This window comes from Durio zibethinus, chromosome 12 (assembly GCF_047325235.1).
Source record: "Durio zibethinus cultivar Kanyao isolate XHJ-2024 chromosome 12, ASM4732523v1, whole genome shotgun sequence".
Lineage (NCBI taxonomy): Eukaryota > Viridiplantae > Streptophyta > Magnoliopsida > Malvales > Malvaceae > Durio > Durio zibethinus.
Window position 1 is genome coordinate 11562245 of NC_143173.1, and position 51735 is coordinate 11613979.

Consider the following 51735-nt stretch of genomic DNA (forward strand, 5'->3'; position numbering starts at 1 on the left):
GTAGAGAGAAAAAATCATGGATCATCGAAAAAATTTTCACTATCAAATAATGAATATAGAAAGTTTTTCTCTAGCTAAAACTAGAGCTAATCAACAATTAAAGAGATAATTGAAGAAATTTCTCTAAATGGATGATTCAACAAATACACCTTGAATTTATTTCTAGAGAGCTTCAAACTCGATCTTCACTGTTTAAAGTGTAGAACTTTGAATTATAAACCTGCTAATAAAATTTTAATTCAATCGGATCACAGATCGACTTTCGTTGAACCAACTCTCTCTTTTTCTTTTTTCTCTATTTTTCTAGCTTTTTTTTTCCTTATCTATTCTTGGTTTGCGTGCTACCTTATTTTTTTTTTTTATCATATAACAACTTTACTTTAGATTTTATGTAAAAAAAAATCAAAGACTATGATCTTTAATTGATACAAAACTAATTATATGAGATTAGCAATTTTATCTTTCTTGCAGTAAGATCTTTATTCATTCATTTAAACATAGACTATATGGCGTATTATCGTTGCACATGACCTATATGATGATTATATTAACAACCGGGACCGACAAAAGTCAAAGGAGATACAAACTCAATAAATATCTGCTGTTAGCTTGGGCAGGGCATTGCTACGACTTCCTTGGTCTTAACTCTTAATTGGCGCTTTTTGCTTGTCCAATCAAAACATGTTAAGCTGCCAAGTCCTGTTGCTTATCTTGGCTTGCCTTGGGATATCTGACGCTGCAACAGACACGCTCAACCAAGGTGATAAACTCAATTCATCTGATAATCTTGTATCCCAAAATGGAGCTGTCACCTTAGGTTTCTACAAACAAGAGAATGGCGAGACTTGGGATGGCAAAGACGCCGGATATTATTTGGCTATGTGGTACACTGAGGAGACGTTAAACATTCCATCTGATTGGCAAACCGCGACAATCCCATCGCAAACGACTCAGGGGTTCTCATCATAGACAACACTGGATTGAAAATTACGCACTCTGGTGGGAATCCTATCCAACTTTTCTCACTTCAGTCTACCTCTACCACCACCACCAACAGTTCCAACATGAAGCTCGTCTTACAAGATTCCGGAAATCTTGTTTTCCAAGATGCGAACTCTAATGGGGAAGTCATAGTATTGTGGCAAAGCTTTGATTATCCAACTGACACTTTTCTGCCTGGGATGATATTAGGGGTCGGCCGTGGAAGAAAGTGGTCACTTACATCTTGGTTGACAACATCAATCCCAGTGCCTGGGGCTTTTACTCTGGAGTGGGATCCTGAACGAGAGCGATTAATTGTTCGGCTCAGAGAGAGGGTTTTGTGGACTACTGGTGAAAATTTTGAAAATATTCTCTCCTTGGGTCCAGGGATCATGAACTATAATTTCACTCATTTTTCTAATGTAGATGAGCAATATCTTTATTTTACACCCCTAATTAATGAATATACTCCTGAAGAGCTGAGGAAAAACGCAAGGTTGGTGTTGCTTGACGATGGGAGTTTGGAAATTGGAAGCAGGCTTGTCTTATTTGGTTCAAAAACCTGTGCAGGTGATAGTATAGAGAAAGGTTGCGAGAGATGGGAAGGACCAAAGTGCAGAAGCAATGGTGATAAGTACGAAATAAGATCCATAATACCTACAGATCTAAATAATACACTAGCGGAGAATAACACTCTTTCCATTAACGATTATAAGGACATATGTTGGAACGATTGTCAATGTTTGGCAGTCAACGCAGCGTTTGTCCTTGGCTGCCAGTTTCTTTCGGGACCTTATGTTGAAGGTGCGTTGCAGGGATCTAACTATCAAGTCATAATTGGCAGACACTCAAGTAACTTTAATCTTTGTCTATCCTTTATATTGCTCTTGTTGCACTCAAGTTCTTCATTCTTGGTTCCAATCTGTATTATCTTTTGATTTTGTTAAATGGTACGGACTATAAAATGCAATATTGCTCTTGTATTTGGATAAATAGTAAAAGAAAGAAAGGGAAATTAAGTAAAAGAGAAGGTTATTTAAAAGAAAAGAAATGATATATGTATTTTTTATTTAGATAGATAAAATTAATAAAGAAAAAAAAGTAAATGAATCTTAATAACTATTATTTGATTAAATAATAGAAAAGGAAGGAAATGATTTATTATATTATTTTTTTATTATAATTTATGATAATATTTGTTTTTACTATAATATTTACATGTTTGTGTTAATGTATTTCATGTATTTAATTTTTTTAATTTTTTTATAAAAATAATTATTAATGAAATTTATGAAATTCATAAAAAAAAGAGAAAAAAATTTGAAACAATAAATTTATTGATAAATAATATTTTATATTCTCAATCTAATTTTAAAGTTTAAAATTATATACTATTAATTTTAAAAAATTAATAAAAATATAATAATCATTTTATATTTTAAAAATTTTATTCTTTTTCTTTCCCTTCCTTTTCTCCCAATTTGGTAATTAAAAATTGAAGAAAGTTGAGAGAAACAAGGAAAGCTAAGCATATCTTTCTTTCCTTTATTTTTATTTATATCATATACAAACAAGGAAAAGGATTCCCCATTTCCTTTGTTTCCTTTCCATTCCTTTCCTTTCTCTCCCTTTACCTCAATCCAAACATGCTGTTGTTTTACATTGATGCAGGGTCAAAAAACTGGATATGGATTTTAATCTCTCTAGCAATGGCTCTAATGATCACAATACTGCTTAGCATCCTGTTTTATTTGAGAAGACGACGACGAATTAGAATGGAAGGTAAACTCCCACAAATTAAAAATTGACTGAAGTTGAGGGGAGTAAAATGATGTTTTACTATTTTCTTTTATGTAAACTTCAACTTGCTTTCAACAGAGAAGTTTATGCTTGAGCTAATGGCTATTATGTAAATTTCAACTTGCTTTGAACAGAGAAGTTTCTAGTTGAGCTAATGACATCAGATAAAACAAATGAGATAAGCGAGCTTCAAACTGGAAATAATGGTCACAATCTAAACATATATAGTGCAGCATCGATCATGTCTGCTACAAATTGCTTCTCACCAGAAAATTTGCTTGGAAAAGGTGGTTTTGGACCCGTTTTCAAGGTGCCTGCCATAAGTAAATTAGTGAGAATGATTTCATCACTCTGTTTCTAACATTCTATCTTAGCTGATAACTCGTTAAACATTATGCCTGGGGACATTGCCTGATGGCCAAGAAGTAGCAATAAAGAGATTATCAAGAGGATCAGAACAAGGGCTAGTGGAGTTCAAAAATGAACTTATACTTATTGCTAAATTGCAACACACAAACCTTGTGCGGCTCTTAGGCTTTTGCATCCAAGGGGAAGAGAAAATGCTGGTCTATGAGTACATGGCTAATAAAAGCTTCGACTCTTTTATCTTTGGTTAGCAACAGTTGCACTCTTATTTCTTCTGACTGCCAATTTTTATGTTTATGCCTTTAATGCCTTTTATCTAACAGATGAATCAAAAAGGAAGCTATTAGATTGGGATAAGCGGTTTAGCATTATCGAAGGGATAGCTCAAGGATTACTTTATCTTCATAAATACTCTAGACTCAAAATAATTCGTAGAGATTTGAAGGCAAGTAACATATTGCTTGACAAGAACATGAATCCGAAGATATCAGATTTTGGGATGGCAAGGATTTACAAAACAAATGAAGCTGAATCAAATACTAATAGGATTGTCGGCACATAGTAAGTAAGCAATTATTATTGTCATTACTTACCAAAATGAATATGTTTGTTAAGTGTATTGTGACTGAATGCAGTGGTTACATGTCTCCGGAATATGCAATGGCTGGTATATTCTCTGTAAAATCAGATGTTTACAGTTTTGGTGTTAAGGTGTTGGAAGTTGTCGGTGGCCGAAAGAACACCAGCAATTTTTATTTTGACGGTCCACTTAACCTTGTTGGATATGTAAGTTGATATTATATTCTTACAGTAGTTAGCTTTACCTTTGGAACAAACATGTTATTCTGACATTTTGTAAATGATTGTTGCAGGCATGGGAATTATGGAAACACGGTGCAGCATTGGAATTGGTAGATCCAACTTTAAGTGATTCGTGTCGTAAACACCAGGTTTTAAGATGCATTACTTTGGGTTTGTTATGCGTGGAAGAAAGTCCAGTAGATAGGCCGAGCATGTCAGATGTTATCTCTATGCTAACTGGAGAAATGCAACTACCGCTGCCAAAACGCCCTGCATTTTCGACAGGAAGAAGTATGACAGGGGCAAATGTGGGGGAGAAAGAGATGGAAAATTACTCAGTGAATGGCCTATCCATGTCTGTGATGGATGCAAGATGAAGCCAACAAGATTTTCTTCAAGTTTATGTTTGACAAGTTTGTTAAGAATACTAGAGTCATAAATAAGTAAACACAGAGAATACATGTGTTGGGGACTAGACAACAGTAAATATTTAATCATATGGTGCCTTGTAGGTGATTTTCTGATTATGTATTTTATTTTATATTACTTTTTTGTACATGTGAAAAATTGTAGTAATAGATTTGGGTTTTTTTTTTTTTTTTTTAATCTCAAGTCAATAGGAGATATCGATAGCAAAATTAAGTGTAAGTTGATATTTTTGTACATAATTTTTACATCAAATGTGAGCATAAGAAAATAAAGTTCAACCTAAGCTTGAAATGAAGTTTTAACGTTTGAATTTGGTGTCAAGTTTTATTATTGCTAGACTAAGCCCGCTAACATTAGCAAAATAGAATGTTAGCATCCGGAAATATAATACTTTTTATATCATAAATGTTTGATTTAGAAAATAGTTTAATAACAAAAGAAAATATGTTTTGGAGCTCTGAAAACTATTTCCATGATAAACAAAAGGGGATTAGTAGTGGCTAAATATGAAATGCAAACTCAAAATCAAAGAAATTCAAATTAGAAAAAGAAGAGTTGAAGACCGTAATAGGTGATGGAGAGGATCGATAAGAATGTTTTAATTATATTATATAAAAGCAAAGAAAAGTTATAATAGGCCACATCACAATTACAAAATTTTGATTTTAATAATTCAATGATAATTATATGATCCTTCGTTATTTAAATACAAAAAATTTAAAAAATATAATAAATTAGGAGCTTGTATAATAATAAACTAAAAATATATGATTAGAACAAAAGAAAGTCTTATAATTCAATTATGCTAACGAAAAAAAAAAAAGATGCATTAGCAGCACTGATCATTGATTTTTTAACCTTTAGTTTATATTCAAATAAGAGGAAAAAGAATTTTTTAGGGGAAGTTTATAATTTTTTTTATATGATTAAATAAAATCAAAAATTAAAAATTAAAAATTAAAAATTAAAATTGATAAATTAAAATGTATTATTAAATATAAAGGATGTAAAATTTAAAAAAATTAATATATTTTGATAATTTTTTAAATAAATATTTTTAATAAAAGTTTAACACAATTTATACGATTAAAAGATACCGATAAATTTAAATTATAAATAGAATGTATCTTTTATAATGTATCTTTTTTAAAAATAATTAAATCAAAATTAAAATCAAAAATTAAAAATTGAAATTGATATATCAAAATGTATTGTTACATAAATTAAGAATGTAAAATTTTAAAAATTTAATTTTTTTTAAATAAATATTTTTAATAAAAATTTTGACATAATTTATATGATAAAAAAATATCGATTTATTGAATTATAAATAGAATGTGTCTTTTATATATTATTCATCTTTACTTTAAATCCCATCACTTTATCAATTTAAAATTCTTTATTAAAAATTTTATTAGATTATTTTTAAAAAAATTACAATTTCGCTTACAAAATTTTTAAAAAACTTTTTAAAAGTATTAGATTATTAACAAGTGATTAATTAAATCGATTAAAATTTTTTTTTTCGGATAAAAAAATCTTAAATTTAAATGTTATCGTAATTACTTATTGGAATCATCTCAAATTCATAACTTATAATTATTTATTTTAAATTATAGATATTTTATTTTGATTTGAAAAATTTCATAATTTATTTAAAAAATTTTTTTTTTTTTACAAAAAAAATAGAGAGTACCGGAATAAATCAAAGACCATTTCCCAATTCCTCTTTTAATAACCGAAAAGGACATAAAAGATAACCAGCAAGAATCCTCTCAACTCTCCGTCGGCCCGATCTCCACCCCCCACCCTCCTTGCCTCCTAAACAAGGGAAGGCTGCCCCAAGCTGTTTGACCCGGTTTGACTCTCTCATTTTGTATCTCTACATTTCTTGCAATTTAAAAATTACTTTCAATTTTCTAAGCTATTTTCATTGCTGTTTTGATTTTATCACGTGATAAAATCCATTCTTTTTTATTTATAACTCTAAGCTATTTTTGTAAATGGTTGGATTTCATAAGATAATGACCTTCTTTTCGCAACAATTTTTTTTTTTTGTTTTAATAAATTAGTCTCATTTTTTGTGAGCTGTATTGATGAATATTTGGGATGTGAAGAATAGGAGTTAATTAGGTTAGCAATTTAGTGTTTTTGATGCAATAAGCAATCTTGTCATTGGTGTGTACGGTAATCTATCAGTGCAGTGCTGTTGCCGCTTGTCTCTGCATCTTAAGTAATAAAGCTACTCGTTTGGATGGTTTTTCACATTGGAAGCTTAAACTTACCTGGGGTATAAATAATTAATTAATGTTCGTAATTTATTTGGGTTTGGCTGAAATAAAATTTGAATTCAGTTTGATCATTATTTAGATTAGTCTAAGTTTGAGCTTAAGTAATTCGATTTATTAAACGAGTCAAGTTCAAACATTTTAATGTTCGGCTTGAATAGCTTGTGAACTTATTATTTTAATTAAAAAATTGTTATTTTACTCATATATATCAATTTAAATCTGGGTTTGATTTTGAACATATAATCAAACTTGAAATCGAGCACGAAAATCAAGCTCATTTTTTATTAAACGAGCCTAATCGAATGAGTTTGAGTAGTTTAATTTTTTTCTTGAGTCGAGCTCAAGCTTAAAAATTAAAGCTCAAGTGAGCTTAAGTTGAATTTTGAATAACAAATTTCAAGTTGAGCTTGAGCTTTTCACTATATCAATTCGACTTAACTCGAATACATCTATAAGCTTACCACTTGAATTTTTTTTTTTTTTGTAATGATTAAAAAGTATCCGACATAAAAAAAGAAAAAAAAAACTTTAATACCCAACACTGCCATTTTCTTTGTTTTCCTTTAATCAAAATCAGCCCAAACTAATTAAGCTCCATCAATTTTCCTCTTTATTTCGGTGGCAGTTTTACAAAAGGAGATCACGGAGGATAAGCTTACGAACTCTGTACATTCCACAGTTTTCAAAGAATCGGATTCCCTTGAAGGGAAGTGTGCAAAAATTGAGGGTTATGACTTCAATCAGGGCATAAACTACTCCAAGCTTCTCAAATCCATGTTTTCCACTGGATTTCAGGCTTCCAATCTTGGAGAAGCTATGGAAATTGCCAACGAGATGGTTGGTTTCATTTATTTAGATTTCTTTTTTGTCCTAGTGTTTTGGATGCTATGTCTATTTTTCTTTTTCTGCTATCCAATTTTGCTAACTTAATTCGTAAAAGTATATTCTCGATCAAATTGAAGTTAGACTGGAGGCTTTCTAATGAGACTATAACTAAGGACTGCAGTGAGGAGGAGAAGGATCCTGCCTACAGAGAATCTGTCAGATGCAAGGTCTTTTTGGGTTTTACATCAAATCTTATTTCATCTGGTGTTCGAGATACTGTTTGTTATCTTACTGAGCATCACATGCTAAGTTACAAGTCAGACCTGAAAATCAGACCTTTTGTGTAGAATTGGGATGAAATACAAAATGTAATGAGAAAAAATGCAGCAGACTGCTTATAATCTGCTGAATTTTGCCCGCACATGAAATCTACGAAGGAGAAAAAGAAGAAAAATCGGAAACGGATTCTGAAAAAAATTAAAAGGCTGGAAATTATTATTCATTGGTTTCAAATTTTTTTTTTAATATTTTGGAAGGATTTCAAAATCTGTCATCGGGTTCTTGATTTAGCCTTACTCTCCATCTAAGAAGTGTTATTTTTAAAATGACTTTAGGTTGATGTTATAGTTACTACAACTGGTGGCATAGAAGAAGATCTTATAAAGTGCCTTGCGCCAACATATAAAGGTGATTTTTCACTACCTGGTGCTCAGTTACGATCAAGAGGATTGAATTGCATTGGTAACTTGCTGGTTCCTAATGATAACTACTGCAAATTTGAGGATTGGATCATTCCAATTTTTGATAAAATGTTGAGGGAGCAAATTGAAGAGGTACTTCCATACGCACGCATGCAGAGTATTTCATACACTTGTGTTAGTAGGACAAATTTGACCTCCAAATTGTCTCATTGGATTTAGGACCTTTTAGTTTTCTGTAAATATTGAAAAGATTATTAATCTCTTGAGTCTAAGTTATTGTGAATGATAGAATAATTCAGCTTGTATTTATACTCCATTCCATTGATTTCAATTACCATAGTAGATGTATCTCTTGTGTTTAATGGTGTCTGCCATTCTGTTAATTTCATCGTACCTCTTGTTTTTGGTTTTCACAGAATTTGTTGTGGACTCCATCAAAGTTAATTGCACGCTTGGGTAAAGAAATAAATAGTGAAAGTTCATACCTCTACTAGGCATACAAGGCAAGTGTCCTACCAATTTAGCTTAATGGTACGAGAATATAACTACCTTTTGGCATTCTCTTTTGCTAGTTGATCAAAATGGTCAGATCTACACTTGACTTTTGTGTTGTTATCAATGACCATCTGTAATAAATGTCATTCATTTACTATGCTTCATTGAGGATGTATATGATACAAATAAAGTTGTAGTTGTTTAATCTATTATGAAATATTGCATTATAGCTGTGAAGATATTCCGTTACTGCTTGACTACCTTACTTTATCCTTTATACCACAATGCTGTAAGATATGAGTCTTGCCAACTAATATCATGAGATTATCTTGAACAAGTGATTGGATATATTTGTTACTGAAGAAGGCTTCGTTAATGAATACTCAGTAATGAATTCTCAAGAAACTTTGGCCAAAGAGATAAAAAAAAAAAAAGAATTCTCAAGCAACTGGAACATTATAGAACATGCATTTCATATCATTTTTATTAAGTTTCAGCCTCTGGGTTTTGTAATTTTGCTTTATGCAATGGTAGTCTATAAGGACTTGTCAGCATAATGTTATTAACATTCATCTTTTCCCCTTTTGACAGCATAGCTCACTTTTATCATTTATTTGTATTTTCCAGAACAAGATTCCTGTCTTCTGTCCAGGCTTAACAGATGGCTCTTTGGGGGATATGTTGTATTTTCATTCCTTTCGCAGTCCAGGTCTGATAATTGATGCAGTGCAAGGTCGATTTTCTAGTTTCATCTTCGTTGCTTGCTGATTACTGACTGCTTGCGGATTGTGATAGAAATTTCTAACTAGGTTACCCTTTGACAGATATTAGGGCCATGAATAGTGAAGCTGTCCATGCAAGTCCCAGGACAACAGGAATGATAATTCTAGTAGGTGGACTGCCAAAGCATCATATATGCAATGCTAATATGATGCAAAATGGTGCTGATTATGCTATTTACATAAATACTGCACAAGAGTTTGATGGAAGCGATTCTGGAGCCCGTCCTGATGAGGCTGTTTCATGGGGGAAAAATACGAGGTTCTGCTAAAACAGTTAAGGTATGCCTTTGTGTATCCTGTTGCCTTTCAGCTTCTGTTATCAGACACTCATTATAAATCTCTTTTCGACTTGTACAAATTGGGTTTTTCCTCTGTATCCTTTTTTGGCTTCCACTTTCATTTTCCTTAGAAGTGAACAAATTTATTATTCTGATTCCTGTCTTGTCTCTTGATTGTATTGAATCAGGTACATTGTGATGCAACCATTGCTTTCCCTCTGCTGGTAGCTGAAACATTTGCTTCAAGGTGGAAAAAACTGTTAATATCGAGGCCTAGTACAATTCTTAGGCGGAGTGCGGATTCATGTAATATTACTGTTAGAAATGTTCCTTCGTATCATTGTGGTGGCATCCCAAGGAAGACGATACTATATAAAAGAAGGTCAATGCACATTGCTCTGCCATGGTAACCATGCAGAGAATTGGATAATTGGGTTTTCTAAAGAGAATTGGAAAATTGGGTTTTCTAAAGTGAGTTTATTATTGAAGAGATGGAGAATTGTGAGGGAATTGTGGATGAAACTATGTTATTACAGATTTTGCTTGTAGCTGAACTTATGAACTTGCTGAGGCTTCTTTATCCATTGTCTTTGGCTGATCTTTTGCCAGAAACAACTAATAAATCATTCTAATTTCTAATTGCTTTTAGTTTCGCATCAAATGAATAACGGTGGTTTTTTTGGCTATTTAACTCTGGAAGGCGAAGCTCCTCTGCTAGACAAGACAGACTCAAAAGGAAAAGAGCTTTACAACGTAAACAAGACAACTTTGTATTTTTCCACTCAAAGTCAGCATGGGGTCTCTGAAAACTCTATGTAAGTAGACATGTCGGTTGGCTGACGTTGTTACGAAAAGGCCCCTACTTTCCATTCCAATACGAATATCTGAGGCAACTGTTGTCGGTCGGGAACTGCAGAAAAGCAAAAAACCACATGAAACCTTAAAACGCAGGGACATCAAAACCACCACTTACTATCAAAAATGCCACCCAAGTCCTTCCCTGTCCCCGTTAAACCCCCAAAACCCTACTTCTTTTACGGCCACCGGAAGCCCTCTCAAAACCGCCCCGTCGTCTACGGTGGCCTATTTTCCAATCGACAAATCCTTAAAACTCCCCAAAACCCTCCACCGCATGCACCACCCTTCGATCTCCGCAAATGGGACCCGCATCACCTCTTGCAGAACCCATCACCAGCGTCCATTCCCAATCCCCTCCGAAACCCAAAACTCTCCCCCATCGCCCGCTTCATCCTCGATGCCTTCCGAAAGAACCAGTACACATGGGGACCACCCGTCGTCTTTGAACTCAACAAGCTCCGCCGCGTCACCGCCTCGCTCGTGGCGGAAGTGCTCAAAGTCCAAAATGACCCTGTTCTGGCTTCCAAGTTCTTCCGTTGGGCTGGTAAGCAGAAAGGATTTAAACACAATTTCGCTTCTTATAATGCTTTAGCTTATTGCCTCAATAGAAATGGTCGTTTTCGAGCTGCTGATCAGTTACCTGAACTAATGGATTCCCAAGGGAAGCCACCAACTGAAAAACAGTTTGAAATTTTAATACGAATGCATGCTGATAACAATAGAGGACAAAGGGTTTATTATGTATATCAGAAAATGAAGACTTTTGGAATAAAGCCGCGTGTTTTTTTGTATAATCGGATAATGGATGCATTGGTCAAAACTGGTTATTTAGATTTAGCATCGTCAGTGTATGAGGATTTTAGGGGGGATGGTTTGGTGGAGGAGAGTATCACATTCATGATTTTGATCAAGGGCTTATGTAAGGTGGGGCGGATTGGCGAAATGCTGGAGGTTTTGGGGAGGATGAGGGAGAAGTTATGTAAGCCGGATGTTTTTGCCTATACAGCTATGGTTAGGATTTTGGTTTCAGAAGGAAATTTAGATGGGGGTTTGCGTGTTTGGAAGGAGATGGAGAGAGATGGGGTGAAGCCAGATGTGATGGCATATGTGACGATAGTTGCAGGGTTATGTAAGGGAGGGAGGGTGCAGGAAGGGTATGAGTTGTTTAGGGAGATGAAAAAGAAAGGGATTTTGATTGAGAGGGAGACTTACGGTGGCTTAATTGAAGGATTTGTGAAGGATGGGAAGCTTGGGTCTGCTTGTGATTTGTTGAAGGATTTGATAGATTCAGGGTACAGGGCTGATTTGGGGATTTACAATTCACTTATTGAGGGCTTATGTGATGCGAGGCAGGTTGATAGAGCTTATAAGCTTTTACAAATTACAATACAAGAGGGTTTAGAGCCAGAATTTGCGACCGTGAATCCCATGTTGGTGGCGTTTGCTGAGATGAGACGAATGGATGACTTTTGCAGGTTGCTAGAGAAGATGCAAAAGTTAGGATTTTCTGTTATTGATGATCTTTCGAAGTTCTTCTCGTTTATGGTTGGGAAGGGGGAAAGAACAGTAATGGCTGTACAAGTGCTCGATGAGTTAAAGGTGAAAGGTTACAGTAGTGTTCCGATTTACAATATTCTAATGGAGGCTCTGCATAAGACTGGGAAGGTGAAACAAGCGTTATCACTCTTTCAAGAAATGAAGGATTTGAACTTTAAGCCTGACTCTTCAACATATAGTATTGCAATAATATGTTATGTTGAAGATGAGGATATTAAAGAGGCTTGTGTCTGCCATAACAAAATTATAGAGATGTCATGTGTTCCTTCTATTGATGCTTACTATTCTCTTGCTAAAGGTCTCTGCAAAATTGGGGAGATTGATGCGGCTATGATGCTTGTTCGTGATTGCTTAGGTAATGTTACAAGTGGGCCAATGGCATTTAAGTACACTCTTACTATTCTTCATGCCTGTAAATCAGGTGCTGAGAAAGTGATGGAAGTGTTAAACGAAATGATGCAAGAAGGTTTGCCTCCAGATAACATTATATGCTCTGCAATTATATCTGGCATGTGCAAGTACGAGACCGTAGAAGAGGCAAGGAAGGTTTTTGCTAATTTGAGAACACGCAAACTTCTGACTGAAGCTAATACAATTGTGTATGATGAATTATTAATTGAACATATGGAGAAGAAAGCAGCAGACCTTGTGCTCTCAGGGTTAAAGTTCTTTGGTCTGGAATCCAAATTAAAAGCAAAGGGTTCCACCCTGCTATCTAGATGAAGAATTGAAGGCCAATACTCAATACATATTTTCAATGTCTCATTTGCCCTATGTGCTACTAATCTTAGTTATCTAAACACCACAGCCTGCATGAGAGGATCCCATTCGCTCTGTTGATTTAATTTGTTTGTACGAGTCACTGAATGGAGCAATGGGTTACCATCTTTGGAGTTGTCTTAGAGGACTATATAAGAGGCATCAGGATTAGTCGGGCTTGGTTGACAGGTGGATGCAGACTAATGATTTAATGTCTATCAGCATGTGTCAGGTTGCATCTATCAGCTCAGCTTGTTTTGCTTCTCTAGATGGTTGTGGTTCTGCTGCTGGGTCCAAATATGCACAGGGCAGTCTCTGTATGCTCTTCCATTTTGTAAGGTTATTCCATGAGATATAACCACACTCACACACAAGGGTTGTTCCATGACTAAGTCATCTTATTAACCTTCATTGTGGTTTAGATCCAATATGACGTTGCAGTTTAATTAAATCTACTGTTCTGATCTCAACTCATCAACTTCAATTCTCTTGATCATTAACAGTATCTTAGCCTGTTTCTAAGCCTATCTCCAAGCCTATCTCCTTCAATGTTGGCAACCATCAGGTTTGATCCTTGATATCTCGAGTTTAAACTTAATGTTCGTTCCTTAAACTTTAAATAACTTTCACTGCAGAAATACAACCACTTTATTAAATCTCAATGCCTTTTGGGAATTTGTTTGTTCCGGAAACAGAGCTAGAAAAAAATAAACTAGCCTAAGTTGTAACTTTTAGGCTTTAACATTGACGGCAGATACAAGTTGTACTCATAAAGCAAACCCCATAAACTGGAGTTCCGAATTTCCCAGCTTTCCCAAAATGCTCAATGCAAAGATTATTACATTCATCTTGTGTGCAGCCAGGGTTAGGAAATGATTGCTCACAATCTGAGCTCTCTCCCATTATCAGCCGATTGCCTGTACTCATAAAACACACGTGTGATTAATGATTAATCTGCATGCAATACAAAGTTTCATTAAATAATGCTAAAGCATAAAGGGCTTCATTGATTTATTAGTGAATGATAGAACCTTACCAAAAGAGAGAAACAGAAACAGTAGAAGAACAGCTGAGAAGGAGATGCTCTTCATGGCTTTGATTTGTGTTGTTTGGGGTTCAAGACTGCAGAGACCATATGGTACTTAGAAGAATTTGTGTGGGAAAGATCCATTTCCTGGAATTCTTATTCTTATTATTAGTTTTGACATAAAAGGTAAGATATCCATGCATGCATAGTTGTAAAATTTAGCATATATATGGAAATTGAATAATTGTAGCACTCGTACCTGGTCAGACACCAGAATTTCCAATTAGAAAATTGCATAGTTTTCTTTTTATTTCTTTTCTTTAATTTATTCCCTTCAAAATCTGTTTTGAATAGCCACTTGTAACAAATTGCTTTATATAAAAAACAATTGGATCTCTACTTTTTCTATACTTTTTAATCTCCAATAAACAAGACAGAATGATATTAATTACTGCCAAACCTCACCTAAACCTAGATGATGGATAAAGAATAGCACTTTTAGATATCTATAATAAGAAAAAAAGGGTTTTTTTTTTTTTTTAAAGATAAGATAGATATATATTAAAGGTTTCTTCATGTTGCAAACATTACGCTGCTTATGATGTCGAGAAATGGCATGGTGTTGATGCAAAGGATAAACGTAACTTCAGTATCATATCCAAATTTTAAATAATGACAATTATTTTTCCTTTGACTTCCATCTGATGGCTAGGAATAATAACAGCCTCAAATGTCAATACTGTGGTATCTACAAATAAGAATTACAATACCAGATTTCTTGCTCCAACATCAAGTTGCAGAGCTGAAATTTAACCATACACCACCACAACAACAACAACAACAACAACAACAACAACAACAAAATTGCTTAAATAGAAGCATTCACACCATCCATTCTATGAGGGGGTCATTGTCCACACTGGGGGCGACAATGGTGGAACAGCTGCTTCATGAGCTGCACTAGCTTCAATTTCCAGCACTTTCCTAGCAGATGTCTGATGCTCTCTGTTCCTACCAATCTTTCTTGAAGCAAAAGACATGGAGGGAACAGCTCTTGAGGAGTTACTACTATCAATGGATGCTAAAAACTTGTCCCTTGAGAGAGTAGTGGGGGCATTTGCAATAACAGAGCTGAATACGCCAGACTCCCTTAAACCTTGTATCATTGCCTGAGTCAATAAGAGAGAACATTAATTGCTAGGAAGAGGAGAAGAGGAAAAGCCAAGGCACAGAAATTTGAACACATTATCAAAGTACAAACGCCACTTGTATGACATATTATTGAACTGTAATGAGAATTTAAGGATAATTTCGATGCATTTCGCAGACAAGTCATCCATTTATTTATTTATTTTTTAAAATTCTGTTCTTTCAATTTCGAACAAGTAACTACACTCAATCAGCTTGACACCCTTCCAACACTGTACCAGAACCTTTATATGCTAGCACATCCATTCAAGATAAGTTTCATAGCAAAAAGGACAAGTCCTTACTCTTACAACCCATAAACATGTTGAAATGAATTTTAAAGGTGAATGCTTATAAAAGCAGTTTTAATTTCCTGTGATTTCTTATGTTCAAAAATGTTAATAACTGTTCTTACCATAGGAGCATCTATGCGAGTTAAAATCCCCTTTCTCAGGAGCTTCAGTCTTAGGTCTTTTTCACCCCATACATGTTCATGATACCTACAAAAACCAGAGGCCAATAGTTCTACATCAGTACATCCACATACTAGTATCAAGCTGAAAGGGACAATGAAGCAGTGCACACCCCCCTCTCCCCCCCCCCCCCCCCCAAAAAAAAAAAAAAAAAAAACACTCTATATTCAAGTGTAAACCAGTTAAGCATCTCTTCCTCCGTTGCAGTTGAAGCAATTATAAATGCCTGCAACAAATAACATTTACATAGACAATGACACAGCAGTGAGAAGGAAATGATATCCAAAACAAGCAATCATATCAAACACAAGTATACATCAGAGAGAAATCCAACCACATAAACCACAAATTAACCCTGCAACATCTGGTCCATATTCTCAGAAAGAGGGAAAAAGAGAAACAGCCGGGCAACACAGGATTAGAATAAATTAAGAACCAAGATAGTGTTTATTCATGTCACATAATACTCACTTGGGTGTCCACTGACTACCTCACAGGAATATTAACCACGAAATACATGCATCATCATATTCCCTTATGAATTGTTTGGGACACTATCATACATCAGTCGAAATATTACTCAAAAAATTTTATCAGTGTCCATGTCCTTAATGGTCTTCCCCTTTAGTTTAGGCTCTCCGAATTTCTCAAAAGAAAAGATAACATGAGACTAAAAGTCTTTATCTCACAGCAGTAAATATCTAGTTCAGATCTCTCAAGGTTTAGTGCCTTGATAGCTTGTTGCATTTTCCATATTGCAATACTTACTACATGAATGGCAGTAGTAAAAGATATCAAGATAAACAAGAATACAAGAATAACAGAAGACACTAAACTTAAAGCTCTATCAAATTCCAACATGAAGCATCTTTTGACATCTTCCTTGGTAGGTTTGCAGCCACAGCGATCACGTCTAGATGTCAGGTCTGAAAATTTCGCATATGTGTAGTGTAGAACAGCAGCCTCCTCCAATTTGATTTCACTTAAAAACAAAAGTTGTACCAAGTATAATTATGTTCAGGATTGCCACTTGTATGCACCATTAGACAGAAGGTGATAATGAATATAAGCAACTACCATTCTCACAAGTCAAGTAGTTTCAATTACCATATGCTTATCAATGATATGAAGCCAAATTAAAACTTACTTTCATTATCAATGACCGAGCAGCAGCCTGTCCCCACCCAGAAGGCCCCAACCACCCCTTATCCTCACCCACCCTTCGCCCCTGATATGCAAGTATATTGAATTACATAAGAATTTATGAGACTTGTACGTGTGATGCTAATATTGCATCAGGTTATCTGATCAGGTTTTCTAGTAGACAGTCACCATACTTTGGAGTTTTCATATAATTGCGCCATCTGTGAGCACCATTCGGACGAAGATGATCCTGAACAAGAGCAGCTGCTTTCCCATTCCCATAAGTCAAGAAGTAGTTTGGATTACCATGAGTTGATTCCTTATACATGCCAAAATATGTGCCCTTTGGAAGATGGTCATAGTTCTTCTTGAACATTGACACCAGTTTGCATGGATAGAAAACTAAGCCATGTACCAAACTCCAAATCCTAACTTCAGTCATCCAATTTACTGAACTAATCAAAAGTGAGGAAAAAGGACAAGTTAAAATTTACCTCACTAAAAGGATCCTTGATATCATCTCGTTCAACACCGCTCTCCTAAATAAAAAGGGACAAAATTTCCGCTATCACATGTCACAGGCTGGATTCCAAAAGAATAACAAGATACACAATTATAACCACCAATTCCAAGTTCCTTTATTGATATATTTATATATTGCCACTCACATAATTTGGAAATATGACCATATCAATGTTGCTAGGCACATCAAGCAGCAACTGCCTCAAAGAATATTCACTTGCACCAACTGGGTGTATTAATTCATCAGTATCAAGATGAAGAATCCAGTCCATTCCAGCATCCTTATATTTCAAAATGCAAATGAATAAACTTATTAAAATAAGGTCAAGGCTACTGTGCTAGTAATTACAAATAACAAAGTATTTCCATGCATGAAAATAGAATCATCCATGCTGCATACCCTTGCCAAGAAAATGGCCATTTCCATGTTGAGAGACTGCTTCACAAATAGTTCATAATTGCAAGGCTTGTAAAAGAAACTTGACAGCCATGTTTCATTCCAGATCTGGCTGATAACCCCAAAAAATGCCAAAAGAATAAAGATTAAGTAAGCAAACTCTAACAGTAAAGTGACAAAACACAAAACCATTTTGACCAAAAATGAATCGGACTTGGCCCTATAGAATCGGAAAAGAAATGGATGATGGGGTGAACATAGAAATATAAAGAAAGAAAGCCTGAAATTAATGCAAAATAAAGACAATTTATCACCAGTGGCCTCCACATTCAGCTAAAGTACTAGTTAAATAAAATACTAGGAAGAAACATAGAGAACAACTATGCTTTTACTTTAGCTTTAGAATCCAAAAGATGTATTTCAATCATCAAAGGGGAAAAGCTACTCGACCTTTTAGCCTGCTGCTCCTCAAGCTCTCTTGTTCTGTATATAACTTTTACTCCCTGAAGAGCAACGACATAAAACTTATGCTTTAAGCAATTTGGACCAACAGCAGCCACGGGAAAATCAAGTGGATCAATTCTACTTAGAAATGAAAAACAGAGAAAAACTAAATCAGATGAAGGAAAGGCTTCTTAAACTCACAGGAATAGATTCCAAAACTTTAGAAACATTAGGAGATGCAGCATGCCCTTCCACAAAGAGGAAAAAAGTTGTGACTCCAATAACCTTATGATAAAACATCCATGGTAAAATTTGATCCAAGCCAGCTGATGTACTTGCTGTAATACAAATCTGTTATATGAGAAGCAAAACAGCTGAAGGTTATGAAAAATCACAACAATTGCTTTTGGAGGAAACTTCAGCTAAATTCTTAATGAATGTATGCGTGCTAACTATAAAATTGATTTAATGAGAAAGAAAATCACTAGAAAAAAGAACAATTTTATAAAGAAAAATACTTTTAAATTCAAACTACAGGTCAATTGGGAGAAAGATAAAAACTTTGAACTCAGATGAATTGAATAATAAAATTTCGACCTATAATCCAAAAAAGCAGATAAGGATCAAAGCCAAAATTGGTGAATTCAACAAGATCCTAAGCTGAAATCACAGTGGTTAAACAATCCACCAAATATCAATTACCAGAAGCAAGATCAATCCTTCAAAAAATAACCCAACAACCAAAAAAAAGCATAACTTAGCAAGCCAAGCAAGAAAAGCTATTTAATTAAAAGCTTATAGCCAGGTTCAGATCATTGCAGAAAAGGAAGAAAAATGGCGTGCCTTTGGCTTCAAATTAGCTTCAAAACCAAATTTCCAATCCCCATAGTAAGGGAAAGAAGGGGAAGAGCGACGACCAAGATTGATGCAATCAGAAGAAGAATGAGATTTGGGGGAGAGAGATGAGAAAGTCTCCATGCCAGCGAAGACCTCGTGGTGGGATCCACGTGGGGCCTATCGGGAAGTGGCGGAGGATGTGGCGATGGTGGGATCGGATACACCCCCTCCGCGCCACTGGAGAACGAAGGCTAAGGCAGCTAAAGAGAGAGGGAGGATTGTTAGGAGGAGAAGGAGCTTGGAAAGAAAGGATTGGGAGCAGGAGGCTGAGGCAGAGGAGGAGAGAAGTGGAGTGCAGCGGTGGTGGTGGCTGGGCATTCTGATGGTGATTGGTGGAGACAGACAAAAGTCAAGAGAGAGATGTACGAAGGGAGTTTCAGAGTATAAACGAAATGGGAGTGAGCCTACGGGTGTGGTCAGAGTATAATCAAATCAATAAAGTGCAAGGTCAACCTCGAGCTTTAACTTAAAATTACTTTATGAAATTTAGACGATGGAATTTTAATTTTTAAGTTTGATCCATTCAAAATATAATTTACAATTCGTTCAATTAAAAAAAAAATTTAATTTTTATATTTGAGTTATATATAAAAATAAAATAATAAATTTTTAATTAAATTATAAAAAATTATAAAAATTTAATTAAATTTATAATTTACTCAAATCAAATATTATAATACTTAAGCTTGATTCTTTTAATAAATTAAATCGTTCGAACTGAAATTTGATTAAACAATAATCTAACGGAATTCAAATTTTATATTTTTAGTAAGCCGTTCGGGCTTTTCTGTAAATGCAAAATTTTCGTTTGGGCCTTTTTTCTATTTGCAAATTTGCATGGATACTTGCGAGATAAGTAGCCGACAAAGTACACCATTATGTGTGGTTATTCATAACACGAGACCTTTCAAAACATCACCGCCGTCCGCAAACACAAGCTGTCCCCCTCAGAAAAACCTAACCCTAAATCCCCAAATAAGTAAAGGATTCAAATTTCGTCTCGTTGGGATTTTGATGCAGTCGATGCCTGGCTTTGGTGAAGTTGAAGAGGATCTAAGAGAGGGTTCCTTCATTAAATGCTCTCTCTTTATCTCCCCTTCAAAGTTCCTTCTTTTTTCATGTCTTCTTCAATTACACCCTCTTTCTTATCTGCTCCTTCAGGGTCCTCTCAAGCCCTAGGCTTTGATCTTCTCTCTATGCCTCTCAAACTTCCCCTTTGTATAAAACATGAGTGATTCTAAGGTTAGTTCCCTTCCCTGCCTCTAATTTATGTTTTACTATTTTTTATATCTGGGGTTTTTGTTAAATGAACACAATATTGCTGTTTCTGAGGTGGGCTTGCTTTTGTTTTCTTGTTAAGCACTTACAGTTTAGGAATTTTTATTTAATTTTAATGGGTTTATGCTTGCTTATGCCCTCTTCTTCTTTTAGCATTACAATCTTTTAGTTTTTGGATCGATTGATTACTGTGGGTTGGGGTCTACATACATAAAATTATCATTTGGTTGAAATTGAATTATTATTAAGACAAGCCTTACTATGTTTTACTTATGCATGAGGTATCAATTGCGTAGCTTCGAATCAGAGCTGTAGCTCTATTGTTTTCTTTGCTTTTAGCAGGTACTCGTTTTTGGGTCATTTACTGAAGATGAAACCAGGTCATTGCTGTTAAAGCGGTCAGCTGGGAATGCTGAAAAGCCTGTGGAAAAGAAAGAATTGCAATTTGGTTCTTTGAATTTTGCAGCTGGAGGATCTTTGGGTAGTGCCAATGGTGATTTGAGCAACAAGCCTAGTTCCACAAACGGGCTAGTTGGATGTCTATCCTCAACATCATCAATTGAGGATGGAAAAAGTAGAAAAACAGCAACAGATCATTCCTCAACTACACTTCAAACACCAAAAGAAAATGGAAATACAAAGAGTTCCACTGATGGTTCTGGCCTCAGTAATGGTGTAAAACAACTGAATGCAAAAAGCATTGATGTAACTTCACTGCTCTTATTGCAAAATGAATACGGTCCCTTGAATTATTTTCAAAGTTTGAAATTGCATGTGCTTGAGAGCGAAAAGGTAGAGGGTAGAGATAAGAACGGGATGATTGATATTTCATTAGTATGCACCGTTCAAGGAGACATTCAGAAGGCAGCCACAATTTTTAAAAACTTATTACCCCGAGGCTTAATCAACTCTGGAAATTTATGCTTTCTTAATGCTACTTTACAGGCTCTTCTATCCTGTTCTCCTTTTGTCCAGCTCTTGCATCAACTTCGACTTTGTATTATACCCAAGGTTTGTTGTTTAATTATGTTGTTTCCTTGAACTATGCACTAATAAATGACCATCTCAAATTGATGATTTGCTATATTTGAAGATGAGTAAATATGAACTTGTTAATAGGTTCAACTAACCTTCATTGTGTTTGGCTTTGATTTGATAGGTTGGCTATCCAACATTAACTGCTTTTGCAGAGTTTGTATCTGACTTTGATGTGCCATCCAGCGATTCTAATGTAACGAAGAAAGATACAACAGTCCTTGAGATTGGTAGGCCTTTCAGCCCTGGCATGTTTGAAGCTATCCTCAAAAGTTTTACTCCAGATGTGCCAAATAGCATATCTGGTCGGCCAAGGTTTGTATACTTTCTATGTCAGTGTTTTGTCAGTATTTGTATATTTTACCAGTCTCAAGCAACATTCTTTGCATAGACCCTTTCTCTTGCAATAAAAAAAACTTGACTATTTGATAACATTGTAGAATTGACATATCATCCTCCATGATCTTGAATTTAAAAATGCTAGTCATGGCTCTCTTGATTTCTTTTAATCCTTTCCAAAATGCTAAAAGTTTTTGAGAGCTTGGTTATCTTACCTATCAATTCCCTCTCTCCTTGCTTTTGGTGTCAATTATATAGTAATTTAGTGCCACCTTGCTATAGCTTCCTCATCAGCACTTTATGACAAGAAATTCTGTGATTTGTTGAAATGTTTGTAAATGCTTGAAAATAGAATGATCAATAGACTTAACTATCTACTATGTTCAATGTCTTGCAACTTAGACAACTCTTTGTCTTCTGTAATAACAATGTGATGATTTTTTATTTATCATCCTTTTCAGGCAGGAAGATGCTCAGGAGTTTTTAAGTTTTATCATGGATCAAATGCACGATGAATTGATTAAGCTTCAAGGGCAGTCCAGTAGCTCTAATGGGGTGAGGTCATCATTAGTTTCTTCTGTAGAAGATGATGAATGGGAGACAGTTGGACCAAAAAACAAATCAGCAGTCACAAGAACTCAAAGCTTCCTTCCTTCAGAGCTAAGTGATATTTTTGGAGGACAGTTGAGAAGCGTGGTGAAGGCAAGAGGTAGGGACATATGCTATGTCTGCAAAGTATATTGGATAATGTGAAAATTGCCAATTTGTGGGGTTATTTTTTTGTTACATGTATTTATGGGATTTGCCAACCTGGGCTTTTTTTTACTTTACGACTGTACCTACCAAAAGATAACTCAGACAAGCCAACACTGACAGACAAATTAACTAGATAATTCCAGCAATTTATGCTTGTAAAATTTTATCTGTAAACAAAGTGGAAATACATATACTTATCCAAACTTGGTTTTGTTCATGTTAGTTTGTGTTCTTGGGTGGATTTTGCACTATGTTATCTGGTTATACTACCATTTATTAACATTTTGATCTTTTATTTTTCTTAATTTGTTTTGTGGGGCAGGAAACAAGGCTTCTGCTACTGTTCAACCATTTCTATTGCTCCACCTTGATATCCACCCTGAAGCTGTTCATACCATCGAGGATGCACTTCATTTGTTTTCTGCACCAGAATATCTTGAAGGTTATCGTGCATCAACAGCTGGGAAGGTATTTATTTTCTTTTACTTGTTTCCAGAATATTCTATTTTTGTATAAATCTTTGAGTGTTTGTTTATGTTATGTCTCATCTTTTCCTGTATGTTTAGATATTATTTGTGATAAATTGGTTATGGTTATGTGTTTATGTCCAGCAGGCTGGTATTGTCACTGCCAGAAAATCTGTCAAGATACAGAAACTTTCAAAGATAATGATTTTGCACCTGATGCGTTTTAGCTATGGAAGCCAGGGGAGTACCAAGTTACTTAAGCCTGTACACTTCCCACTTGAGTTGGTATTGGTTCGGGAGCTACTTGTTTCTCCATCCACTGGGGTAACACTTCTCTTCCTTCACTTGTTTAAATACGGTTGCTTTGCATGATTCTGCATGTTGCAAATTCACGTTGTGAAATAAGAAGCAGCTTTAGTTAAAGCTGAGTAGCTGACTTGCTTTAAGTCTTCTTTTACTATAGTATCTGCTAAAATGATCCTATATTCGGGCTCTTGTTTATTTTTTGCGCCCCCCCCCCCCCCCCCCCCACCCCACCCCCAACTAGTTAACAAGCCAATGCTATATTCAATGTTTATTTTTTGTAATTTATTTATAGGGCCGAAAATATGAACTGGTTGCTACGATAACCCATCATGGAAGTGAGCCTTCTAAGGGGCATTATACAGCTGATGCTCGTTACCCCAATGGTCAATGGCTGCGATTTGATGATGCCTCTGTCACAGCCATTGGGACGAGCAAGGTGTTGCACGATCAAGCATATGTTCTCTTCTACAAACAAACATAGTAGGGTCAACTTATACCTTGTTTGCATTATACTCAACCTCGTACTATAGCTTGTGTGTTTGCCAGGAACATCATTACAGAATTGGCATCGTGATTTTTCCTTTTCTTGCAATAGTTGGTAGCTCCTTAAGCTTTAACTGGAGAATTGAACTGCTACTGATTTATACAAGTCTTCTGTAACTATAATTAAACTGTATGGAAGTTCTTGCTATTTAATGAAATTTTGCTAATGTTGTTAAGTTGCGGCGATTTTGTTTCGTTTGTTTTCTCCTTTTCACATTAGAGAGAGAGAGAGAGAGAGAGAGAGAGTGTGTCAAACTATGGCAAAGAAATTACAAATTAAGAATAAAAAAAATTTTAAAGCTGAGGGTAACGTGCATGAATTTAGCTATTATTGTCAGAGGGAAGGAGAGGGGTCTGTCGTAAAACATATATATGTTGATGTTGGGATGGGAGTCAAAGGACAATATGCCAATTAACGATGCTCAGAAAAATAAACTCCTAAACAACATTTTCTACCTTAAAACTGAGGAGATGTAACTATTTTATCACTAATTTGCCTGCTTCACGGTGGCTGCAGCGCCTAATTAACTCCCAATATAATAAGACAAGAGTTGAAAAACAACAGCTTTCTCGCTGTCACACTTCAGGTAATGCTAAAATTGAGAAAGGAGAGAGGGAAAAAAGGTAAACAATTGATCATAAACCAGGATGAAAAATTAAGGCTAAAATTAATTCATTACACAAAGGCTATGATAAAACTTCTAAGAACTAAATTCATGCATTTAAGGAAATTTATGTCCTATAGAAAATTATCTTCTTCCATGCTTTCTTTTCATATGACATTGAAATTTTCGTTACAATTCTCCAACTTTCTTTAATTTTGCTTTTTGGTGATGCGGAAGCTGTCCATGACCGTCCTTGTTTTCGAATTCACAAACTACAAAAAAGTGAAGAAATTCATATGAATTAGCAAAAAGCTGTCAACTGATCTTTCTATATGTTATAAATTAGAAAAATATTCCGTCACCAACCTCTACCATTAGCTCATCCTTTGTTGCATGGGCTCTAACATAGCCAAATTCACAAATCCTTGACAAACTCCAACTAGCTGCCTGTTCATGAATGATAACCCCATTGACAAACTGTGAATAAAATTCTATTAATTTTTGACACAACATGTCCACTAGACTTACAAGGGGTGAGAATTTGTCAAGACTGAAGCCAGCCATTCCAACAATAGCTTGCACAGGTGCTTTGAAGTTACCATTGTCATATGTGTCTATCCCATTTTCATCTTTCGTTGGCATTGCCAGGCATTGAGAGTTGTAAATGGAACATGTCCTCTCATAATTATGAACATGGCCGAAAAGAACCAGATCGACCTAGCTCATTGTTCCAAACCATCATTTACATCAAAAGATACCAAACAAATAATACTGAAGCAAGAATAGGCTCTTACCTTGTTATCCAGCAGGACTGGTTCTATGACATTACGGAAATTAATATCAGTATTGCCTAGGCCAGGACAACTACTATACATAGGCCTATGCCTGCATTTTGCACATATTGCACTTGACAACAGTCTCAGAAAATCAGGGAATTCTGTGACCATTACATGGACTTGGCAATTTTTTGGAAACATTGAACTTACCCTGTAAAAATTAACCAAGGTGTTTTTGATCGATCGACTGAGGCCATGTCCTTCTTCATCCATTTGTACTTTGAAAATTTTGAAACCATGCCAATTTCATAATCAGTATAATATCAACACTTAATGCAGAGCAAAAGGGTAGGCTAATTTTTACCTGTTCAGAATTTTCTGTCCAGTCGTGTTCTGTTGAAATGACTGTGAAGTGAACACTGCCTAGTTCTATAGAATACCATGGCTTATCCTTTGCTGAGGTCGGCATTGGGAAATAGGTCTCATAAGGAACCCCGCATTCTCCACCAGAGTCAGGGCTTGGGTAACAAGACCCTGAACCTTCATAATCCCTGAAAGGTGCATGGCAGGTAAACTGTACGGATCTTTTGGTGCTGATTTTAATCAATTACTGGATAGCTTGATCGTTTGTGATCAATCATAATTCTAAATATTGATTCTAGTATAGTCATCTGCAATTTTGAGAATACTATATCTTTTATACACTGCTAGCTAGTAGCTAGGAAAGAAATTTACCTTTCATGATTTCCGATTGCCGTCATGTAAGAAACCTTAGAAGCCAAAGGGTTTATAAGGTGAAGGAAGAACTCCCATTCAACTAGGAAGCCAGTTGCATAGCTTATGTCCCCAATGTGAAAAATGGAGTCTATGTTGCCATTTTTCAATTCTTCAACCATTCCCTTTAGCACTGAGAGAGATCCTGGCTACATGTGTCAGTTATATAAGCCTCATTAGTGCATATATGGTGATGGCATGTATCTACCATTCAAATTTATGGGATTGTGCCATTGGATTTTGTTCATATTACAAACTATTGAGATTATATGAATCTGAACTGGAATAAAACAATGATCAAGCAAGCCAGTTTCCAGAAACGTTGGTCAAGTTTAGGAAAATTAAGATACGTCCTATATATCAACGTCAAGTTTTCTGTGACAGTGATCACATTGAATTGTGTCTCTACCTGAATGTAGTGTTCAGCAGAAGCATCAAGAGGAGCCTTTCCCATATCACCGAATACAAGAAATTTAAGTTCATCTGACCCTCCAGCAGGTGGAGCCCGGAAGTCCATTTGATCACTCCATCCAACTGCATCACTGAATCATAGAATACAAGGACATTTTGTTCTCATAGAAAACCCCCCAAATCTCTCTACAAATTAGCAAGGAGATGCATATGTCTTTCATGAATATAGGCGCAAAATTCTAGCCCACGGGACACAACAATTATAAGCTTGTAATATCAAGAACAAAAATTGAGTGGAATTATTCAGTTATCATAAGATGATGTTCCTGCTATACCTTCCATATTTGTAGTAGAAGGTGCTGGAAGGTTGAAGTCCTGTCATCACTGCCGTGTGAATGTAACCAGGGTCATGCCACCCGAAATCCTTGGCAGGACTTGGTATTAAAATAGAACCTATCCATTTTACAATCAACTTATAAATGCAAGTGAAAACTTTTATGAAATTAATCGTTACAGATGGTTTATACTTAAATATTTAAGCCAACATGATATTCTTGAAGAGTACTATAATACGGAACTCACTGCACATATCATCCTGGGAAAAGGTTGTAACTTCTGATGTCTGTGATTTTCCATTCCCATACTTGACTTGTTGAGGTTTCTCATCCCCGCTGATCCATGTTAATCTCATCTGCAGCTCCATTGATAACAAAATTCTCAGACTTAATCGCTGGCTGATTTCTTATCAGCAGAACCATCAACTTCACCCTTAACAAGCTCATGTCTTAAACAAATGTAAAGATAGTTAACTTATATATGTATTAATAATTTTTTTTAGAGAACTAACTCATATGCATGTGGATGCTAATTACCGATGTTCCAGTGGAATCTCTGCTTGAGAGATGTCCATACAATGGCGCATTCGGAGTTGAAAATTTCAAGGGGTTGCTCCTTCTCAAAAGGCAAGGCTTAAGGAAGCCTCCAGTAAAGAACACAAATTCAATGTCACTTCTTATGTTAATAACATGAAAAGTTACGGAGCCAATGCAAGTTGTGACCTCGCATTTGCCATTGCTATATTTCTTGCATTCTTTCTTCTTGCAACTTAGATAGGTCGGATCACTGCTTAAATATTTTGCCTGCACAATTCAAATTCAATGGATGTTTATTAGAATTGTTCCTTTATCATTCTTAAATGTTTGAAGTTTGCCTACCAGAAAATAGCACATAAAAAAAAATCCCATATTCAAAGAAAACATTAGCTTTCCAATTTTTTAAAGGAAAAAAGAAAAAGGAGATGGTCATCCTGTCATATTCAACTTTTGGTTTTTGAATTTCTTGATATAGATCGTTTTCCATGATTAATATTTAGAAATTTTGATTCCCATTTCAAAAGACTAAACAAATCATGTAAGAAAAAGAAGGGAAAACATGTTTGAAGAACATGAAAATCATTGTGGTTCCTAATAGTGCAATAAATTATTATATTCAAAGGCGTTGCTTATGAAGTAACACCCATGTTTTTTTTTTTTTTGCCAAAACACCCATGTTTGGTATATCTGGTTCTGCTCCATTTAAAAATATAAAATTAACCCATGAAAATAGGTTAACATGACAGATATAGACTTCAGGATTGAATTCTTTTTATTGCCAAAATTTCATCTTCTTATGTAAAATATATATATATATTTATATATATGTTCTCAAAAACCAAATTGTTAATGGGAATTTTATGGGTTTTAGGCTACAGGTAACTGACGATGTAAGTGTGAAGTCAGGGTGAGGTGCCTAGCTAGCTATCTACCCGGCTCTTCACAACAAAAGAAGGAAAAAGACGGTATCCGTCCGTTACTGTGAAATATGATTTTAAATACGAAGTGACATATAGCCTAGAAATGATGGAAGGCTTCCTTCAATATTATCCATTCTATAAATGGTAATGCATCTCGTACAAGTTAGGTCCCTTCAAGGGGTTACCAAACTGTATATTTTACGTCAAGCCTTTGATTTCTTGTTGGGATTTAGTTGCCTTCTTCATTGTTTTACACAAGCTAGTTTGGCTTGACTGTCTCAATTTGGTTTATCTTTACACTACTGTCCAATATTCAAGTTTCCTGTCACCCCAAATTTCACCGATACAAGATAGATCGAAAATTGTAATTCGTAGCTTCTCTAGGTTTTGTTCTCACTTCTCACCAGGGATCAATCCAAAAACTAACTAAAAGGGAAAGTAGTTTAGACAAGCAAAATTAAAGGTAAATGGTGTTTAGGGTGAGTGATAATAATTAATTATAAGGGTGGCTTGAGCCACGAACTAAATGGGCACACCACCAGGCTAGGAGAGCATCACAGCTATAAACAGCAGTGAATTTTTTAACAAAAAAAAATGTATCAGATAGGTGACTCACATTTATCAGGCATGCCAGTTCAACTGTTTAAGTTCTTTTACATGCATTTTTCACAGTTCCATTTAACCGAATGCGGAACATCACATGAAAGTAAGAGGCAGAAGGCTTTTCAACTAGAAAACCAAAATTGCGTACCTTAACTGGATAATGGCAGAGGAGAGGAAGTTTACTAATGTCACCAGTTTGTACATAAAAAGCTTTACTTTGGAGACAACTTCCGACACTGCATATGCAAGGCAAAACCATAATTGGACATGAAGAAAATTATGATTCTCAAATGATCATGAACATATATATAAAAGGAAGGAAAAAAAAAACTGTAAAAAATGTTACTTAGAATAGGAAGGTGAGATCATGGCAATCCAGTCTCTTTTGGAAGGAAGCAAAACTCCGGTAACAGTCACAGTGACAAACTCTTCATTAGAGAGGTTAGAGTTTTTACTAACATTAATTTGGAGAAAAGGGTTTGGATCAAGGCATTGAAATAAAGCTCTTCTATTGACCACACGAAAGTGATCAGATATTGCGGTGTAATTCCGATGCACAAGGGTTGAGGTAGCAACCGAGGGATGCAATCGGAAAGAAGAAGATAAAGAAGGAAAGGTGAAGAAGAAAAGGAGAAGAACATTGATCGATATCAAAAGACAAGAAAAGGGTTTCTCCATTGAAATGAAAGAATGCATATGTTATGACTATATATGAAGCAGGCAAAAAGGGTTATAATTATTGGGTCTTCTTGATGTCTTTGTCTTATTTACCTTGCTTTGCGTCTGGCATTCTGGGGTTCAGGATTTGGACATGGTGAGACAGATCGAAGTTTCAAATGTTTTTGTTTTTGGACAGATTTTAAGGTTAAACTGAAAGTGAATTCGAGCATGTTGGAACATTTAAGGGTTGCCCAGGTGCATAGGCCAACTCTAGGGGGCATTGCTTAATGGAACAGTTATGTTACGATTACACCAAGAGTTTGTTATCAACCGTCACTTTTGTCCCCTTTACTAGGATTTTCATTTGCTGTTATCAATCGTTTCCTTTGATTTTATATTATTTTCATTATTTTATTTAATTGCCTGAAATCCCTTGTTTATTGGGTTAGGCATGATAAAAAGTAAAAAAGAAAGATAATAATAATAGTTAGAGATAATAATTGAATCACAGATATAATAAAAAATTTTAATTCAAAATTTACTCAAAATTTATTATTTAAAATTTATTTTAAATTCGATAAAATTTTAATATTTAAACTTAAATTCGATCATATAAATATTATATGTCTTTATTATATTGCATTGCATGAAACACTTTTGAGTATTCGGATGCGTTGTCTTTCATTTAAAACGTATAAAAATCATATGCGTAAACTTGTATGGATTCAATTAAACATTTACGATTTTAGTTTTCAAGCTTTTGGAAACATTTATATTTATCATTATCAAGATTTGGTCCAGGCTCAAGCCTCGCCTAAGCAAAATTATTTACGTACTTCAGGACCCAAAAGCCATTTCAAATCACAACAGGCAGGCAGCTAGTTATGTTAGAGAACTGCAAGACAGTCCAACCCAAAGTGTTGGAAAATGGTCGAAGACAAAGCTTGTCTAAAAAAACTCTGGCCCAACAACCTTCCTTCATGGTTACCTGATTTAATATGTCCCAGTTAAATATAGCACCTTATTAGCTAGACATCTTAATTGGAGGTAAATCAAGAGCTTTTTGTACTTGTTGATGCTTGATTTTCATCACTAATTTATCATCTCTTTAATAAAATCCTATAAGGAATAATTAGAATATAATTACATAAAGTAATATCAAATAAAATCGTCTTATAATTTTTTTTTCTCTCATAATGAATGAATTAATTAAATGAACAATTATCGAAGAATAACATATTCATTAAATGCCCAACATATATCTAATTTCACATTTGATATTTGACTTTGACTTAATCATTATCTCAAATTTTTAATCAGTAATTTCTAAATCAATATTAATACTAATCAGCAATTCCAAATCCGTGACATAGGCCTACATTATTAGATTAATAATAAACATTATTATATTACTTATATATAGTAAACTTATGGATTAAACTTCACATATATATATATATATATGTATATACACATATCCTGGTACGTCCATCCAATAAAATAAGCTCTGTTGGGCTGAATTTTAGAGGGATTTTTGTTGTATTCTTGGTTAACTTAAACGAGCTCAAAGCAAAAGTACAAAATCCCAACTCTTGAAAGCATCCCCACCTGAACATTGTAAGGATCGATAGCTATCTTTCATGGCCAAATCAAATGACAAATTTTTTTTTTTCTTTCCAATTATGATAAAAATAGTTTATATATATATACACCTATATAAATCAAGAGCGCCTAGCATAAGATAACCTTTCTCTTTCGAAGATAATATCTAGACCCATCATTTCATTTGTTTTTCTACTTTTGTTTTGATTGTGCTTAATTTGTTTGATTCCTAACCACTCTCCCACTTCCATGTAAACACAAAACAAAACAACATATAGAAAGGGATCAGAAAAATAAAAAACAAGTATCTTAATTCAAGTTGACCAATCAAAGCAATGGTAAACAATCCAGCAAAAAAAAGAGTTCATGCAATTCCACAACCTTTATGGAAAATATTTGGCTGATGAAGGTTAGACGCAATAGCTGACTCATGCATTCGCTACGTTAATTAATTTCTCCAGAAAATATGACAATATAATGGTGGTAGCTACGGCAGGGTGGAGGGAATCAGCTGTTTTGGCACAAATACAAACAAAAAGAAACAAGTGGGCTGGATGCCTTGCGCTCCACTTTCTAGTTTCTACCTATATATCCTATGTTAATTAGAGCATGCTAATCTAATCTAGTATTTTACAACATCTTGGAAAAGAAGTTAAAATCTTGTATCTTGCTTGTCTTTTTGTCATAATGTTAGAAGAAGAAAACCCCAAGTAGATGGTTTTGGCTTTGAAAAGAGAAAAAATAGCTGATTTGGAGGCACACGTAAAGGCCTCCCTCGCAATCCCCACCATCACCCACTAAGCAACAAGAGAGAGTGTTGTTTTGTTTTGGTAGGACATCTTTGACTTTTGTGTTGTGCTTGAGCATGATACCAAATTTTGGCCAGCTCTTCTTCCCATCCACTTCACATTCTGACAAAACAAATCAAATTTAGTGAGAAATAGAGTGAAACAAACAGACATGTTTTCCTCTTTCCTTATTACTGGTTTGTAGAGACAGAACATATGGATGAACAGAGGGAGAAACAGAGAGGACTCTAGCTCTATGCTTTTTTCTATTTCAAGAAATTCCATATTCTTTGGAACCCTCCAAAAGACAAACAAAACAATGAAGACAAAAACAACCTCTTGTTGTTCTCAAAGCAGCCATGGAAAAGTCCCTCAAGACAAGAGCTTTAATTCCAATTAGCTCACTTTCCAACAAACCTTACACCCCCAAACCAAACCCTGCTTTTAGTGATGAAACACATCTGATGGAGAAAGATATTTGAGTTTTCCTTAAGGGGTCTTCCTGGATTTCGATGAATTTCAAAACCCTGTTGGGAATTTTAATTTATTGCTCTGTTTGATCAGTTTTGTCAGGAGAATTCACTGTACTTTTACTGGTAATTCCCTGTCTCTGTTTCATGATCAGGGGATGGGCGTGCTCCACTCAGCTGATTCTTGTATGGTCAAAACAGGAAACATTGAAAACCAGAGCCTGTTTTTGTTTTCCTCTGTTTATTTGATACTGCTTTCAAGTTTCAACTAATGCTTTTCTAGTCACAATTAGTCTAACACTGTTTAAAAGTGTTGGAAAGAGAAATATCTAATTCTTGATTTTACTACTCTGATTAAGGAGTTCCTTCTGGTTGTTGTAAGTATGGTTGTTGTAAGTATTTTAGTCAGTTTTGGAACCGTTTAATTATAGCATTCAGATTGATTTTGCATCAAATTATTTACGCATAAGCTGTTCACTGAACAATATGCTAGAATTGTAATTTTCAGGGGGGTGAAGATTACTCTGACTGTTAACGGCAGGAATGATTCAAGAGGGAACATCGTCTGTGACTTCATCACCACATCAGTTCTTCACCTGGATGTCACTATCTCCTGGTTTAGGATCCCCGTTCCCATGGCCCCGGGAGCTCAAATCTGAGGAGAGGGGTTTATATCTGATCCATCTTCTTGTTGCCTGTGCAAACCATGTCGCTGCCGGTAGTCTTGAGAATGCCAATATTTACCTTGAGCAAATATCCCAACTTGCCTCTCCCGATGGAGATACCATGCAAAGAATTGCCGCTTACTTCACTGAGGCACTTGCTGATAGGATGCTTAAAGCATGGCCGGGTCTTCACAAAGCCCTCAATTCCACAAAAATATCATCAGTATCAGAGGAATTTCTTGTTCAAAAATTGTTCTTTGAGCTATGCCCCATTTTAAAGCTTGCATACATTATCACAAATCAGGCCATTGTAGAAGCTATGGAGGGGGAGAAGATGGTTCATATTATAGATCTCTATTCCTTTGAGCCTGCACAGTGGATCAATCTTTTTCAGACATTTAGTAGTAGACCAGAAGGGCCACCCCACCTGAGAATTACAGGCATTCATAAACAGAAAGAGGTGTTAAAGCAAATGGCCCTTCGGTTGACAGAAGAAGCTGAAAAATTGAACATTCCATTTCAGTTTAACCCAATAGTTTGCAGGTTAGAGAATCTTGATCTTGAAAGTTTGCGTGTCAAGACCGGAGAAGCTCTTGCAGTCAGTTCTGTCCTTGAGCTTCATTCTCTCCTGGCTACTGATGATGAGATGCTTAGAAGGAACATTAACTCCCCATCCGTGTCTAAGAATGTTAATAGTAATCAATCACACAGAGTGTTGCAGATGAACCAACGTACTTTTGGAGAGTGGCTTCAGAAAGAACCAGTCCATATGTATAGCCCAAGTTCTGACTTGGCAACACCATCGCCATCATCTCCGCTGTCCCTAGCTCCAGCACCGAAACTGTGGAGCTTTCTAACCGCTCTACGGGCACTGTCACCAAAACTGATGGTAGTAACTGAGCAGGAGTCCAACCATAATGGACCTACTTTAATGGAGAGGGCAATGGAAGCATTGAATTTCTATGCTGCGCTCTTTGATTGCTTACAGTCTACAGTATCAAGAGCACCACAAGAGCGACAAAAGGTTGAGAAGATGCTTTTCGGAGAGGAAATTAAGAATATTATAGCATGTGAGGGCCATGAGAGAAAGGTGAGACATGAAAAGCTTGAGAAATGGATTCTGAGACTTGAGTTAGCCAGCTTTCTAAGGGTGCCTTTAAGCTACCATGGCATGTTGCAGGCAGGAAGGTTGTTGCAGACCAATAACTATGACGGTTATAAGATCAAAGAAGAGAATGGGTGTTTGCTTCTGTTCTGGCAAGAAAGACCTCTATATTCAATGTCAGCCTGGGGGTTTAGACGCTATGATTAAGATTGTTACTCATTTTGTGTGTGTGCTTGTTTCCTCCTTTGTATTGTTCTTCTCTCTGTAAAGAATATTAAGCTTTTCTTTCTCTGCAATCTCATAATGTTCCAATGAAAAGTTGGAGCTCATTTCTCCTTGACTCCTATGTTTATCTTTCTATGTTTGCTAGTCTATTTGCCCTCTTAGATCCAATGTATAAGAAAGACTATTCATTCTGCATATACTTCGAAAATTTAAACATATCTGATTCATTTCTTTGAGTCACTTCATAGTCTAATAACATTTCATGTTGAATAATGATGGAAGTTCTGCTTCATTCAGTAATTATATGGGCAGAAAATTTCCTTGAAGGTTTAAAGTTGCAACATGACCTAAGAACTTAAACAAGTGAATTGACAAATCAGATAATACAATAGATTGGAAGGTTGGAACATCTGAGCTTGGAAATCTACAATAGATTTCTTATGCATCCTTACGAAATAGAAGTGAAAATCACATTCTCTCCTTTTGTCAATAGAAGAAACACCCTAAAGCGAGTAGAAATCATGACCAAAGCAAGAAAATAAATAAAAGATAATTGAATTCCATGGGAGCATGGTAATTGTTCAGTAATGCACGACAGACACGTTATATTCCACAACAACATCTCCAATCTGATTAAACCAAACTGTCTTGGCCAAAGCATAACCACGAGCAAAGCGGAAAATTCCACTGCCTCCAACTATTGGCATTTCTCTCACCTTATTAAGGACTGCATTCCGGCCAAGAATGCTAAGTGCGCTTCCATTGTAAATTCCGTCAGAGAATGCGAAATTCATGACCATAAGCAAGCCAATTTCATGTTGAGAAGCCAAAGCATAAATCCCCTGAGCTCTTCCCACAAGTTTTGAATTAGGCTCAGGTTTTTCTGTCAATGGATCAGCTACCATGAAAGTCGTACCAAATGAAACAGTTGACTTGTTTGCTGGCCTGATAATTTTTATGGCTGTAGGGTTTTTTCCATCTACAATGTCATGGAAGTAGAAGTGGAGAAGAGTCATTTTCTCCATCCGTTTTGTTGATGTTATAATGGATTGACTCGAGAACTCTCCATTAATTGTAATGGAGAAAGTTGAGAAGAGGGTGAAGAACAATAAGAAGAGAGTTTGAGTTACAAAGGAAGCCATTTTGGTTCAAATTTCAGCTGCAATGCATGGTCAGCTTCCCAAAGAGGGTATTTATAGGGTAATGAAAATATAGTTAATTTTTCTTTCCTCCTTGTCTTGTTTTCTGAGGCATATGTGAAGAAATGATTACTTATGTTTGGCCTTCCATCTACAAATTAAGCAGTTAATTTTCATGACTCTGGAGGAAGAAATGCCAAAAACGGTTTTCATCGTTGTTATGGTGACCGACCATAGAAGCAAGTAATACTTACTTCAACTAGGATCTAATTAATTAATAAATCATTTGATAGTGTGGAATGAAGCTGTAATCAAATTTCTCCAACATTATTTCAGATATAATCTCAGTTAACTGATAGCTAAGTCATGATATACTAGAAATAACTAATAAGGCCAAAAATGGAGCTGCAGGAGTTGTCTACTTTTCTACTTTCTCTTTTTGAAAAGAGAATTCACTGATTTTAGATGAAGGCATAGTGACATAATAATCATGTATATATACCAAGCCTCTACAGAGCATGCTTGCTTCCTTCACAAAGAAAGGCCATGCAATCATAGCTTTACTGCCGATAGGTAATCAGACATTTCCAAGTTGGCTGCACAAACTTGCTTTATACAACTGTTGAAAATATATTGTATGGTATTGTTTTAAGGGTTGATAAGTGTATACGTAAATATATATTGCCCTCAAATTATTAATCTTATTTTTACACTTAGGCCATTCTTCAACTGCCAATGGTAGTTGGTAAATAGTGGCAATTCCACACAGTACTTGACAATTTAGATTTTCTTCTAATTCTATGTAAAGATATAATGGTTGTTTAGTATTTGATATCTGTTTAGGGATTAGGGTTGTCTATGCATTTTGTTTGGGAATGTGTCATGTGTTAAAATATGGTGCTTGACAGCTGCCAGTTGTATATTGCATTTTTCTAATGCTATCCTGCACTTGGATTTATCAGAACCAAAATATCTGCTTTTTATCATTATCCATATTTTACATTACTTTATACTACTTTTCTCTTAATATGTTGACAATCCTGGGCACAAGAAGAATGATATAGGCGATAATGATTATATTAAGGAACCTGCTTATTAATGTTTGAATACACTTTTAAAGACTGAACATCCATGTTCCTACTCTTGTACGTGAATTCTTAGTAACAGTTATACTCTAGCATGATAATTGTAGCTCAACATAACATTACACATAATAGACCTCTAAATGACAATTCTTGTATGATTATCAGTACATAACATTAGACATAAACATAAAATACCTCCAAATGATCCAGTTTAAAACACTTCACAAATTCTAATAGTTGAATTAGGTGTCCTTCACTCGCGCTTCACCCACATAATTTAGGAGAAACTGCCTCCTTTTGCAGATTATAAGTTGCTGTATCTGCAGTGCTTCTCAACAGTTGACAACTAGTTAGTTGCCCTATTGAAAGTGTAGTTTAAAAATTTTGGCCTTCTCTTGCTATGGTGATGATGCTTTCTACTCCTTAGATTGATTGCAGGTATAATTTGCCAAAGTTATTTCCATCTGGTCATATCCTGGGAAATGATAAGGTGGAGTTTGTCTGTTAGATGTTGAAGGGATTATGTTTTGTCAAACTTACAGTAGAGAAAGGAACTTAAGTATTACATTACAAAGTAAACACTAAACAATAACAAGGAATGGAAGGGTTCCTTAATTACCTCAACAAAACCAATCAGTTACAAGCTTGAATGGGTCCGCCATGGGCAAAGCCTGTTGAAATATGCCTCAAATAAGTTTCACATTTAGTTATTGGCAGGACTGTTTCGAAGGCTTCAACAAGTAATGCCACCTTCCTCTTTCTAGCTGGAAAAAGTTTGTTGACAGCTTGTTGGAGTGCATGATCGAGCATCCATTTCTCTGCATTTTTCCTGTCATCCATCATCTGATGCCTGAGATCAACCTTTTCTGCATCTAGCTCTGGAGCAACAGACAGGAAGTTTGGCTCTCGTTGGTTGAATTTCCTTGGTTCCTTATAGATCTCTTCATGTCTTTTGCTTCTAATTGTCCACTTTCTGTCGTTATGGTTGTCAGGCGGTTCTTCCTTAGCATTGCTTCTAGTGAAGGAGAACTTGCTTCTTGGCTTGTGGCTAGTTTTATCACTTGCTGAAGGGAACGTTTCTGCCACATCCAACACAGGAGTAGAGTTATCCTCCAATTCCATTTTCCCAACTTCTTCACAGCCGTCAGCTAAACTAGTTTTATGCATCATTGTTGAACCGTTCTGCTCCTCTGAGTCCATGGAAGTAGGGACTTTGTACTTAGCTTCATCTTGGTCTTCCTCTAGGATGCTCTGATTGTCAACAACATGTGTGTTATCATGTTGGCCATCTGACAAGTGATCTTGACTCTCGGTAAAAAGGCTTTCATCAACAGTATCTTGAGTTGAAATTTGGTTGTTTTGGTTGTCTCCTACCTCATTATTATCATCTTCATCAGCCATAGGTAAAACATGAGATGAATCATGGATTCCAATCAACAATTCAGCATCAGCTACTTTCCCCGCTTCGCCACATGAAAGTTCCTTCTCTGGACAGAAATCACTGATGGTGACTGTCTGATCTGCTTCTGAATCCCCTGGCTTCTGGATTACATTATAATCTTCATTTGTTTTATCTTTTTCCAATTTATCAAATGAGTGAAGCTGAAATTGCTCGGTTGATTCTAAAGCTTCATCTTTCAAATCAATGCTGCAGCTGTTTTCAGGAACTTCTAGTGGAGAATCTGTTTCAGAAACCTCATTAACTGTTCCAGGAACTCCATTCTCCAGCATTTTCCCCTTGCCTGATGTTGCTTCCTCATATAACTCCTCTCTTGAAGATGGAGTTGTGACAATCTCTATCGAATCTATTTCAGTGTTTTCTTCTTCCTCTTCTTCTTCCATTGCTACCAGTACCTCAAACATCTCTTCAGGGGAGGAAACTTGGTCGTAACATAAGGTTTCTGATACCTGGCTGCATGTATCAATGCATGCAACATCTTCTTCAAAGACTTTTTCTGCTCCGTCATCCAGAATCTCAGCGATGTTGCTGTTACTTTCATCTGAGCTGATCACAAATTCGTCAAGCAAGTTATTCCTATGACTTTCTGACGATTCCCCAATGTTTAAATCAGATTCATCATAAGATTCCATTGAAGAATGGGCTTCATCGCCGGGCTCTGAAGCAGAAAATTGCCGCTCCTCCCACTCCATAGCAATAACTTCAAACAAAGTATGGTCCCCATCAACACTTGAAACGACTTCCTGCTTATCACCATCAGTAAAGTTCGGTGATGATTCTTCTTTAACCAAAATTCCTCTAGACTCTTCATCCACGCTGTTGTGTTTGAGCTCTTCATAAGGGTTTTCTGTGATATCTAATTTCGAAATAATTTCATTGCAATGTTCACGATTTACGTCAAAATCAATGTCAGAGTGCGGTGAACCTTCGTGTAAACTTTCTGAAACTGGCTTGTCGGTGTCATGCGCTGGAGCTGTTTCATTGCCACATCCAGAATCATCCACTCCCTTGGCGTTCATTTGTGTGCTTCCTTCGGTTGCTTCAACATCATTTCCTTTGCTTTTTCCATAGATTTCAATAAAAAAATCCATGGCCCCTCCTTGCATCAAAGGAGACATAGAAGAGTTAACCAAATCTACTCCATTGCTTGCAGGCTCTTTACCAAAAACCACCTGCTCTTTATCGAATTCCACTGTGCCATCAGCAGAAGGCTTTAGTCTACGCGGGCTCAAAGCTCCCATCTTCATGCTTCTCTGGGTTTTCAATGAACGTCTCCTTGCTTTTAAGAAACATTTCAATGGAGGCAAAGGATTGTGGTGATGACCGTTAAGGGAACAGTAAGTATATGGGCAGACCTTTATAATTGAAGTTCCTTCAGACTCAGTTCCCCCGGGATTAAGCATAAGATAAGCGAGAAACTTTGAATCCTTTAAAGTCGAAGAACAGGTAGCTCTCTTTACATTCATATCTGTATATAGAGCAACGCTGGAGCATTTTTTGGCTGAAGTTCTAGCCGGCTTGAAGCTAGGAGATTTTGTTAAAGTCCACACCAGCTTCAAACTAGACGTCCTTGCTAGAGTTCTAGCAGGTTTATTACAAGAACCACAGCTAAACTTTGAACCAAATGAACATCTTCTACGTAGAGTCTTGCTATCTGAACCAGTTTGAGCATTCCGGAAACTCACCTGAGAACCCTCCTTTTTTGCCTCTGAACTGCTGGTGGACTTCATGTAGTTTGGTGATCCATCGATGGCTTTGATCATAGACTTCTTCTGTGGGGTTGCTGCAGCAGCTGGAACATTGAGAGGAGGTGGTTTTCCAGGTTGCGAAATGGTTTTCCTCGAAGGTGATGATCGTAGGCTCTCAATATCTGATAGCTTAATTGATCTTGACTTTTTCATTTTTTTCTTCAAGTCAGTTCCTTTATTCTTGCCATCCTGGTGCTGACAAGATGATGGTTTTAGGCATCCCAACCGCTTCTCTGAATTAATATGATCAGCTTGGATACCAAGCTTGCTGGGCACCTTTCTTTGAACCATCCTCAAAGGAAAACCTGAAGCATGGATATTGGGGAATTGAGCTGTGGAAGAAAAGAAGTTGTGTTGGGATGACAATCACAGCGGAAGGAAAAGGAAGTTCTTGAAAACCAAACAGGTACACACTATAAGATTCCTTGCGGTTTAGTTTATTTTTTTTTCCCCGTGGATGGCCTCTTGTTTAACTTCCTTGCAGATCAAATTTGGATAAGGCTTAGATAAGAGTTTGATGCTGACTTGCACTAACAGGTTTACGCCATTTCCTCACTGGAATTATTATCGCTTATAAGACATCGGAATTTACTATCATTTTTCTAAATTAAGCAGTAATTAGGTATCCCATACGAACTCTTTTTACTTTCTCTTTATTTTTCTTTTTCCTGAAATGACATTAAAAAACCCTTCAATTAATTTTTTTGGAGATGTATGGTGTTGTTCCTTGATGCATGATTGACATGCAGCAATGCTAAATGCCAATTTTGACATTAATGAGACCAGTTTAGATGAAAATACAAAAGCACTTCTATCATCAACTGGAGATCATTAGGGTTTTAGATTAGGAAGCAAAATCAATGATTATTAAAAGGATAAAAAAAAGATTAGGAAGCAACTTTTGACTAGGAACCCTCCGGCCTCCACCGCTAGGGGTTGGGCGGTGGTACTTTAGAGAAAGACAAAAGGTCATGGACCATTTAGGCAAAGGAACATTGCCAATGGTCCGTGAAAATGGGCTACTTGTGGGGCCAACTAAGGACCTCAGCTCCATTCAGGTAGAGCCACAGACGCTCCTCTCAAATAAAAAAGAGAAGTTTGAATGCCCAAAAGATAAATGAGAAAGAAGAGCCGATAATTCGTGTATTAATATTATATAAAATATTAAAAATTTATATGTTTGTATTATATTTTATATAAAAATTACGTCTTATAATTTATATCATCACAAAAATATAAAATATATATTTTTAATTTTATTAAATTTATTTATGAATTTTGTTAAAATTTTAAATTATATTATTTTCATATTTTTTGTTTATATTATTTTTATAATATATCTTTCGTATCGCATTTAAAATTATCATATTTACATGTATACCTATTTGAATTGGCATAATCGAGTGGCAAAAGTTATTGTATTTGTCGAAAAAAACATAAAATTTTTGTTTGATCATTTCTCATACTTTTATAAAATTTAGTCACCAACTCATCTCACACTAACACTTGCAATTAAATCCAAAATTTTTTAACAGTGATTTACTAATTTTGTTGAATAAGTGGCTATTTTTGTCAATTTAATATCTACTAATTATTGACAAATTGTTATATAATTCCTGTTTCTGATAAGATGGAAATGATTTTCCTAATTTCAAATGAATATCAATGTTGCAGGCACGTTTTATCACTTGTTTATCAAAGGCTAAGAAAGAAATTGCCTAGGAACAACCTTTATAAGGAAGAAATTGCCACCTATTGAATATGCAAGTGGCATTATTATTATTATTATTATTATTATTTTACTTACAAATGAATATAATTAGTGAATAAATATTTTAGGCTCTGGTCATTTCAGTTTATGCCATTGAAAATTTTCTTTTGTAACTTCGATTCTTCAATTCTTGTAATGATCTTAATTCCACTTTTTCTATTAAAAGAGAAAGAAACAAGGGACTCTCCTGCAACCTTTAATCTTTCTTTCTCTCATGAGGGAGCTAACTAGCCTTTGTGGCACCAGTCAGGATCACGACAAATTTTCATTATGGAGAGAGAGATTCCAGAATTTTTTAGCAGCATGTGAGTGAATCAGCCTGTGTGCTTCTTCTGCACGCATTAAATTATGATAATGGAAGACTATAGGTTAACATGATTCCACTTGACCCAAGTAACAAGAACAAGACAGCTCCCCCCATTCTTTTTTTGTCTGCTACATGATACACATATTCTGCTGCCCACTTCTTCCCTGGTAAATCCCATGTTTTCTTGTTCCATATATCAACAGCCAAAATTATTAGGCAACAAATGCGTCATAATTTTATATTAATTAGATGAAATGAAGGATGGAATGAATAACTGAAAGTTTCTTACTTGCATAGTTGCAATCCTATACGTAGCTTAGACTTACTGATCTGATTAACTTGATCTATCATTGATTGTAAATGTATGTCAGTACCATAATAGATGATTCCAAAATGGCATCTAATAAGTAATCAATCATATGTGATGATCAAAAACCTAACCATTGACAAAAGAAGTATGTAATAAGGTGATCATATAGAGACTAGAGTCATTAAAGCACCTTTATTATAAAAAGTAAAAGGAGATATCGTATCAAAAAACCAGAAACAATATTTTGTAAAGTAAAAGGAGAATGAAGAACTTTCCAAGGCTCAAAATGCATAGCAGGCAATAAATTGAAAACCCAAAATAATACTGTTAACAAGCATATCAAACCAAATCAAATTTCCTAATGCTGGTATCTACTCAGTTTATTTAGAAACAGTGATGATATATGTCCAAATGTTGATGTTTCTCGGAAAAATCAATTCCGTTATCTAACTTGTACGAAACCCTTAATCCTTCAGATGGGGGCTTTACTACATATCACCTGAATTAAAAGAAGTATTTGATTTCTGGCTTTGTTCTTAGGCTTTCACTTCAAGAAAAGATTAAGGGTTACACCTACCTGGAAATTGTTATCAGATTGGTGTATAAACCATGTATAGTAGACTTTGTTTTACTTCTATCATATGGCCAAAAACCATGATGAAAAGGGATTAACTGACCAATTAGAATAAAGAGCCACATATCCAAGTTGCTTTACCTAAAAGAAAAGAAAGGCACTGAGAAGCTTTTACAAATACAGTGCCACCTTTTGATACAGTTGTCTTAGGTTGAGGCAATTCTAAAGATTATTAGGAATCTGGTTTTTGTTTCATACATAAGAAATCGAGGATGATCAAAGAAAATTTTCTATGTGACACTTTTGATAAATTTAATCAGCAGTCTAGAGCACGGACCCCAGAAAAGATTACAGGTTGTTTTCAGGGAGGCGAACGTGCCAACAGAGTAAGGGAAAATAGGGATGGTTGACTGCTTTATTGTAAGGCTATTGGTTTGTTTCCATAAGGATTTCTGGAAAAGTGTAGGCTATGTTCAAAGAAGAATAGAGAGAAAAGGATGAAGTTAAGTGTCTTGTTTTTAGCAGAGAAAGCAGCATACAGTAGCTGCACTTTCTTTGCAATATTAAACATGATACAAAACCAAACTTCAACTACTTTCAACAACTTTCAACAACTATACTGCCAATTGTCTGCCCGAGATTGTGGATCAACACAAGTTTAACATCCATTCTAACTAATCCTACCAAAACATGGCAGAAGTGACATAATAAAATAAAATAAAACATATGACAGCAAAAATACCACTTGCTTGCTGCATTCAGCTGCTGGTAGCTAACAAAAAGATATCATAGGACTTGGGTTTTTGTATTTCTAGTGCTGTCAGGAACACATTCCAAGTTTCTCTCTCTCTCTCTCTCTCTCTCTCTCTCTCTCTTTTTCTTCCTGTTAGCTGCTCTAGCAGAATGGCTAGGAAAGGTATGAGGGAAAATGTTGGGAATGTAAGGTGCAGCTTAACCAGGAATGTTTGAATGTGAAAAAGTAAAAACGAAAAAAAAAAAAAAACCTTGAATTCTCAGTACCAAGCTGCTTTTACAACTACAAAAACTAAACGTAAATTTTTTTTCTCCCATTTTTTGTCTTCAAAGTGATCAAATGGTGGTTTTGATTTTCCATTTATCAAAAGTATACTAATTCCTTACCTTGAGTCACCGACAGTACAAAAGGAGCTTTAATTAAGACTTTAAACTGTCAACACCATTGCTTTATTTTAAGATATCCATGGGCAAATGTAGCCAAGAGTCCTAGACTATGACCCCTGAAACACATTCATAGATTTGAGGAAATACAAAAGGTTTTATATTACGAGGAAAATGAAATTTCAGATAATTTCTCATTATTTTCAAATCTTCATGAATTCTTCAAGAAATATGTCCATTATTTATTTTGTAAAACCTCCTAAGCAGTTTTCTGCTCATGTCCCAAACAAAAATTTCAATTTGGACTAAAATCAAGAACCAACTGGCTTGCTTCAGAAATTGAGAATGAAAACTTAGTGTAAAAAGTTATCACCGACTTACTTTGTATGATGTTTTTTTTTTTTTTTTTTAATTTTCAACGGGGTACATATCAAAATTCTTCTCGTAACATCATGACTGATCCTGAGATACTATTGTCTATGGATGAATACAGTCGATTGTCAATAACTAATTTGTGACTCAGAAAAAAATGCAATAGAAGAAAAAAATGCAAGTATCACATTGTATGAATTTTGTTGAGATAAATTATTTTGGTTTGATAATAACTTGAAAGAAGCAAGAATTTAAATTTGAATACAATGTCACATTCAGATCTTAGCTTTGGGTCAACATTTAATACAAATTTCTTCTTGTAGGCAGCAATTGCCTTTTGCACTCGCTTTTAGCAGCTCTATGCTTCTATCTTCTTCTGTTTCAAGAATTTCCCCAGTTCTAACAGTCCTTCCACCACCAAACTAAAACCAACAAATCATGTCTGAAATAGCTTTTTGAGCAGTTTGAATTTTGAGAAGTTTAAGAGAACATGATGGAGACATCTTGTAATTCTACAATCATGAGAATTGAAGCTTATTGCGATTTTGAACATTCCCATTGGTTATTTTTTCAGTTACATCTAGTAGTTAAAAAATAAAAATGCATTTCCCATCTGCAGTCAGGTCTCGAATAAATAGTTAAAGTGAATCACCTTGGCTCATTCACCACGTAGATAGCGTTAAATTTTTTTTTCTTATATGTTTGAAGAACAAGATACAGATATAGGGCAATTCAAGTTACAGGAAACAATTAAATGGCTATCCAATAACAATCATTTTATACAAGAGAATTAAAAGATTAAATAAATTAATTGAAAACCTAAGTGGGAGTCTCAAACTACACTTTTAAACTGCAATAAATATCATGGATCTGTGGTGTTACAAGAAGGCATGGAGAAATCATGGAAAAAATGCCTTGTTTGAGGTTGAAATCACAGAGAAAACATGAATCAGAGATGACAGAAGAACATGTTTGGGGATAGAATTCTGGTTTGCATGCATCAGATCATGACACTAAGGCCAGACAAGTCAACAGAAACCCTTAGCTCTTGTGGATCTTCCTTCACAATCTCTGACTCATACTTGTTGGCATCATTTTTCAATGGTTTCTTGGCAGCTAAAGACATTGAAGCACCTCAAGAAGTAGGAGGTGTTACAAAAGCAAAGTTTGGTTCATGGTGGCGAAGAAGTTCAGACAATAAAAGAACAAGAGAAGCCATGGAAAGAAAACCAAGATTTATCTTTAACCAACTGAAAATTTTCTCTGAAAGAAACTAGATGGCTTTGCTGCTTTTTTAGGCTCTATACGAGAAAAAGGATGCTGAAGCTAAACCACTGTTTATATTGAAAGCATGGAAACAAAACGGTTGAAGTTAGTAAGTAGTGCAGTTCACTGTCCACCTGTTTGGGTCGGCTGCATTTATTAGACTACCAGGAAGAGGGAAAACCAGGTTAAAAGTCATGCAAGCCCCTTGATTTTCAGGGCTATCGGATTTTGTGGCTTTAATGTGCCTTCTGGTTCTTGTATTTGCCACCTCTGTCAGCTTTGCTTTTTATGGTTATTGTGAAGTTGTCAAATTGTAGGTTTCAATGCCACCTTTTTTTCCTCCAAAACCTTGAGTCAGGGCCGGTTGGCCTGCTGATCTGGTAAATGTGGCGGTTGCTTGTCAACAGCTTAGTTGGTGCGGCACCAAAATTTTTCATCTCAAAACTTGTGCTATCAATTTAAAGAAAACCTCTTAATTTATAGTACTACAAATTATTGCTGTCATTTCTCTTCATTCCAATTTTAACAACATTCTTTTTAATTTGTGCCATCGGAATTTGTCTTTTGCCAAAAAATAATAGAAAAGAGAGTTGGTAGTCTATGGGAAACTAGACCTGGAAGAATTGAGTAAAGCGAAGTTGTAAACATTACATATCATATACATATGTATACGATAGAGACATTTTGCCTCAGAGTATGAATCATCAATTATACTGGAGATAGTTTGGTCATTTTGATCGAAGCTGACATGTTGAATTGATCTAAGTCACTAAATTATACTTTGGATGCTAACTTATCACCTCTCTATTGAGTTATTGACTATAAGTTCAAGTCGGCCAGCAACATCAACCCTAACTCTACTTTTAGGTACTATTACTTCAATTTTTTCATATACATCTACTTTCAAGTTTTCTCTCCTCTTCTTTTCTCAACACTAATTTAAACGTCGAAGCAAAATTTTTGGAAAAACCTTGGATCTTTACTGTTAACTGACTTCTCACCTTGCGAATTCAAATTTCTACCCTCATCAAAACAACTCAACACCAATAATCTCCTTTGGATTATAAAGAGGTTTCAGTCTCCAACTGGGCAAACTTTTTCTGTAATCCTTCATAACATAACTGTTTCTGTAAATAAATTTTGGCATGAAATTGTTAATGGACTAAAATCCTAGGAATGTGATAAATCACAAGCTACAAAGCTTAATGCTTATTTCTCTTGCTTTTGTCGTCTGGGTTAATCCCAATGAAGTTGCGTTTCTAGGTTGTGTTCATATAAGGTTGTGTTAACCCATTAAATCTGGGCCTCACTCTGGCCCATTGTTCCTAATTTTACCTGCAACATATGCAAAGCAAAAAATGAAAAAAAAAAAAAAAAAAAGGAACTGCAAATATAGTGCAACCAATGATTTGAGGAACCTGATAATAGCTTCGTCTAATAGTTTACTGAAATGGAATGATGGCCACCTGATAAAGCCGCAATTTCTCCTTCAGCCAGCTGATTTAGGGTCTCCAGGCTTCTCATAAATATGATGCCCGTATGTTTGCAATGTATCAACGAGTGAGAATGAACATTTCATAACATCGAAGCGTGAGGCAAAGCAATCTAACGGGTGTGTATCTAAATTTAAAACAATAATTAAATATGTAAGTAGAAGGAGATCCAGTGACATTTGACGACTAATCTTCACATAAGACGTCCTTGGTCCAATGAAGTGGGTTGTCTTTTGAGGAGCAATTGACCAGAAGTTGTAAAGTATGCATGATGAAGTTCAGTGGTTCCTTACTTATTCATGCAGCAACCTGGGTAACACTATTCATTCGCTCTGCATTAGGAAAGACAAACTTCAATTCCTGCAAGAAACGTGCCATATGAATTAGAGTTGGGGGTCAGATTTGCGTGCAGAATATTGGGGAAACAATGTTATTTATCACCAAAATGTACAGACCAACCTTAACAAACTGTACAAGAGCAGCACTTGGATCCTGAGATGTTGTCAGCAAAACCTTAGGATCTTGTTCCTTGCATTTGCATACTCATCATCATTATCTGTTTGGGGTAGAGATGATAATAGTTTAAATTATATCAGATTTGATTCAATTTTTTTAAATAATGTATAATATTATAAAACTTTAAAATTTGATTCAAATTTAAATTTTTTTTTTTTTAAATTGATCTGATTTAAATGAATCTTACAGATTTGATTCGGTTAATCAGTTTTCAAATTTTAATTTTTTATATATATTATTTTAATTAAAATTTTAATATATTTAAATAAATTTATATATAAAATAATTATTTTTATTTTATAAAAATTTTAAAAAATATAAAACTAATAAAACTATATAATTTAATTCAATTTTTCATAAAATTCGATCTAAACTTAAATATATATTTAATATCTGAACTTAATTCAAATCGAATAAAAAAATCAAATTAGAACCGAATAAAACCAACACTCTAATAGATTTTCGATTTTTTCTTTTTTTTTTCTTACTCATAATTTTGGGAACTAAAGATATTTTAAACGACGACATTAGAATCTTCTAGCGATTGGGCTAAAAGTTGGGCTTTAATGGGCTGGTCTTACATTCATTTTTTAAGCCCGATTGAAAGATAACATTAATTGGGTAACCAATCGACGTCGTTTTAAAGACAAAACACCCTCTCCAACAAAACCCTCTTTCTTGTCTGCCTTCTTCCTCGGACACTCGACAGCCGCGAAACAGCAAAAAGAGAGAACAAAGAGATGGGGAAGAAAGTAAAAACCTCAAGAAAAGGGAAAAAAGCATGGAGAGCCAACATAAGCATGGAAGACATCCATGATTACTTCGAGAAATCCACCAAGGATGCCCTTTCAGGGGGTTCTCTTGCTTCTGTTCCTACTGAATCCCTCTTCTTCATCGACAAATCCAAAGGTCTTCATTTTACTCTTTAGCCCCACTTTGTTGTACCTCTTTTTTTTCTTAATTTTGATTTAGTTTGCTGACAAGGGTGTTTTGTGTTTTACCAGATCTTTCTGTGAAGAGAAAGATTGAAAAGAAAAGAGAAAAGGTATTGCGAGTTGATAGTGTGCTGAAGAAGAACCCTTTTGTTGAAGCAGTGCCATCTTCGAAGCAGAAGGATTCTAAGAAGAAAAAGAAGGAGGCTTTGAAAGCTAAAGATGTTGTAGTTCAAGATGTTCCCAAGGTGAGATGCAAAGTTGTTTAAGTAAAGCTAAACTTTGTTATATTTTTTTTAATAAATTGGACTGCTTTCTTATAAAAAAATTGATTTTGATATGTCTTCATGTAGGATGATTCGACCCCTGATTCTGGCATGGTTCCCTTATGGGGAAATCAAGGTATCATCCTTTAAAAATTTAAACTGTTGAGTTTTCTTTTCCATGGGCTTTTTATTTTGGGATTGCATATTAAATGTGTTTCTCTTTATGCTCTTTCAGGGCAACAGAGTGGCAAAGCTAGACAGGCCTGTAAACAGTCGATTATTCCTGCAGTGGAAGTTGAGCCTCCAGGGTGCTCATACAATCCCTCATTTGAAAGTCATCAGGTGAATTTTGAAACATATAATTGTGTATATTGTCTTTATCTGTGTCATTCTTTATTTTACTCTTTATGAAGTGACATTGTTTTTTTTTCTTTAATCTCAATCCAGGATTCCTTAGCTCAAGCTGTTGCAGAAGAAATGCAAAAGGTCTACAAGAATGAGTTGGGACCTCAGCCAGTTCCATTAACTGTTATGGGAGAAGTGATTGATGAAGACGATGTGAGTGCCTATTGTTCTATTCATCTATAATTTATTGTTCATACTTGCAATGTTAGACACATCTAAATTATGGTTACGAATTCTTATTTATTTAGTTTAAAATTCAGTATTAGAAATATTGACAAAACCATCTTTTTCGTTAGAAATACTTTATGGAGGCAGATGATGGAAGCGATGATGAAATGAATGAGGAGAATTTGAGTGAGAAGGAGGATACGTTAACTGAGAAAAGGTTAGTTATTTGTAACATCATGTACGTTACTATTATCAAATTTCTTATCTATTTCGTTACTATATTGTTTTGCTTTTGGGGAAATATTGGCTTCTGAGGGTTATATGGGAAGCTAGTTTGTTTGAATGTACTGTGTAGACAAATTAAACTTGATTTCATAGGTTCAAACACTAATTTTGGCTTCTGAGATACCTTTCCTGATAAACATACTGAAGATCATAATTAAGCCTTGAATATGTTCTTTTGACAAAAAAAATGAGACTCAAAATGCTATAATCTCAAACCAGCTTTTGTATGTGGGTTTTCCTAAGAGCTTGTAGAATGAAAGTTCATTTTTTTTTCTGTTATCATGAACTCTTGATCTATGCATTAATACAGCTTCTATCATGCCACAGGCCTTCCAAAACAAGGAGGGTGACTCGAGTTGAGTTGAATAAGAGAGCTAGGAGGAAAGAACTGCAAAGAAAAGAAGCAGAAGCTAAAAGGGCAAAGGAGCTTTCTGAAGACATTGACACGTATATTTATCATTGTCTCAATTATCATCTATTTTATTGAGGACTATATTCTTATTATCTGTTGGTTCTTCTGGATGCAGCTTGCCAGATATCCTACAAGAAATAGCCAAAGAGGATGAGGAGAAGCAAAAGAAACATCTCCGGAGGGTCATAGCTAAGCAAGAAAGATTAAAGGCTTGTCCACCTCGCTTGGGAAAATACAAGTATGCAAGCTTTTTTATGAGAAGTTCTCACTGATCATCCATTTTTCAATTGATTATGGGCATAGTTAATGGCAATGGCCAAATTTCACAACTTATTTGATATCTAAATTAAATTCTTTTATAATGTCTTGAAGTAATTTGCCACTCGATGTTCTGTTTCGCCTCTCGTGTTGCGTGATCTGTCAGATAATGCTCCACTTTGTCAACATTTTGAAACAGACGTCTGATTGATCTCTATTCTTCATAATTTCAGGTTCCAACCTGCTCCTCCCCAAGTCTTGTTATCTGAAGAACTTACTGGATCTCTCCGCAAGCTTAAGGTACATTTTTCTCAATATCCTATTTAATTTCAAAGTTTATTTTTAGATAATAAAAATTAACTGTCTCCCTGTACTTTGGATTTGCATGAAGGGTTGTGCTACGCTTGCAAGAGATAGATTTAAAAGCTTAGAAAAGAGAGGCCTAATTCCTCCGTCAGCCAAGACTGGAAGGTCAGTTGAGTTTGTAATGTTTAGTTTTTGTTTGACTGAAACACGAAACCAATATGACATGGCATTTTATTAGAATCTCAATTATACTGATTGCTCAACTGCCCATGCATCTCTTACAATCAGGGAAAATTGGTTTGATTCCATAACGATTTCTTATTAAACTGGCAGTTGGAAGGACAATAACAAAGATATCCAAGTTTACTTGGAAAACTATAGAGGATTCAGTTAGATAAATTTATCATTTTCCTTGCACAATTGATAATGACTTGTGGATTTGCCTGTGTACAGGAAATAGAGAGGTTTTGCTTCCGAGGATCTTGACTGTTTCAATTTTTTGGTGAGAGAAATCAGAAGACTTTTCACCTGATGCCCTTAGAGTTTGAGAAAAATGCCATTAATGTGGACCAAGCCAGATCCATCTGCACTATAGGATTGCTTTCATGTGTTTTTTATTGTTAAAATCAAATATAGTTGTTTTCCGTAGCTATTGTCTAGTTACCCTTATTTTCTTTACCAAAGAAAGTGTTATGTGATGCAATAAACCTGCAGGATAATTTAATGATCATTCTAAAGTCGGAATTTTGTCACAAAGCTTTACTTTATTGTTAATTTTTTAATAGAATGAGCTAAATTCTCAGAAAAGACATCACAATGCACAAGCAGTGTTTTGTATTGAATGAAAAATATTCTTAATAGGAAAAGATACAAAAAAATCGTATGGTATCCCTTTCTTGCAAGTCTATTTTCAAAGTAAAACATTACCCATCAGAATTCATTTATCACCATGTGATATGTTTGTTGCTGACATACTGGGGGGAGAAGAAAGGCCATTGTTGATTTGTGGGGACTTGATTAAAATCAATGAAACAAAAGAGAAAAGAGAAAAGAACACTAGAATACAAGCACCTCTAAAAGGTCAGGAAGAAAGTGAAAATGGCTATGGTGCTTGTTACAGCAGCCAAAATTATCATTACTTCAGACTTGACTTTATCACCTGCTCTCGGTATGCTATGAACATCCCTGTAATTGAAAAGGAAAAAGAAACGGACTTAGCAGAAATGTCTTTAAGCTATAGACAAGATGCATCAGAGTTCGTGTAGCTAAGAGAAATAGCAGCAGGGAAGATGAAGACAAGACTTGACTGCAG

General features: G+C 35.3%; 6 protein-coding genes and 4 pseudogenes across 21 annotated transcripts; 6 read left to right on the plus strand and 4 right to left on the minus strand.

Moving 5' to 3' along the window:
- The first annotated feature begins 291 nt into the window (after positions 1 to 291).
- Positions 292 to 4652, plus strand: LOC111297970 (cysteine-rich receptor-like protein kinase 7). 3 transcript variants are annotated; one of them, XM_089740550.1, is made up of 5 exons: positions 292 to 1833; positions 2653 to 2763; positions 3471 to 3708; positions 3783 to 3933; positions 4020 to 4652. In XM_089740550.1, the coding sequence occupies exons 1-5, from the start codon at positions 1065 to 1067 to the stop codon at positions 4323 to 4325; spliced, it is 1575 nt and encodes a 524-aa protein (XP_089596676.1). In that variant the 5' UTR covers positions 292 to 1064; the 3' UTR covers positions 4326 to 4652. The 3 variants fall into 3 exon arrangements, with proteins under 3 accessions (XP_089596676.1, XP_089596675.1, XP_089596677.1); XM_089740549.1 differs by having other exon boundaries at positions 908 to 1785; XM_089740551.1 differs by lacking the exons at positions 292 to 1833; positions 2653 to 2763 and adding an exon at positions 3189 to 3393.
- A 2859-nt stretch (positions 4653 to 7511) lies between these two features.
- Positions 7512 to 10397, plus strand: LOC111296520 (deoxyhypusine synthase-like; annotated as a pseudogene). Its single transcript, XR_016325872.1, has 6 exons — positions 7512 to 7720; positions 8108 to 8326; positions 8611 to 8697; positions 9317 to 9422; positions 9514 to 9750; positions 9938 to 10397. The product of XR_016325872.1 is annotated as a deoxyhypusine synthase-like (transcript).
- A 153-nt stretch (positions 10398 to 10550) lies between these two features.
- EMB3131 (Pentatricopeptide repeat (PPR-like) superfamily protein) lies at positions 10551 to 13401 on the plus strand. The gene has a single exon (XM_022890870.2). The coding sequence runs from the start codon at positions 10731 to 10733 to the stop codon at positions 12885 to 12887; it is 2157 nt and encodes a 718-aa protein (XP_022746605.2). The 5' UTR covers positions 10551 to 10730; the 3' UTR covers positions 12888 to 13401.
- Positions 13402 to 14585: 1184 nt separating this feature from the next.
- Positions 14586 to 19456, minus strand: LOC111295853 (glycosyltransferase-like KOBITO 1; annotated as a pseudogene). Its single transcript, XR_016325874.1, has 11 exons — positions 18961 to 19456; positions 18319 to 18468; positions 18124 to 18176; positions 17677 to 17785; positions 17423 to 17557; positions 17250 to 17293; positions 16949 to 17137; positions 16443 to 16593; positions 15791 to 15837; positions 15554 to 15638; positions 14586 to 15119 (listed from the first exon to the last, which is right to left on the minus strand). The product of XR_016325874.1 is annotated as a glycosyltransferase-like KOBITO 1 (transcript).
- A 440-nt stretch (positions 19457 to 19896) lies between these two features.
- LOC111295850 (ubiquitin carboxyl-terminal hydrolase 24-like) lies at positions 19897 to 23914 on the plus strand. 8 transcript variants are annotated; one of them, XM_022889616.2, is made up of 8 exons: positions 19897 to 20256; positions 20632 to 20997; positions 21238 to 21303; positions 21452 to 21642; positions 22128 to 22375; positions 22745 to 22890; positions 23034 to 23213; positions 23488 to 23914. In XM_022889616.2, exons 1-8 carry the CDS (start codon positions 20242 to 20244, stop codon positions 23674 to 23676), a joined length of 1401 nt encoding a protein of 466 aa, XP_022745351.1. In that variant the 5' UTR covers positions 19897 to 20241; the 3' UTR covers positions 23677 to 23914. The 8 variants fall into 8 exon arrangements, with proteins under 8 accessions (XP_022745351.1, XP_089596681.1, XP_089596682.1 ...); XM_089740555.1 differs by having other exon boundaries at positions 23037 to 23213; XM_089740556.1 differs by having other exon boundaries at positions 20635 to 20997.
- A 352-nt stretch (positions 23915 to 24266) lies between these two features.
- Positions 24267 to 29707, minus strand: LOC111295852 (nucleotide pyrophosphatase/phosphodiesterase-like). 3 transcript variants are annotated; one of them, XM_089740554.1, is made up of 13 exons: positions 29471 to 29707; positions 28848 to 28935; positions 27177 to 27443; positions 26887 to 26995; positions 26640 to 26757; positions 26303 to 26435; positions 25855 to 26042; positions 25484 to 25670; positions 25330 to 25397; positions 25138 to 25228; positions 24872 to 25060; positions 24710 to 24790; positions 24267 to 24615 (listed from the first exon to the last, which is right to left on the minus strand). In XM_089740554.1, exons 1-13 carry the CDS (start codon positions 29638 to 29640, stop codon positions 24553 to 24555), a joined length of 1752 nt encoding a protein of 583 aa, XP_089596680.1. In that variant the 5' UTR covers positions 29641 to 29707; the 3' UTR covers positions 24267 to 24552. The 3 variants fall into 3 exon arrangements, with proteins under 3 accessions (XP_089596680.1, XP_089596679.1, XP_089596678.1); XM_089740553.1 differs by having other exon boundaries at positions 24710 to 24786; positions 29046 to 29537; XM_089740552.1 differs by having other exon boundaries at positions 29046 to 29537.
- Positions 29708 to 31839: 2132 nt separating this feature from the next.
- Positions 31840 to 34446, plus strand: LOC111296675 (scarecrow-like protein 3 pseudogene; annotated as a pseudogene). Of its 2 annotated transcripts, none has more exons than XR_016325875.1 (2): positions 31840 to 32611; positions 32728 to 34446. The product of XR_016325875.1 is annotated as a scarecrow-like protein 3 pseudogene, transcript variant X1 (transcript). The 2 variants fall into 2 exon arrangements; XR_016325876.1 differs by having other exon boundaries at positions 31840 to 32345.
- Positions 34447 to 34481: 35 nt separating this feature from the next.
- LOC111297168 (dirigent protein 22 pseudogene) lies at positions 34482 to 35362 on the minus strand (annotated as a pseudogene).
- A 1065-nt stretch (positions 35363 to 36427) lies between these two features.
- Positions 36428 to 40120, minus strand: LOC111297167 (uncharacterized). Its single transcript, XM_022891805.2, has 2 exons — positions 37058 to 40120; positions 36428 to 36913 (listed from the first exon to the last, which is right to left on the minus strand). Exon 1 carries the CDS (start codon positions 39934 to 39936, stop codon positions 37072 to 37074), a length of 2865 nt encoding a protein of 954 aa, XP_022747540.2. The 5' UTR covers positions 39937 to 40120; the 3' UTR covers positions 36428 to 36913; positions 37058 to 37071.
- Positions 40121 to 48087: 7967 nt separating this feature from the next.
- On the plus strand, positions 48088 to 51179 carry LOC111296135 (Nop53 protein). Its single transcript, XM_022890216.2, has 11 exons — positions 48088 to 48300; positions 48396 to 48571; positions 48677 to 48725; positions 48825 to 48931; positions 49037 to 49147; positions 49291 to 49379; positions 49775 to 49894; positions 49975 to 50097; positions 50351 to 50417; positions 50509 to 50588; positions 50877 to 51179. The coding sequence occupies exons 1-11, from the start codon at positions 48132 to 48134 to the stop codon at positions 50881 to 50883; spliced, it is 1098 nt and encodes a 365-aa protein (XP_022745951.1). The 5' UTR covers positions 48088 to 48131; the 3' UTR covers positions 50884 to 51179.
- Positions 51180 to 51735: the final 556 nt, after the last annotated feature.

Bases quoted from the DNA above. Each gene is read 5' to 3' on its own strand.
- LOC111295852 (XM_089740552.1), bottom strand. From the start codon at position 29,395: ATGCATTCTTTCATTTCAATGGAGAAACCCTTTTCTTGTCTTTTGATA. The intron at 26,043-26,302 runs GTAGAGACACAA...TGACACATGTAG, and splicing joins CTGCTGAACACTACATTCAG to CCAGGATCTCTCTCAGTGCT. The intron at 24,616-24,709 runs GTTGGTGACGGA...ACTTTTTTGTAG, and splicing joins AGGATGAGCTAATGGTAGAG to TTTGTGAATTCGAAAACAAG.
- LOC111295850 (XM_022889613.2), top strand. The intron at 22,376-22,744 runs GTAGGGACATAT...TTTGTGGGGCAG, and splicing joins AAGCGTGGTGAAGGCAAGAG to GAAACAAGGCTTCTGCTACT. The intron at 23,214-23,487 runs GTAACACTTCTC...ATTTATTTATAG, and splicing joins TTGTTTCTCCATCCACTGGG to GGCCGAAAATATGAACTGGT.
- EMB3131 (XM_022890870.2), top strand. From the start codon at position 10,731: ATGCCACCCAAGTCCTTCCCTGTCCCCGTTAAACCCCCAAAACCCTAC.
- LOC111297970 (XM_089740550.1), top strand. From the start codon at position 1,065: ATGAAGCTCGTCTTACAAGATTCCGGAAATCTTGTTTTCCAAGATGCG. The intron at 1,834-2,652 runs GTAACTTTAATC...ACATTGATGCAG, and splicing joins CATAATTGGCAGACACTCAA to GGTCAAAAAACTGGATATGG. The intron at 2,764-3,470 runs GTAAACTCCCAC...TTTATCTAACAG, and splicing joins ACGACGAATTAGAATGGAAG to ATGAATCAAAAAGGAAGCTA.
- LOC111296135 (XM_022890216.2), top strand. From the start codon at position 48,132: ATGGGGAAGAAAGTAAAAACCTCAAGAAAAGGGAAAAAAGCATGGAGA. The intron at 49,148-49,290 runs GTGAGTGCCTAT...CTTTTTCGTTAG, and splicing joins AAGTGATTGATGAAGACGAT to AAATACTTTATGGAGGCAGA. The intron at 50,418-50,508 runs GTACATTTTTCT...ATTTGCATGAAG, and splicing joins GATCTCTCCGCAAGCTTAAG to GGTTGTGCTACGCTTGCAAG.
- LOC111297167 (XM_022891805.2), bottom strand. From the start codon at position 39,936: ATGGTTCAAAGAAAGGTGCCCAGCAAGCTTGGTATCCAAGCTGATCAT.